We start from the raw sequence: 72,089 nt of genomic DNA, 5'->3' as shown, positions 1-72,089 counted from the left end.
AAAACAACTCCAATCAAATTGATACCGTACCAAATACAATATCAAATATATCTCTAACTATACCTTGTCAACTCTATATTTTATATTATTTATTTAACCTTACATTTTTATTTTTATTTAATTTCGTCCCTCTATATAAACACGACATTCATCTTTAATCCCATTCATCTTTCAACAAAACATATTTTTCTTTTTTACATTGTTCTTTGATTTCCTTTACAATCTCTCTTTAATGGCGACAGGCAAAAATGGTGAAACAGCAATCAACATGCCAGAGACAAAAGCCAGTGTTAAAGGAACAGCCCCATTGTTAAACTCCTCGAAAGCTGTCTCCACGGTCGAACACCCGAACCGAGGAGTGAAAAAAGGGTTTGCCATCGGTGACTTCGTTTTGAGACTATGCGCCCTTGGAGCCGCCCTCGGCGCCACCGTAGCAATGGGGAATGCTGATCAAGTTCTTCCTTTTTTCACTCAGTTCCTCCAATTCGAAGCTCAGTACGATGATTTCGATACTTTCCGGTATGTTTTTCAAGGCATAACTGATAAATTAAGTCTTTTAACGTTTATATTTTTTTATCAATTTGTCCGTTATTTTTTTTAAAGATAAATTTGACCTTAACCTTTTGAAAAATAATCAATTTATGTTTTTAATGAAAATACCGACTAAATTGTGAAAATTTTAAACATAGTAATTTACATAGCAATTTAAGTGTACTTTATGCTAATATTTTTGAATTTTTATAATTATTTTTAAATTTGATTTAATTTTATAAATTTTAAATTATTTATTAATGTAACATATTAAATAAATAATATTATGTTAGCATGAAGTGCACGTGGAATGCTATCTGAGTTACCACGCCAATTTCATTAAAAAAATTAATACTTTAGTTAGTATTTCCATTAAAGAAAGTTTGACACTTTTTAAAAATTAATAACTAAATTTAACTAAAAATAAAATAAAGGTCAAATTGACCAAATATTATTAACGTTAAAGATTAAATTTAACATTATACCTTTATTTATTAATCTAATTTTATATTTAACCTTAATCTGATATATATATATGTGTGTATATATATTGATTTTAATTATACAGGTTTTTCGTGATGGCAATGGGCATGGTTTCTGGTTATCTTTTCATTTCATTGCCTTTCTCCATAATTTGCATCATTCGTCCATTTGCAACAAAGCCAAGGCTCTTCCTTGTCATCTTTGATTCTGTAAATTCAACTCACACTATATATATTTATGAACTTTAATTTCGATCAGTTTAGCCGCTAGTTTGGATATCATATGAATATATTTAAAATACATGTATCAAATTATAAACACATATACTTACTGCATGGATTTAATGTGAATCCATTTCTATAACATGTCGAATCTAATCATGTGTTTGTAGTTTGATTCATGCAGAGACGAGTATAAAGGATAGGTAGGGGTTTGGCCTTTAATGGAAACTGGTCTTTTAGTCCGTTATAAATGATAAAATTAAAATTTTTTTGGTAAAATTTCATACTAGCTCCCTCAAAAAATGAAAAGATTTCTATTTTATCCCTTCAAAAATGATGAAACCATAGGTTGATATAGTTAAAATTACACTTTAATCTCTCAAAATTTTCCTAAGTACTCAATTCCTATCCTTAAAAATTTCTGAATTCACCTCTAGATCCCATTCTTTTAACTATGTTACTGATTAGATTTGTATTTAATGCTTAAACTAATAGCTTGACTGATAAAATAACTTGAAAACATTTTAAAATTAATCCCATTTCGAAACATGAATAAGTAGATTTAACCCCGCACAGGAATCAAAATAATATTAAATTAGTGGGTATAATGTATTTGGTTGTTATGAAGGTTATTTTATGGGTTTGAAGGATAATTATTAGTTGTTGGATTGTTGCAGATGATGGCAGCTTTAACCATAGCCGCAGGTTCAGCATCTGCATCGATGGTGTATTTGGCTCATAACGGGAACGATGACGTGAATTGGCTTCCTTTTTGTCAACAATTTGGTGATTTTTGCCAAAGTGCAAGTGGAGCAGTGATAGGTTCTCTATTAGCTGCTGCACTACTCTTGGTTATAATTATCCTTTCAGCTTTTGCTCTTAAAAGAAACTAAGAAAATCTCACCCCAAAAATTAAAAAAAAAAAGAAAAAGAAAAAGAAAAAGCTTTTGTTGTTGTTGTTTTCATTATTGGAGGTTAGTTTGATTTATGAAGATTGTGTGCTGTGGAACAAAGCATTTGAATGATTTCATTTGCTTTTTGGTGTGGAATTTTAATGTCAAATGTTATACATGCACTTTAACAATATGAAAAATCATTTTATACATGTAAATGTTTGATTCATCAGTGTTACAACTTCCAATGGTTAAATATATATATATATATATATATATTATTTTCGATTCAATCTTAGCTTGATTGACATGAGTATTATTGTCGGTACAGGAGGACGTGGGTTTGAGTGAGCTGAAACGCATTATCCTCCTATTTAAGAATTGAGAGAAGCTATGAGTATATCAAAAAGAGCATATATGATTAGAACCTATAATGAAAATTAATATATATATTATTACAAAGCCTAAAACTACCATAACTTTTCTTCAATTCTTAAATAGAAAAGATAAATGCACGTCCTCTTGCACAGGGAACAATGCCAATGTCAATCGAAGTAAGGGATATAATATATTTGTATAAAGGGATAATATCATAAATGGTACTTGAACTTTGATTGAATATTCAATATGATACTTCTTTTTTTAAAATGTCTATTGTGGTACATAAAGTAGAGTTCTTTCATGGTTGACCTTATATTGGGATGCTTAGGAAGTAGTTGATAACCGCATTTCGCGCTCTAAAATTGATCAATTAAGGTTAGATTATTTAAGTGAAAGAACGACGGTTTTCATCATAGTTAAAAGTAAAATTAAATATTTAGGTGCAAGTATTTCAAAGATAGAATCTTAATAAGAAATCGAGTTTTAATCAGTAAATCAAATCATAACTTTTGCATATAAACCTAGCACACACATGATCTTTTGACCTATTGATGCTTTAGTGAGTTGGTTAGGCTTAATAAATTAGAGTCCAATCTCCTCGTTGATGAGGATTGCCTAGTTGGCTAGTGAATGAAAGCCCTTTGCCGCTCACTTTTCCTTCGCCGGATTCAGTCGTTTTCCAGTTTAAAGGAGTTTTTTAGAATAATAAACCCCCATGAATTGGCAACAACTCAAGTTTTATCAAGTCCATGGTTACTCCTTTTTTTCAAGCCCAATGGTGCTCGATTAGCTTAGGTTCACAAGGACTCATGTTTGTATACACCTGACTCGAGATTAGTATCATTTTATGTGGATTCACAAGTTTCACCAGGAGAGAGAGATGACCATTATTTTCAAATCCAACGCACTAGCTCGTGAAGGTCCGGTGGCTAACACTCAATGATAAGACTTGTGTCCAAGACATTCATTTTTCTTTCTAGCTTTTCCTTCGGAGAAACAGGCTGAAATTAAACTTTTTTTTCTCGGTATGGTCTAATCTTCAGTCAAACATTCATACAACTTTTTTGATACGCATTCCTTTCATTTTTATTTCCATATTATTCTTCTTATTTATTCATTCGTATGATCTAAACCTAAGAGAACAAAAAAAGAGAGGGTAAACTATATTAGTTGTGACCTAATTATATATATATTTTTGACCACTCAACTACGAAAAGTTACAAAATGACTACTCAATTATTTAAATTTATCTTTTTTGATCCTTATTTAGCTAACATGAACACAAAAATACTAAAAAATCCAAGAGAGTTGAGTGATTAAAAAAATAAAATCAAATAATTGAGTTACCATTTTATAACTTGAATAATAAAAATAAAAATAAAAACTACTCCATCTTCCACAAAACTAATAAGAACTTTCATTTGCTTAAATTTTTTTGCATGAATTTGTTGAAAATGGTGCAAAAGTTAACATCAACGTGGCAAGTAGCAACAACTCCAAAAATGATAGCACCAAATAAACATGCCAGAGACAAAAGCCAGTGTCAAAGGAACAGTCCCATTGTGACGGGGTATAGTAAATTTTTTAAAAATTTTAGAAATTTAATGAGATTTTTTAAAAAAAAAAGATCTAATTAAATTTTTATGAGATTAATGAGAAATTTTAAAAAACTTAAAAGGTATAATGATAATTTTTAAAAATTTGAGGGAGCCTAATTGAAATTGTCTAAAAAATTCAAGGAAAAAATGAAAATTTCCAAAAATTTTAGCGGGGTTTAATTAATTTTTTTTTTTAAATTCCAAGGGAAAAATCAGATTTTCCCAAATTTTTTTTGCCCCTGGGGGGCGCACCCCCTAGTCCCCCATCAGGATCCGTCATTGTTGTTAAACTCCTCTAAAGCTGTCACCGTTGCCGTCGAACACCCGAACCGAGGAGAGAAAAAAGGGTTTGCCGCCGGCAACTTCATTTTGAGACTATGCACCTGTAGAAGCCCAAATTGCCCGGGCCCGATTATATCAAAACCCAACCAAACCTCTAAACCCACTAAAACCCTTAACCCATGACCCATTTACATCTACCCAAACCCATTACAAAACCCAAATATTAAACCCAATTCAAAAGCCCATTAAGCCCCCCAAAAAAACCTAACCCAAAAAAAAAAAAAAAAAAAAAAAAAAAAAAAAAAACCTAACAAAAAAAAACTAAAAAAACCTAGCCACCTAACCACTTTCCCACTTGCCCCATTTTTCCTCCCATTTTTCCTCCCATTTTCCTCCCATTGTCTACCACCACCACCTACAAAATAGAAAAAAAATAATAGAAAATCATGTAAAAGATGGCTATAAAAGCCATTCAAAAATCATGTAAAAGGAGGAGAGAATTTTGATCAATACAAAGAATTTATCTTCAAAAATACCTAAAGGTGATTTTATCTTCGTTATTATTTTATTTTTATTTTTTTCCTTTTTCGAATCTATTAATCTATATATATACATCATAATAAAAAATATAATAAATATATATATACAAAACAAATATAAAAAATTACATTTTTCGCCACCGCGCGTGGGCATGGCCGGTGATAATGATGACGGCGGCCGATGGTCGACCATTGACTGCCCTTGGCAATTCCCTTCCCTCTCCTTCTCTCTTCCTCTCTCTTCTTTTTCATTTATTTTTCAGATTTACCTTAGATTTCATATTATTTTGCTATTTAATTTAGCTTTAAATATTAATCATGTTATATATGTAATATTGTTATCACTATTATTTTTATATATTGTTATTATTATATTATATTTAGCTATATATATATATTTTCTTTATGTTCCGTTTCTTACTATTGTATGCATATATATCTATTATTATATTTATTATTAATATTGTTAGCATTAGTACTTTTACTTAATGTGTATGTAGATATACATGTACATATTAATAGTTTTTATCATATGTGTATATTGTATATATTATATTTATATTATATATATATTCTTAATGTTATTAGTTGTATATTTCTTGTATATTTCCATGTATATATTTTATATTGTCTCATGTACATACTCAAATACTATTATATATATATTATTTTTAATACCATATCATGTATATAGTATTATATTTATTTTATCCTATTATATTTATTATTAATATTAGTACACATATTTTATTATAGGAGTATATATATTCTTTTCTTTATATAGTATTATTTTCATATATCGTTATATTTATTATTATATTTATCATTTTCTCTATTGTTACTTACTATTTTGTTTTAAATTATTATGTATTATTTGGTATATATCGTATTTTATTATTACTCTTATTATCATTATTAGTACATGTCCATTATATATGTAGATATTTTAATACATATAAGTACATATTCATGTAGTGTTGTTAGCATATATATATATAAAATATATTTTTCTGTTATTAATATTTCTAATATATGTTGTATATTTTCATTTTGGTATGTCATGTATATATATATATATATATATATGTATATGTATGTTTTATGTATATATTGTTATTTTCTATTGTCATTATGAATATATTATTTTTCTTATTATATTGGTAGTACATCATTTCTATTTTTTGTAAATATTAATATTGTTGTTTTAATATTCTCGCTTTTAACATTTCATTATTAATTGCATCATTGTTTTGTATTATTTACTTAATTCTTATTTTAAACAATGTTTTACTCATAATTTTAATTTCAATAAATAAGGCAGCATGCCGATTTAATATTAAGTCATTGATTTCATCGCTATGTTGGGTGAATATCAATCGACTCGTGTTGTACGTCCTTCTAAAAAAAAAACGAAACTTGAAATTTCTCGTGTTTTAATCGGATCACGATTCAATGTTACTTTGAACTTGCAATTTTGAAAATTAAGACAATACTTGTTTAATAAGATACCAATTTTGGGCGTCGCGAGGTGCTAATACCTTCCTCATGGCAGAATCGACTCGAACCCAACTTTACTTTGGCTTTTGACGTAGACCTAAATTCGGCCTTCATTTTTGCGCAAGAATAAGTTTTCTTTTCTAAAAAAGGATGATTTATTAGGTGTCCGGTCACACCTGGAAAAAAGATCGGTGGCGACTCCCTGTTTATTTTAAAAATCAAAATTTAAGTTTTCAAGTTTTCAATAGATCGCCACAATTAGCGACCAAGCGAAACAAAATTTTTTTTTACGTCGCTACAGCTGGCGACTCCACTGGGGACGCTTTTTGAGAGTCGAGTCGAATTAAACTCGCGTTGTCAAAATTTTCAAAGTTCCTTGTTCAAATTAACATTTAGTCGTGATCCTCAAATTTTTTGTTTTCAAGAAAATCATGCATTTGCATCGTGTTGTATATATTTTAACTTGTTTTATCCGGTTGTTTTTCAGCTTTAAATTTTTGTGATTTTAGTTTTGGTTTAGTTTTTTTAAATAAAACGTAAAGGTTTGCAAGTTTCTCCCCACACACCGTGCACGTGCATTTTTGTTGCATAACATGAGCTCTATACCCGAGCTTCGTCCCTGTTTAAGTGAAAGTAAACGCTACGCCTTCGTGAGTTAACTCGTCCCTCCGCACAGGCTAGTGAATACTTTCGGGTTACATATGACTTATGCTTTCGTGAGTTAACTTGTCCCTCCGCATAGGCATAAGTAAATGTAATCCCTCGAATTGAACTCGTGAGCCTGTGATGGGCTATGACCGAGACTTCGTGCTGATCTTAGCAGATGATAGTACGAGCAATTCGAGTATTTGTCTAGAACCGAGACTGCATATAATGAACCATACGAGCTATCCAATTAGAGCCATGCCGAACCTCTGTCCGCTTATAGTCACCAAAATAAGTACACGGGGAAAATGCCTTTTGCCTTTTATTTACACTGTTTATGCAAAAGAATTGGATTGGGTAGTTTAATTTGTTTTTCAAATTATATTTGTTGTGTTTACTAACCAAGTTTGTTTGTTTTTATTTTTATTTTCATCATGCATCATAGGCATCATATTAGGAAGGTGTTGATTAAAGGTTGGTTGCCAAAAAACGGGTTTCTGATGGGGGAGTCAATTACACAAATAACCGAGAAGAATGCCGTGGTTCGGGACTGGTCTCTAAAAACTCAGAGAGAAAAGGGGGATAGTCTAGTGGAAGGGTGTGTTGCCAATTTGCCCGAACATATAACTGTAAATGTTCGCCAAAATAACCTTGAGGATTTGGTTCGAATTTGGAATCAGTGGGATTCAGACACTAAGGACATTTTCATTGAGAGGTATGGAGATATAGCTCACCTGATCACCATCCGTGTAGACGAACAGTTGATTCAAGCCATGGTTCGATTCTGGGACCCAGCTTATCAATGTTTCACCTTCAATCAAGAAGACATGACTCCAACCATAGAAGAGTATGCTGCTTTACTCCGCATCGACAATGTACAATTCGGCAAAATATATGTGAAGGAGCCTAAGCCGATGACCTTCAAGAAAAAGTTAGTGAGACTGACGGACATGACTGATGCATGGGCTGAAAAATGATAAAGAAGAAGAATGAAACCATTTGCATTCCATGGTCCTCCTTACGAGATTTGGTTCTGAACCATCCCGACATGCTGAAAAGGGTAAATCTATTCGCTTTGGCCATTTATGGTTTGGTTATTTTCCCAAAAGTTCTCGGACATCTCGAAGTTGCAGTAGTTGATTTCTTCGAAAGGTTAAAACAAGGAGTCAACCCTGTCCCGACTATCCTAGCCGAGACCTTCAGATCCCTGAGTACTTGTCGAAGGGTTGGAAAGGGACGATTTAGTGGATGTGCTCAGTTGCTCAATGTTTGGATTTTGAGTCATTTTTGGAAAGTAGAGCGCACTCCGTTCTATATGTTTTCAAAAACATTTGCCCCGCTAGAAGCTTATCTCAAGAAAGAATGACCGAAAGAAGTCACCGAGCAACATTGGGTATCAGTCTTTCAGAATCTTCGCACCAAGGATATAACATGGAGAGCACCCTGGATCCGTCCTTCAGTTCTGCTATACAAATGTGGAAGCCAAGATTGGGTACCTTTACTCGGGTTATGGGGAGGAGTTGGATATGCTCCGCTATTAGTCCAAAGACAATTTTCTTCGCGACAATTCCTACCCGCGACTGGAGGATTAGCACAGTTCGAGTTCGCTTTTACGGGTAAAGGATATATGAAGAGAGTCCGAGACATTGCAAAGTCTTGGAAGGAAATTCATTTCATGGAATTAGCCTTGTATGCTGATACCCTTACCCAAGATTACGACATATGGAGGAAGCAACGGGTAAATAGTCAGCAAATCTCGTCAACAAACTACACTATCCAGAATCCTTTCTCGGAGGAAACGCTGTCTGAGCTAGAAATGGCAAGACAAGAATTCGAACGAGAAAAGGCTAAGATGTCTCGGGACCTTAGTGCCCTTCAAGAAGAAAACTATCAGCTGAAGATTGAAGCTCAGGTTGAAAGGTCCAGAACTGAAAAAGTACAAAGAGAAGCCGAGATCGTGAGAAACGACTTAAGGGACCTTCATTTGGAAAACAAGAAATTAAGAAACACTATAAAGAATTACGGGTTGGGCAAGTCGACAGCAGAATGGAAGGAAGAAATTAGCAATATCAAGGGAGGAATGAAGTTTTGGAAGGGAAAAGCAAAGAAAGAGGAGGAAAAGGCTGCGCGCGCTGTGATAGAGTTAAGAAGGAAGAACGCCGAGTATGAAATAGTGACTGCAGAATTGGCAAATAGTCAGTCTGAACATCAAGAATTAAAAAGGAAAACACGAGATCTAGAAAATGTGCTGCAATCTCGTCAACAACAATTAGATAACCTCCTGAAGGCTCTAGAAGAAAAGAGTGAGCAGTACGATAGGGACATTCACGCGTATGAAGGAACTCTCAAAGAAAAAGAAATGCAACTCGCTTCTTGATCAATGAAATTGCAAGCGGCTATGCAAGTTGTTCAATTATCAGATGAAGCCGAAGTTCTCAGTTGCCAATTCCCTCCGAGCCAAAGATCGAGCATATCAGAGTTTTTAGAACAAGTGAAGAAACAAGGCAATGTGGCTAGGAAATTTGTGTAACCGTTGGAAAAATAGAAACTTTGTGTAATAGACTATGTTGATAAATGAAATGCCTAAATATGGGGCTATCTTGAAATCAACACCAATTTCTTTTGCATTCTTTGCATAACTAACATTTTGACATTCGTACATTCATTCATGCATTCATCCATACATTGCATATTCCATAATCGGTCACTGAAGACAAAATATATAATTCGCAGTTGTAATACCACAAGACTGGAACCACGTCATCGAGATAAAACGCACGACAAGCTAGAGTGATGGAGGTGAATTCAATGAGAAAATTGAAAGGTTGGAAAGGGCTCAAAAGGAATTGCAAGAGCAACTGGCCAAATCGCAACAAGAAACGAGAGACCTAATGGTGAGATCTCGAGAGGAATCACTCGAACAAAGAGATCAAATGGCCAAGATGATGGAGATGATGTCAGCTTTAGTTAAAGGAAAGGGACCCATGCGAAGTCCTGACATTGAAGAATCTCGATCAAGAATTCACCACGATCAGGATCCACTCTATCCCCCAGGATTCACTCCACCGCTCGCATATACAACACAAAGAGGGTATACTCAAGGGGAACCCACTGGCTTGGAGCATCGACCTATGCCACCTGTTCCACCCACTAATTTGGGGCAAGGAATATTCGCGTCAAACCCAGGGGCTAGTCCTGCTGATCCACTAGTTCCAGATCTGGATGACCCAGCAGAGGTAGCCAAGTTGAAATCGGATAACCATGACGCGAAATATAGGAGTCTAGAGGAAAGACTCAAAGCGATAGAAGGCACTGAAGTCTTCTCCGCACTAGGTGCTAAAGAACTCAGTTTGGTACCTGATCTGATTTTGCCCCCGAAGTTCAAAGTGCCTGATTTTGAGAAGTATGATGGGACAAGATGCCCAAAGGCGATCTGGTCATGTTTTTTTAAAAATGACTGGTTATGTGAACGAGGATAGACTACTTATACATTGCTTTCAAGATAGTCTAACAGGGTCAGCTCTTCGGTGGTACAATCAACTTAGTAGAGAAAAGATTCGATCCTGGAAGGACTTGGCATCAGCATTTTGCGAACAGTACAAGCATGTATCGGAGATGGTGCGGCATCGTATGACCTTGCAAATGATGGAGAAGAAACCAGCGAATCCTTTAGACAAGATGCACAAAGATGGAGAGATATCTCGCCCAAGTGGAGCCTCCACTAACTAAGACCGAGATAACAGATCCTTTTCATCAATACTCTGAAAGCACCATTCTATGACAAGTGGTGGGAAGTGCTACGAAGGATTTTTCAGATATTGTAATATCCGGTGAACTCATAGAGAATGCCGTCAAGAGCGGTAGAATGGAAGGATCGAAGGCTCAAGAAAAGCAAGACCGTAAGGAAGAAAGAGCGAAACTCACATGGTGGGAACTGAGTCGTTACATTCCCAATTCAGATCCTAACCAACCCCGACCTCAAATTATCCACCCCAATTTCTATTATCCTCCTCAAACCCCTTACTACCAAGCATCACCGCCTACCTACCCTGTATACGCCATGAATAACCAAAGGCCCGTTACCACATTCCCACAAAACACTCTACCCACTCAAAACCAACCCAGAAATGAACCAAGACCAACAAGGCCCAATCCAGAGAGACAGCAATTCACCCCTATTCCTGTATCATATGGGGAATTGTACCCAAAACTTCTGGAGAAGCAATTAATATCTCCCCATTACATGGCCCCCCTTAAACCTCCATACCCGAAATGGTACGATCCAAATGCTAGTTGCGCATACCATGCAGGAACCGAGGGCATTCTATCGAGAACCTGCTTGCTTTCAAAAGGAGAGTTCAAGGGCTCATCGATCACGGGCATTTTGCGATTTAATGGTACTGGCAAGATGCGACCGGAATCCATTCCCAAACCACACCAAGGGAATGTGGCCTTGATGGGAGAGGAGGATAAACAACAAAATAGAAGATGGGTTTCAAATACGAACACCTCTGCAGAGAATGGAGATACTAAGTGAGAAAGGGTTGCTCTGTCGTTTTAACAGAGTATCCAAAGGAAAAGATGCAAAAGGTCACAGTTTTTGCAAGCTCCATGGTATTGGGGAGTATGACATTCAGTCCTGCGAAGAATTCAGAAGTTTACTGCAAAGTATGATGGACAATAAGGAGATTGGGATTTTTTGTAAAGCCAAAGAGGCCGATAGTAGAGAAATATGTGCCTTTGACAATCAATCATCAGGTTTCCCATATAGCGCCGACCGACCGTTAATAATCTATTATGACGCGAAGAAGGAGCCGGTGAAACCAAAAATGATAATTGAAGTACCATCTCCTTTCCCTTATAAGGACAATAAAACAGTACCGTGGAAGTACGACGTCAACATCGTTACACCTGAAGGTGAAAAGCTTGAAACTGAAGACATTAGGGAGGTAGGTCATTTTACCCGCAGTGGACGGTGCTATTCTAAAGAAGTGGAACCGGTGAAGAAAAGTAGTGACTTGAAGCAAAAAGGGAAAGCAGTGATGCATGAAGTTGAAGTCGAGCAAGAAATTCCACCCGTGCAAGAAACTAAAAAGCCTGTGAATGAGGAAGAAGCTCAAGAATTCTTGAAATTTATTAAGCACAATGAGTATAGTGTGGTGGAACAATTGAGTAAGCGACCAGTAGAATCTCGATTCTATCTCTGCTTTAAATTGAGCCACACCGAATGCTTTATTGAAAGTGTTAAATCAAGCTTATGTGGCCAACAACATATCTCGTCGAAAAGCTTGATAGGTGGGTAAACAATCTGAATGCGGACAATTTCATCTCTTTTAGTGACGATGAGATACCGCCAAATGGTAGAGGCTCGGTGAAAGCGCCGCATATCACGACCACCGCAAGGGCTACATAATACGAACGTACTCATCGATAATGGGTCGCGCTAAATGTTATGCCATTGGCTACGCTTTCCGAATCCGATGGATTTGTCATACTTAAAGCCCTGTCATTCCATGGTAAGGGCATTCGACGACGAGGGTAGCGAAGTCATGGGAAAGATCGAAATCCTTTGGAAGTAGGCCCTTACATCTATGAGGTCGAATTCAAGTCATGGACATTACACCCTCTTATAAGCGCCTTTTGGGAAGACCTTGGATCCATTCTGCTGGGCGGTCCCATCATCCCTCCATCAAAAGTTGAAATTTATCATGGATGGTCGTTTGGTCACAGTTGAGGCGAAGAAGACATTGTCGCATCTATCTCTGCTGATCGCCATACCGGAAGTAAGCAAGGACGCATGGAATGTTCCTTTCGATCCCTTGAATTCGTCAATGCCACTTTCATCATTGAAGGAAACAAATTCGATGCCAAACTGCCGAGAAATACCGAATGGGTGTCAAGTTGACCGTAGAAAGGGAGCTCGTGCGAGAAGAGGTTTAGGGAGACATCTACAAGGTATAGTTAGGGCTTTAAAGCGATTGCATCACAAGGCCCGATACGGTTTGGGGTTCCAACGACATGCGCCAAAGAAGAAGACAAGGAAGAAGGATCAAGAGAGAAGAATTGCAAGAACTTTGGGCGAGTACCGAATGGGAACCAATAGAGTACCCTCCTTTGTCAAAAACATTTACATCTGCATGGAATGATGTACCTGGACAAGATGATCCACGAAACATGCCGGGGTTAATTGAAAGGGGTTTCGAATATCGATATAAATGTCATTGACAAAGAAGTCGGTGCAAGTAAAGATGTCTCGAGGATACGCCCTTGCCCTCCTGGTTTCATGTTGAACAATTGGACTGCTGAGGAGCTTCTTGTAGTTTATAAGTCTTCAGAGTAATGCTAAACATTAACCTTCTATTGTGTCCTTAGATATAATAGAATTCTTTTGTAAGAGCTTGCATTCACTCTTTATCATCTAAATGAATATCAATGAAGGTGCATTTTGTCACGATTTTTCGCATTATCACTAATTTCATAATCATCTTCTCATTTCATAGCCTATCCTTACATTTGCCTCATTGCCACGACATAATATTTTGTTTGTTGTTTCCAATACTTGGATGTCCCTCTATAGCTTCCTTTTCCATTCAACTTTCAGGTGCTCAGATATTGACGACATGAATAAGCCCGTTACGAATCTTGAAATTGATTTTGAGAAGGCTGTTTGCTTAGGAGAATTTGAAGCTGAAGAAAATGCTGAAGATTATGTCTCATCTCCTGAATTGTTAAGAATGGTGGAACAAGAGGATAAACAGATTTTGCCTCACGAAGAATCTGTGGAAACAATAAATTTGGGCACTGAAGAAAGGAAACAAGAAGTGAAGATCGGGACTTCTATTTCAGAGAGTACCAGGCATAATTTGATCACTTTACTCCACGAATACAAAGATGTTTTCGCATGGTCATACCAGGACATGCCAGGGCTAGATGAAGATTTAGTGGTCCATAAGCTCCCATTAAAGCCAGAATGCAAGCCCATCCAGCAAAAATTAAGACGAATGAGACCCGAAATGCTGTTGAAAATAAAAGAGGAAGTCAAGAAGCAATTTGATGCTGGCTTCCTACAAGCCTCCAAATATCCAGAATGGGTGGCTAACATAGTCCCAGTACCAAAGAAAGATGGAAAAGTACGAATGTGCGTGGATTACCGCGACTTGAATCGAGCAAGCCCAAAAGATAATTTTCCCTTGCCACATATTGACACATTGGTGGACAACACAGCAAAACATTCATTGTTTTCTTTCATGGATGGATTCTCGGGGTATAATCAGATCAAGATGGCCCAGGAGGATATGGAGAAAACTACCTTCATAACAATGTGGGGAACGTTCTGCTACAAGGTGATGCCATTCGGGTTAAAGAATGCTGGGGCAACATATCAGAGGGCTATGGTGACGTTATTCCATGACATGATGCATAAAGAAATAGAGGTCTACGTCGATGATATGATTGCTAAATCTCGAGGAGAAGAAGAGCATGTAGTGAACCTCAAGAAGTTGTTCGAAAGGTTAAGAAAGTTTCAGCTAAAGCTTAATCCAGGCAAATGTACATTCGGGCTACCTCGGGAAAGTTGCTAGGCTTCATTGTCGATAAAAGAGGTATCGAAGTTGATCCGGATAAAATAAAAGCCATCCAAGAATTACCACCTCACAAGCACGCAAAAGGAAGTTAGAGGATTTTAGGAGATTAAACTACATCGCCCGATTTATCGCTCAACTTACCAACCAATGCGACCCAATCTTTCGGCTTCTTCGAAAACATAACCCGGGAGAATGGAATGAGGAATGCCAGGTGGCATTTGATAAGATAAAACAATATTTGTCCGATCCTCCAAAGGCTAGTACCGCCAACTCCCGAAAGACCATTGATTTTGTATTTGACTGTGTTTGAAAGTTCAATAGGTTGCATACTAGGGCAACACGACGAGTCAGGAAAGAAAGAAAAAGCGATCTACTACCTCAGCAAAAAGTTCACTGAATATGAGGCAAAATATTCGTCCATTGAGAAATATTGTTGCGCTCTGGTTTGGGTAGCTCAGAGACTCAGACAATATATGTTGTATCACACGACATGGCTAATTTCAAAGCTGGACCCAATAAAATACATGATGGAATCGCCGGCACTATCAGGAAGAATGGCGCGATGGCAGATCCTCCTTTCGGAATATGACATTGCCTATGTAAATCAGAAGTCGATAAAAGGGAGCGCAATAGCTGACTTCTTAGCAACTCGAACGACAGAGGAATATGAGTCTTTAAGATTCGATTTCCCAGATGAAGACTTAATGTGTATCACAGAAATAGAATCCGAGTCATCAAAAGAGAAGTCATGGAAGATGTGCTTTGATGGTGCATCAAATGCTCTAGGGCATGGAATTGGAGTAATCCTGGTATCACCAGACGGGAATCATTATCCGTTCACCGCAAGACTGAACTTCTTCTGTACCAATAATATCGCAGAGTATGAGGCCTGTATCATGGGGCTTCGTGCAGCTATCGAGCGAAACATTGAGATCTTGGAGGTGTACGGGGACTCAACCTAGTGATTTACCAAATCCGTGGAGAGTGGGAAGTGAGGACTCAAAATTGATTAAGTACAATGATTTAGTGGTGGATTGATCAAGGAGTTCAAAGAAATAACTTTTCATTACTTCCATGAGAAGAGAACCAATCGGTGACGCCTACGCCACTTTGGCTTCAATGTTCAAAGCAAGTAAAGAAGCGAAATAATGCCCTCAAAATGAGCATATACGAGGTCCCCGCACCTTTGTTGTAGCATTGAGAAAGAGGCGACGGACGGCCATGGTTCCATGATATCTTAGAATATATCAAGAATCAAAGCTATCCCGAACAAGCAAATGAGAACGACAAAAGAACAATCGGAAGAATGGCGTGGATTTGTTCTTGATGGGGATATCATGTATAAAGAGGAAAGGATCAAGTACTTTTGAGATGTGTGGATGATGTCGAAGCGGAAAGATACTTGAAGATGTCCATGAAGGAATCATGGGACACATGCCAATGGTTTCAATATGGCGGAAAGATTACGAGACTCGGTTACTCTTGGTTGACGATGGAAAGCGATCATGTCGGTTTGCGAAAATGCCACAAATGTCAAATCTATGGCGATAAAATTCATGTAGCCCTTCGCCCTTCACGTCATGACTTCTCCGTGGCCTTTTTCTATGTGGGGCATGGATGTTATAGGGCCAATTTCTCCAAAAGCATCAAATGGACATCGATTCATTTTGTGGTTATCGATTACTTCACAAAATGGATAGAAGCCGCTTGTTTGCCAATGTGACGAGGATTGCAGTTTGTAAGTTTTGAAAAAGGAAATCATTTGCGGTATGGTTTGCTGAAAGAATCATTTCGAGATAATGCCACGAATCTGAACAATAAAATGATGAAAGAAGTGTGCGGCGGCCCAAATAAAGCATCATAATTCCTCGCCCTATCGCCCAAAGATGAGCGGGTCATTGAAGCGACTAACAAGAACATTAAGAGGATCATTGGGAAAATGACCGAGACATATAAAGATTGGCACGAGAAACTTCCATTTGCTTTGTTTGCATATCGCACATCTCATGCGAACATCTACGGAGCAACTCCTTTCTCTAGTCTATGGAATGGAAGCATGCTACCTATCGAGGTTGAGATCCCTCTCTGCGAGTATTGATGGAATCAAAGTTAGAAGAAGCGAAATGGGTTCGAGCTCGATATGATCAGTTGAACCTCATTGAAGAAAAACGTCTAAGGGCAATTTGTCACGGGCAAATGTACCAAAAGAGGATGATCACAGCCCATGACAAGAAGGTACGACCAAGAGAATTCCATGAAGGAGAACTCGTGCTGAGAAAAATTCTCCCAATACAAAAAGACCTACGAGGAAAATGGGCACCAAATTGGGAAGGACCATACGTTGTAAAAAAGGCATTCTCAGGCGGAGCTTTGATCCTTACCGAGATGGATGGGAATGAGTTACCAAATCCAGTGAATTCAGATACTGTGAAGAAATATTATGCTTAAAAAAAAGGAAAATCAAGATGAAAACCGGAAAAAAGACATCTTAAAAAAAAGAAAAGAAAAAGAAAAAAGAAAAAGAGAGAGGATCAAGGTGAAAACCCAAAAGGCATCTTGATTAACACAAAAGATTAGGATGAAAACCCGAAGGGCATCCTAATGAGGTAAACACGCTTAAAGAGCGTGGCGTTTAACAATGGGTCAAACAGTGAGACTACATGATTTGAAGCATTTAAAGCTTGAAATCTTCTACGCAAGAAGCAGCTCGAAAAGATTTTGATTGAGGAACGAGAAAGAGTTCATGTGTTGAATATCTAGAGCATTTGTATCCGTTGAATACGATCATTTCTTTCTTTTGACATTTTTACTCTCATTGGTTAACTTGCTTTGTTTGCCACATTTGAAATAGATGAATATGAGATATCATTTTGTCCCTATCGACCTTTTCATGTATCTCATTATGTGTTTATTTACATGATAAATGGTGAAATGACATACTCTAAACAAAAGAAATGTTAAGCATTACGGATGAAAATTTGGTAAGCACAAGAGTCTCAAAGTAAGAACAAAGTTCAATCGAAAGCGTAAGAGTAATATCGAGAAACGTCGATTACTCGTGAAGCTTGAAGACAGTATAAGGCACAAGAGAAAGTCGAGAATCAAAGCAATGAACACAGATCCTCAACAATCGTGGCTAAATGGACATCCGACAAACATGCTTAAGGAGCACCGCATAATCATGTAGGCATAAAAGCATTTAAGACAAACATGTGCATATCATGATAACATCATACATGGCATATACAGTACTCCAACAGAGCAAGAAATCTTGAATGAGAGTCGACCGAATCAAAGGAAAAGACACCGAATTCTACCAAAGGACGTGTTTTGGTATTTTGATGTTTTTAATTCATGCTTTTCAAGGAAAATCAACTCATATTATGCGAGAGGTGAGTTGAGCCTCGAGGCACTGCTGAGGTATTTTTTAGTTTTAAATTGACTCATATTGCGAGAGGTGAGTTAAGCCCTTTAATTTTTGTTTTTTCAAAATCAACTCATATTGCTAGAGGTGAGTTGAGCCTCGGGACACGCTGAGGTATTTTCAATTTTTGTGTTTTAATTTCAACTCATATTGCGACAGATGAGTTGAGCCTCAAGACACGTTGAGGTATTTTTAATTGTTGTTTTCAAAATCAACTCATATTGCGAGAAGTGAGTTGAGCCTCGGGGCACGCTGAGGTATTTTTTAGTTTTAAATTGACTCATATTGCGAGAGGTGAGTTAAGCCTTTTAATTTTTGTTTTTCAAAATCAACTCATATTGCTAGAGGTGAGTTGAGCCTCGGGGCACGCTGAGGTATTTTCAATTTTTGTGTTTTAATTTCAACTCATATTGCGAGAGGTGAGTTGAGCCTCAGGACACGATGAGGTAATCTCAATTTCTGTTTGTCAAGAATCAACTCATATTGCGAGAGGTGGGTTGAACCTTTTAATTTCTACTTTTTCAAAATCAGCTCATATTGCGAGAGGTGAGTTGAGCCTCGGGTCACATGTCGAGGTATTTTCAAAATCTGTTTTTCAAATTCTGTTTTCAAAAATCAACTCATATTGCGAGAAGTGAGTTGAGCCTTGGCTCACGTGCTGAGCTATTTTCAATTTCTGTTTTCAAAAAATTTCAACTCATATTGCGAGAGATGAGTTGAGCTTTTTAATTTCTGCGAGAGTTGAGTTGAGTCTTTTAATTTCTGTTCTTCAAAAATCAACTCATATTGCGAGAGGTGAGTTGAACCTCCGGTCACATATCGAGGTATTTTCAAAATCTGCTTTTCAAGTTAAGTTTCAAAAAAATCAACTCATATTGCGAGAGGTGAGTTGAGCCTTGGCTCACGCGCTGAGCTATTTTCAATTCTGTTTTAATGTCTGCTTTAGATAGTCAATTCATATTGCGAAAAATGAGTTGAGCTCAGGATCACATACCGAGTAGAGAATAAAGATTGAAGTCGATTAAAGACGCCGATTCGTCTCCTTAAAGTTGAAGTGGAGTTGATCGAGGGCATCAGACTTGCCTTTCTTGAGTCGCAGAAGAGAAGACCAAAACCTTATCTCACTGAAGCGATAGAAGAGCATATTGAAGTTGTAGATCTTATCTTTCTGAAGTTACAGTGAAGCGGATCGAAGCCACAAATCTCATATCCTTGAAGTTACATTGGAACAGATTGAAGCTACAAGTCATATCTCCGAATTTGCGATGGATTGAACCAAAGCTACAAGATGCGGTGGATGAAAAGGACTAACTAAACAAGAAGAGTTCCAAAGCAAGTCAAGACCTAGCAAGACCGGCAAGTTTGGTCTTCCTTGAAAGTCTTTGCTCTATTATCGTTGCACGACAATGAGCAAAGAGGGCAATATAGAAGCCCAAATTGCCCGGGCCCGATTATATCAAAACCCAACCAAACCTCTAAACCCACTAAAACCCTTAACCCATGACCCATTTACATCTACCCAAACCCATTACAAAACCCAAATATTAAACCCAATTCAAAAGCCCATTAAGCCCCCCAAAAAAACCTAACCCAAAAAAAAAAAAAAAAAAAAAAAAAAAAAAGAAAAAACCTAACAAAAAAAAACTAAAAAAACCTAGCCACCTAACCACTTTCCCACTTGCCCCATTTTTCCTCCCATTTTTCCTCCCATTTTTCCTCCCATTGTCTACCACCACCACCTACAAAATAGAAAAAAAAATAATAGAAAATCATGTAAAAGATGGCTATAAAAAGCCATTCAAAAATCATGTAAAAGGAGGAGAGAATTTTGATCAATACAAAGAATTTATCTTCAAAAAATACCTAAAGGTGATTTTATCTTCGTTATTATTTTATTTTTATTTTTTTTCCTTTTTTCGAATCTATTAATCTATATATATACATCATAATAAAAAATATAATAAATATATATATACAAAACAAATATAAAAAATTACATTTTTTCGCCACCGCGTCTGGTTAAGGCGCCGGTGATGACAGACGGCGGCCGATGGTCGACCATTGACTGCCCTTGGCCAATTCCCTTCCCTCTCCTTCTCTCTTCCTCTCTCTTCTTTTTCATTTATTTTTCAGATTTACCTTAGATTTCATATTATTTTGCTATTTAATTTAGCTTTAAATATTAATCATGTTATATATGTAATATTGTTATCACTATTATTTTTATATATTGTTATTATTATATTATATTTAGCTATATATATATATTTTCTTTATGTTCCGTTTCTTACTATTGTATGCATATATATCTATTATTATATTTATTATTAATATTGTTAGCATTAGTACTTTTACTTAATGTGTATGTAGATATACATGTACATATTAATAGTTTTTATCATATGTGTATATTGTATATATTATATTTATATTATATATATATTCTTAATGTTATTAGTTGTATATTTCTTGTATATTTCCATGTATATATTTTATATTGTCTCATGTACATACTCAAATACTATTATATATATACGTATTTTAATACCATATCATGTATATAGTATTATATTTATTTTATCCTATTATATTTATTATTAATATTAGTACACATATTTTATTATAGGAGTATATATATTCTTTTCTTTATATAGTATTATTTTCATATATCGTTATATTTATTATTATATTTATCATTTTTCTCTATTGTTACTTACTATTTTGTTTTAAATTATTATGTATTATTTGGTATATATCGTATTTTATTATTACTCTTATTATCATTATTAGTACATGTCCATTATATATGTAGATATTTTAATACATATAAGTACATATTCATGTAGTGTTGTTAGCATATATATATATAAAATATATTTTTCTGTTATTAATATTTCTAATATATGTTGTATATTTTCATTTTGGTATGTCATGTATATATATATATATATATATATGTATATGTATGTTTTATGTATATATTGTTATTTTCTATTGTCATTATGAATATATTATTTTTCTTATTATATTGGTAGTACATCATTTCTATTTTTTTGTAAATATTAATATTGTTGTTTTAATATTCTCAGTTTTAACATTTCATTATTAATTGCATCATTGTTTTGTATTATTTACGAATTCTTATTTTAAACAATGTTTTACTCATAATTTTTAATTTCAATAAATAAGGCAGCATGCCGATTTAATATTAAGTCATTGATTTCATCGCTATGTTGGGTGAATATCAATCGACTCGTGTTGTACGTCCTTCTAAAAAAAAAACGAAACTTGAAATTTCTCGTGTTTTAATCGGATCACGATTCAATGTTACTTTGAACTTGCAATTTTGAAAATTAAGACAATACTTGTTTAATAAGATACCAATTTTGGGCGTCGCGAGGGTGCTAATACCTTCCTCGCGCGTAACCGACTCCCGAACCCAACTTTACTTTGGCTTTTGACGTAGACCTAAATTCGGCCTTCATTTTTGCGCAAGAATAAGTTTTCTTTTCTAAAAAAGGATGATTTATTAGGTGTCCGGTCACACCTGGAAAAAAGATCGGTGGCGACTCCCTGTTTATTTTAAAAATCAAAATTTAAGTTTTCAAGTTTTCAATAGATCGCCACAATTAGCGACCAAGCGAAACAAAATTTTTTTTTACGTCGCTACAGCACCCTTGGAGCCGCCCTCGGCGCCACCGTAGCAATGGGGAATGCCGATCAACTTCTTCCTTTTTTCCACTCAGTTCCTCCAATTCGAAGTTCAGTATGATGATTTCAATATTTTTCTGTATGTTTTTATATTTAAGCATAATCCAAATTAAATAAACATTTGATTATCTTTTATATATATATATATAGATTATATTTATACAGGTTTTTCGTGACGGCACTGGGCATAGTTTCTTATTATCTTTTCCTTTCATTGCCATTCTCTATAATATGCATCATTCGTTCACTTGCAACAAAGCCAAGGCTCTTCTTTGTCATCTTTGATTCCGTAAATTCAACTCACACTATATATATTTATGATTTTTTTTATAGTTAATTTCATTACCAATTACATCAGTTTTGTCAACTTAATTTCAAGTTGGACATCAGATGAGTATACTTAAAACAAATGGACGTAAAAGTATCGTGAAAGTTTTTGTACGATAAGTTAAGTAACATTTTGTCCTTTGTATTTAAAAGAGAAGTAAATTAGTCATTATACATTAGCCAAATAAAAATTTTATCAATTTATACCGTTAAAAGTTAGTCTTTGTATGTCAAAATGAGATACATGTGGTGCGTCATGTGTAACTATTTGGTTATTCTATCAGTCACGCCCATTTTTAACAGTAGAAATTGATGAATTTTTTAATAGAAATGACAAGTTTACTTTTTAATCCAATGTACAGGGATTGACTTACTCATTTTTTTTTGAGTAAAGGAGATAAAATACATTCTGACTCGTAGTACAAAAACATCCATGATTCTTCTATCAACACACGAATCAAATTGTAAAAATATATATATATATACTGCAACGAGTAGACATGGATATTTGCTGGATGGACTTAAATACATTGATGGTTTAATTATACACTTTCTTTAACCCAATTAGATATATTCTTGGGTTGAGCTACTCACCCAAACTTAGAGGCTTGTTAAAAATTTGAATGAGTTTGGTAAAAATATTAAGCCCAAAAATTGAGCTTAGGCAAAAAAATTAGGCTCATTTAAAATATGAATCGGGTTTAAGATTAAACATTCAAGGCTCAACTCGTTTTTTATGTAATTTGTAAGACAAAAACTAAATCTATAGTAATATATAATATTATATATAATGTTAACATGAAAAGAAAAATAGATAACCTCTTTATAAAATTTTAACAAATGAAAAATATATGAAATTAAAATAAGATGGGTGAGCTTAAAATGTGTTTAGGTTAGTAATTTATAAATATGGGTAAGCTTAAATAAAATTTTAAGTTCATATTATGTGTCAGGTTTCAAGAAGTATAAATTGGGTTAATATTATGCTTAAACTCAATCCAACTTAAATCCAATCCAAAAACACCTCTAAACCCAATTATCTGGTAATAATACATTCGATTCTAAAATAATCATACAACTTGGACTATATTGTCAAAATAAATTGATAGAACCAACATACCATTCATGTCCGTTACGGATTATGGAGACTAATCTTTTAAGGTTCGTGATTGTTTATCTTATCAATATCGTCTCCAAAATTCAAATTCAAATTCTTGAATTAAGAGTGGAGTGTTAACAAAAAGAGTTATAACCATATATTTTGCCTTGTTGTGATGTTTGTTAATTCATTTGTATGATCTCAGCTCACATGAAAAAAAAAAAAAACTACTCCATCTTCCATAAACTGAGATATCTGAGTATAAAACCAACATTTTCCTTAAAATTTTGGAAATGGTGCAAGCTAACATCAGCATGCCAACAACTCCAATATCTACATACTAAAGTACTGAGAGTACCATATATATCTATATGTTAAAATATGTTGTTAGTCCTTATATTTTAATAAAATTGAGATTTAATCCTTATATTAAAAAATTAAAAATTAAATTTTCTATTTTTGGATTTAAAATTTGAGTTTGATCATTAAAATTGTAAGTATTTTCTATCAAATTTTATCAATTTGAGATTTTGATTAAACTATCTTCTTGTAATATGGCATATGACTGATAGAAAACAGATTTTTAAATCGAAAAAGGAAAGGATTAAAGGACTGAATCTCAAAACCTATAAAAGTATAAGGACTAAAACAAATTTTAACCATATATTTCATCCCTATATAAAGACAACATTCTACTAGTGATTTCCACATCAAAATCCTATACTCCTTTCATCTTTCAATAGCCATCTTTTTCATTGTTCTTTTTATTTCCTTAAAACCAAATCTCTAATGGAGACCAATAAAACTATGAGGGAGACAACAATCAACCTGCCGGAGACGAAGGCCGAGGCTAAAGAAAAAGCCCCATTATTAAACTCTTCGAAAGCTATCGCCATCCTCGAACCACCGAATCAAGGAACAAAAAAAGGAATCGCCATCGGCGACTTCGTTTTGAGACTGTGCACCATCGGAGCCACCCTCGGTGCCACCGTAACAATGGGGAATGCTGGTGCTGTTGCTCCTTTTACCACTCGGTTCTTACGGTTTGAAGCTCAGTTCAATGATATTCCAACTTTCGTGTATGTCTTGTTCTTCTTCTTTCATATGATAAATCTTCGGAATTCAAATAATTAAACATTGATTATATATATATATATATATGTATATGTATTGGCTTAATTTTACAGGTTTTTCATGGTGGCAAATGGCATAGTTACTGGCTATCTTTTCCTTTCATTGCCATTCTCTACAATTTGCATCGTTCGTCCACTTGCAAAAGCTCCGAGGATCCTCCTTATCATCTTTGATACTGTAAATTCAACTCACTATCTCTGAATAGAGTTCTTCATCGGCAGGGTGGTCTGTCCGACCCTGGTCTGTTTTGGGTTAGGGTTGGACAAAATTTTTTTTTGCCCATTCTTATTTAATTATAAGAATATATAAATATTAGTAAAAAATATATATATTTTATTATTTTTAAATAGTAATATGATTTTTTAGGCGAGCTGAACTTGAACTCGAGTTTAATTTTTTTAAAAAATTAAAGTTTTTGCCGGCCCAACATCCATGAACATCTAATATCTTAATTCATTTTATTTGACACAATGACAAATTTAGCCTTTAATATTTGTATCTTTTGTCAACTTGGCTTTTATTTATTTTAGCTAAATTCGATTCTCAACTTTTTAAAAAGGGTCAAATTGTTATTTTTAATGAAAATATTGACTAAAATATTAATTTTTTTAGCGTTGTAGCCTACAATCCACATGTACTTCATGCTAGTTTTTTTTTAAATTTTATGAACTTTTATTTTTATTTTTATATTTTTAAATTATTTGTTGACTCGGCATGTCAATATGAAATACACATGAATTATCACACAGGTTGTCACATCAATATTGTTAAAAAATTATGTTTTAGTTAGTATTTCTGTTGAAGAAATGATTTGACTACTGTTTTTAAAAAGTTAATGGTTAAATTTAGCTAAAAAAAAACAAGAACCAAATTGACAAAAGATGTAAACGTTGAGGGCTAAATTTATCATTATGCCTTATTTAAATATTTGTTATTAATATTCTTATTCAATCATTAATCCCTTTCCACCCTTAAATAGGACGAAAATACATGTTTTAACGTTCTTGAACTCAAGTCTTCCTTGTTGTTGTAATAGCAATTATGCCAATTGAGCTAAAGCTCAATAAGCTAAACTATTAAAAGAAGTCCTCCGACTACTTTACTTTTATTAATTAAGCTCCTATATAGTTTGATTTGTATTTAAATTAGCCCTTATTTCAAAATAAAATATTGATTTGTCTTAGGAGTGCTATTTAGGTATAAACTAAAAGTTAGGGGCTCATTCTCATACAAATTAAAAATTAAAGGCTTATCTTAGTAACAATTAAAGTTTATGGGTTCTTTAAGTGTGTAAACCGTAAATCGACTGAAAATTAATATTTCAGTGATTTAATTTTTCACACATGTTTGATAATCTAAAATAAGAAGAATCTAAAAGAATTTTTCTATAAAAAATTATAGAAAATTATAAGTAGACAAGAGTTACTTATCACTTAACGGAGAATATTTTCAATTAATTTAATTTATTTTAGAAACAGTGAAATGTTTAAAATAGAATTTTTTATAATTTAAATTTTATATTTATCAAATAATTTAATTATATTTCATAATTAATTTTAAGTAATATATCAAATATATTTTTAACTTAAATTCAATACTTATTTTTCCTACACTTAATTTTTCAGTATATCAAATTGACACTTGTAATGCTAAATTAAGTAGAACGACTAATTCTAATTTAAATATAATAAAGAGATCAAAATTACAATTTAACTGAATTTTGATTAACCTAAGATTGTCAAGTAGTTTTGATTTTTCAACTTATGTCAACATATGAACATGAGGGTTTAATCTTCACACCAATTTTAATAACATTTAATTATTCGGTATAATATGGTCAATATTAAAGAGTAAAATTACACTTTAATTTCTCCATAATTTATTTTTAATTCCCTAAAATAATTTCTTAACTTCATCGTTACGATATAATATACATATTATGATCGTTATTTTATGATTTCGAACTTCATTATTGCAGGCAATGACAGGCTTAACTCTAGCTTCAGCTTCAGCTGTTGCATCAATTGTGTATCTGGCTCATAATGGGAACCCAAACACCAATTGGCTTCCTTTTTGTCAACAATTTGGTGATTTTTGTTCAAGTACAAGTGGAGCAATGGTGGGTTCTCTCCTAGCTGGCACACTCTTCATGACTATAATTATACTTTCAGCTTTTGCTCTTAAAAGAAATTGAGAAATAAAAAATAAAAAAAATTCCTTGTTTTATTTTTGAAGTGTGAAAAAAAGAAAAGAAAAAGGAAAGCATTTGAATGATTTCATTTGCTTTTGGTATGTGATTTTATGTTCTAAATTTTTAATTTAAAATGTTGTGTTACTTTCATATTGTATGTAAATCTTTGTATACATATAAATGTGTTATTCAATGTTCCAACTTCCCATGGTTGATTGTATATTAATGTTTCAATGGATTGATTGAATTTGAGTTAATTGTAATACAAATCCTTAAATTACGACTCTTTATTAAGGATGAAGTCAGAAAATCTTTTTAGGGGTTGAAATGAAATTTTAATTTTTAATAGTCTATATCTTTATAATTTTTAAAGGATTAAATTAAATTATTATAATTTTAGGGGGGCCAAAGTGCACTTTTACCTTTATTACTTTAAAATTTTAAAATTTTCTAAAGGGTTAAAACAACAATTTTTCATTTTGGGGGATCGGGCCCTACACCCCTCCAGATTTGCCTCGGACGTTATAATTATATCGTTAAACTATCGGTGTTATATAAATCAGGTTATTTTATTATTTAAACTATTAATTCAATTGTTAATTTACACATTAATTCTTGTGTAAATAATTTTAAAATAAAAAAAAACTTAAAGAAAAATAGAATGTTGTTACATTACTTTTAAAAAGAAAAATTAAGAATAAAGTTAAACTGAAAAGGAAAGAATGAATAATAAAAATTTTGTAATAGCTTGAAAACGTTAAAATTAATGTTTTTAAACATCCTTCATTTTTTCTTAAAATTTTCATTTTAAATTATATCACATAAAATCAAACGCGTTATTTATCAATTATATTAATGATTTTAGTAACGAAAGGACCTAATTGATATAATCTCGATAGTTTAATGATGTAATTAGAATAATTTAAATTTTAGAAATCAATTTAGAATGAAGGTTATAGTTTAGAGATGTTTAGTGGAATTAAACCATTGAATTTTTATTATTGACATACATTTTATTTTAGAGTCTCTAAGGATTTATTTTAGACAATTTGGACCATATTATATATCTAATAAATATTCTATAGTTAAATAGCTAGGGTTTGAACAAATAAGGAAATCTAGTTTGTTGGCATGGTTCAAAAGCAGACATGTGGAAGAACAGTTGGTAGCCACGTGTGCATATAATGTATAAAAAGGAATAATTTGATTTCATTCCATTAATTTGATTTTAAAATCCTTTTAAACTTACCAATTTAGTCCAATCCAAGCATTGATTCATTCATCTTGCAATGTTAAAATTTCCAGAGTTATGACAGAAAAATATATATAAAAAAGTTAAAAATCGTAATAAAATTAAAATACTATTTATATCTGACCTTAAGGAATCAAATAATGCTATTTTAATTACAAATAATGCTATTTAAAAATCTTAATAAAATTATGAAATCAAATAAAACATTATTTTAGGGAAAAATTATTTTATGGACCCTTCCAATACATCATCTATGGTCTATTTCCAATTGTTTAATGACATTTCAGTAATTTTTTCATGTTATTGACATATAATTTTGGTAATTTTTTTATCCTGAACTCGAACCCTGAACCCCAAACCTAAACCTTGAACCATGATTCGAGGTTTAGAATTTAGGGTTCAATATTCAAGGTTTGAGATTTAGGATTTGGGATAAAAAACTACTAAAATTATGCGTCAATGATATGGAAAAAATTATTGAAATGTCATTAAATAAATTAGAAAATGACCATGAATGATGTGACGGGAAGAGTCCATAAAATAAGTTCTCGATTTTAAGGAATGGATTGCTTTAAAGAAAAGGCGGCTAGACTAAAATTCAATATAAAAATTAAATCCACAACTTTCATAAAATTTAGGGATTAATAGAAAAACAACATTTTCTATTCCCATATTGCAACTTTTCTATGTATGTAGGAGTTGTTGCCATGGTGATGTTAACTTGCACTATTTTCTAGCTTACACATGCGAATATATATATATAGCTCAAAGATCTCAGTTTATGGAAGATGGAGCAGGTGTGTTCTTGGTCCTATGTAGGCTGAGATAATACAAATGAATAAATCATTAGCATGACATGGCAAAATATATGTGTATAACTCTCTTTCTACACTTGATTCGTCTCTATCACTTATATGAATATATTGTTGTATATTTGAGGACTGATAGAGACTAATCAAGTGTAGAAAGAGAGTTATAAACATATATTTTGTCATGTTATGCTTGTATTATCTCAGCCCGGATAGGACCAAGAACACAACTGCTCCATCTTCAATAAACTGAGATCTTTGAGCAATATATATATATATATATATATATATCTTTGCATGTGTATGCTAGAAAAGTAGTGCAAGTTAAGGCGACAACTCCTAAATACATAGAAAAGTTGAAGTATGGGAATAGAAAATGTTAAGTTATGTTATTAGTCCTTGAAATTTACAAAAGTTGTGGATTTAGTCTTTGTATTTTTGATTTGGTTAATTTTAGTCTCTATACTTTATATATATATATATATATATATATATATATAAGTTTTAGTCTTGTACTATACATACAATTGTAGATTTGGTCTACATTCTTAAATTGGAATATTCTCAGTCCTTGTATTTTTTGGATTTTGAAATTTCAGTCTTGACGTAATTGATAACTTGATTTTAATGAGTAATATGTGCAAATAACAAGTTAACATGATATTGAACATATGATTCGACTAAAATTTGAAAAAAATGGGGGATTTCTAATGTTTTTTTAAATTTAACTGATGGTCAAGTTGGTTAGGACATCATTCTCATTGATTCGATTAAAATTTATCTCAATCGCTTCAACAAGTTTGTATCGGTTCACTGTCTAATCAGTTCAAAGCCATTTCTTAGATCGATACCTCGATCAATTCTCCATCCAACCAGTTCAAACATCCTTGGAGATTTCTATAAAAAATTACATTAAAATTTAAAATCAGATTGAATTGGATAACTAAATTGCTTGGACTGAGAATTTATGGTCTAATCGGTCCAACACATTATATGAAATCATCCCTTCACATAGTTTGTAAATGCCTGGGTAAATGAGTACCTAAGTTCGAGATCTATTGTGTGTAATTATATATATGGATCTCCAAATCCTACAATGTTTTGTTGTCATATGTGACTTTTATTTCAATTAGACAGTTTTAGTTTGTTCTGGATTCTTAGTTTATTTGTGTTGTATTAGTTTGATTTTACGCTTTGTGATTACTTGGACATATACTCATATTTGTACTTTGATTTTACCCACGACATTAAAAATTTAATAGTTATTGTTTCGCGAGGACTAAAATTTGAAAGTTTGGAAACTAAAAAGACTAAAAATAAGTAATTAAAGTATAAGGATTAAATTCATAAATTTTGTAAAATACAGGGACTAATAGAAGAATTTAACCAATAGAAAAAAAAAGAATGGGATGGAAATCCCCTCCCCCAGTTAATGCCCCAATCCTTACCTCTTTAAAGTAGTAGCCCCACGTCCCTTTTTTTATTATTTTTCTTTTAAATATTAAATGACACTTTGGTTGAATGTTATAAAATATAAATGTTAAAAATTACAAAAGTTTGAGTTCGAATTTAGGTATAAATTTTAAAATTATACATGAATTTTAGTTTAATGTATAATTGTATATATGAACTTTGATTTTATGTAATTTTATACATAAAATTTTGATTTGAACAAATTTTTCAGTAAATTATTAATACAATTATTGATATAATATCATTTTATGTTTATATATTGTATATGTTGTAATTATATTTATCTGATATAAAAATAGATTGATGAATTTATTTCTTCAAAAGCGTATAATTAAAACAAAATTAAAGTTTCAACTATATGTTAAAACCATAATTAGAGTTTCACGTGTATAATTGCACCAAATTAAAATTTATGTACATAATTACGTATTAAATTAAAGCTCATTTATAATTTTGAGATTTATCCCGAGGTGTGTATATTTTACTATTTTTATATAAAATACATATAATGACAAAATACCCTCAAAACAATACCGTTTACATTTTAAAGTAAAATATTTTTATCATTAACTAAATAAATTGATGTTCGATTGAGTGGTGACACAAAACTCAATAATAAATTTAATATTAGTATAATAATGGGAAACAGATTACAAAAACAAATTTAATATAATTTTTATTATTACATTAAAACAATATCACTAAATAAAAAGATCTCACATAAGTTCGATTCCATAAGAATATTTTAGTTTTCTTTGGTAAGCAATATCATAAAATAAGACAGCCTAACTGCAAGCCCAATTTTTTAATCTTACTAAAGATTTAATAAGGGTAAATTCTATAAAAGGACACTGAACTATTAGTAAATTTATTTTTTGATCACTCAATTTCAAAAAATATAAAATAGTTATTAAACTATTCGAATGTTTTCATTTAAGTCATCGAGTCATTAAAATTGCCGTTATATGGCCTTCTCCATTCCCACCACTAGCACCAATCAAAAGTTATTCTTCCCTTTCTTTTTTAACATTTTAGTTTTTCTTTCATAAAATAGCTTTAAACGCTATGAATCTGCGAACAAAAATTCGAATAGTTTTCTTTTTTGATCTCTGATATTGGCCATCAGACAACTCAAGGTTGTTTAAATTGGATTAGGTTAGCCGATTGGATCGAGAATCGGTCGGGGTACCAGTTCGGAGAAGGACATTAAAATAGTTGACTCGGGAACCAATACGAATTGTTTGAATTAGGCAAAAAACTAGTTGACCCAAGAATCGGTATCAACCAAGCAAAAAACTGGCTGACTCAAGAACTGATACGAACCGGTTGAACCGAGCAATAAACTATTAAACTGAGCGGTTGAACTGGTTGGACTGAATTTTTTAATAATTTTTTATTTTTATGAATTTTTTAATGAATTATTTAATCAAGTTGAATGGAACGGTTGAATCGATGGCCTGACATTTTCGACCATTGGTTTGGTTTTGAAAACAATGAATCAATTTGAATTTAAGATATGTTTTTCTACTTGTAAATGAGTATTGTTTTATTGTATCAATGATTGAATCATCACTAGGAGCTCGTCGACCAGGCTCTAAAAAAAAATTTGATAATCTAGTGATTTAAATGAAAACTTTCAAATAATCGGTGACTATTTTATAACTTTTTGAAATTAAATAACTAAAATATAATCTTATTGATAGTTCAATAACCTTCAATATAATTTACCCATTTAATAGTCATCTTCATCCCTATATAAAGGCAAACACTCCACCAGTGATATCTACATAAAAAATCTTACACACTCCATTGAGTCATCTTTTTCTCATTGTTCTTTCTATTTCCTTAAAACAAAATCTCTAATGGAGACGGAAAAAAGTGTAAAAGAGACAGCCATCAACATGCCGGAGATAAAGTCCGATGATAAAGCAAAAGCCCCATTATTAAACTCTTCGAAAGCTATCGCCGTCACCGTCGAACAACCGAACCGAGGATCGAAAAAAGGAATCGCCAGCGGCGACTTCGTTTTGAGACTGTTCGCCATGGGAGCCGCCCTCGGTGCCGCTGTAACAATGGGGAATAATCAACAAATCCTCCCTTTCTTCACTCAGTTCTTTGAGTTCTTAGCTCAGTACAATGATATTACAACTTTCGTGTATGTCTTTTCTTTTTGGGTAAATTCCATTAGTAGTCACCTAATTATGTTTTTTTTCTTTTATCACCCAACTATGAAAAGTTATAAAATAACCATCAATTATTTAATTTTATCTTTTTTAGTCACCCAACTATCTTAGATTTTTAGGTGTTTTCATTTTTACATTAGTTAACTGGTAGCAGAAAAAGATAAATTGAATAGTTGAGTGATCATTTTGTAACTTTTCATAGTTGGGTGACCAAACACAAAATCTATAGTTAGGTGACCTCTACTATAGTGTACTCTTTCTTTTAATTTTCTTTTGGGTAAACTATACTAATATTCACCCAACTATTAGTATTTTTTTTTGTTATCTAACTATAAAAAGTTACAAAATGATCACTCAACTATTCAATTCTGTCTTTTTTGGTCACCTGACTATATAGAATTTTTTTGTGTTTCCATTTTCATGTTAGTCGGTTGGTGACAAAAAAGGAAAAATTGAATAGTTAGGTAATCATTTTGTAATTTTTTATAATTTGGTAACCAAAAAAGAAATTTACTAATAGTTGAATGACCTCTATTATAATTTACCCTTTCTTTTATTTATTTATTTATTTTCATATAATAAGTCTTTGGTATTCAAATAATTTAGCATCGATTATCTAATGTATAATATTTACTGACATAAATTTACAGGTATTTCGTGACTGCAAATGCCGCAGTTGCTGGTTATCTTTTCCTTTCGTTGCCATTCTCTGTGATCTGCATTAATCGTCCACTTGCAACGACGCCGAGGCTCGTCCTTGTTATCTTTGATACTGTAAAATCAACTCACTATTTATCTCCATATCCCTTGCTTTATTATTATTATTATTATTATTATTATTATTATTATTATTATTATTTATAACTATGGTTGTTTGAATCGGGTTGGAATCATATTGGCTAGTCGGGTCGATTGAATCGAGAATTGATCAGTGTACTAATCTGAAGAAAGGCATCGGACTAGTTGACTCGCGAACTAATTGAACATGGCTTAAAATACTAGTTGAACCATTTTTAATTTTTTTTAATTTTATGAATTATAATGATTTATTTATCAAACTGTACAAATAGGTCAGATCATCAAGCCATTGACCTGACTGATTTGGTTCTATAACCTTGCCTGAAACCCTTAACTACTGGTGTAATTGAATCGAGCCTGAATATTGGTAACCTCGAGCTTGATCGAACACCTTTTTTTAGGCTTGAGCTCAACTCGAGTTATAATTAAGCTACTCAAGCTTGAGCTCGATTTAAGCTCATGTATATTCGAACTCGAGCTTGGCTTGATAATTAAACTTGAGGTTAATAATATATTAAGGGAAATAACATAATTTAATAATATGAACTATTTAAAATGTGTATTAAAAATGAAAAACTTGATAAAGTTCGTGAGTTATTTGAGCCGAGTATTTACGAAGCTCGAATTTGGTTTGATCGATAGCTTGAGCTCAGCTCAATAAGTACTGAATCGAGTTGAATTTTTCTTTCGAGTCAAACTTGAGTAGCGTCTCATTTACAGTCTGTCAACTTTTAAATAAGAGAATAATATATGTTTAAGTGTACTCGAACCTATGTCCTCTTAATTATTGCAATAGCAACTATACCAATTGAATTAAGTTTGAATCTATGTTTTTTTTTTCTTTAATATTTGAGATTAACATCCTCTTCAATGCATATAATGACAAAAAGTTTAAATTATTAAAAGAACCCTTCAACTAGTTTACTTGTATTCATTAAGCTCTTATTATTTTATTTGTATTTAAATTAGCCCTTATTTCAAATAAAATATTGATTTATATTAAGAGTGTTATTTAGGTATAAACTAAAAGTTAGGGGCTCATTCACATAAAAATTAAAAATCAGAGGCTTATTTGAGTATCAATTAAAGTTTATGGGTTATTCGAGTATACAAGAGGATAAAGGCTTATTTAAATAAAGTAACAAAGTTTAAGGGCTTATTTAGTATATTAGCCATGAAAAACATAGAAATGAACGTAATTGAAATTTGAAGGTCAAATTTCAATTTTGGCCCCTTTACTATGATCATATTTGGGATTTAGTTCCTATACATTAATTTGGCTTATTTTGATTCCTCATTTTTATAATTTCATTAGTTAGTCCAAATAATTAGTATGATTAACTATTCTAGTTAAAATAATAGAGTGGATTTTTAGAAAAAGAAAAAAAAAGGAAAGCACCTCTTCTAACTCAGTATGCTGACATGATTTTTTTTTATGTGCATTTGAAGGGAAGTTTTTAAGGAAAATTCCAAGTCAAACTATTAATAATGTTAATTATTTGGACTAAATAATGACAATATAAAAGTACATGAATTAAATTATATCAAATTAAGTACAAAGATTAAATTTAAATTTGAGTAAAGGGACCAAAATCAGAATTTAACCGAAATTTGATTACTGTTGAGTAGCTTTGGGACTTTTCAAATAGGAACAAAACAACGTTTAGTTCTTGAACTTGGCAATTTTTCCCAACTTACTTGGTCCTAGAACTTCTTTTTTTCCAACTTAGTCTAAGTTCACAGATTAATCTAGACAAAAAAAAAAGGTTAAAGGACCAACTTTAAGGACTAAATGTTGCTTTATCCCTTAAACACTAGCTATAAGGTAAGTATTACAATGTTATTTTATGGTTTGGAACATTAATTAGCTCTTAGATTGTTGTAGGAAATGGTGCAATTAAATTTTTTAATACAATGCCTCCTACCCATAGTCCCATTATCTTGAAATAGAGAAAATGTGCTTAAGCACGTGTAAACTTACACCCTCCTTCTTGTTGCTATAACAATAATATTAATTAAATTAAGACTTAATCAACAACTTTTCTTTTAAATATACATGATTGATATCGAAATATGAATACGGAGATTTAATATTTACACTCGAGTTTTAATAACATTTAGTTTACCTAATATAATGTCCTTGTTATGATTGTTATTTTATAATTTCAAAGGGACTATTGCAGGTGATGATGGGTATAACTATAACCGCAGCTTCAGCTTCAGCATCGATGGTGTATTTGGCTCACAACGGGAACCAAAACACGATGTGGCTTCCTTTTTGTCAACAATTTGGTAATTTCTGTCAGACTGCAAGTGGAGCAGTGGTGGGTTCTCTCATAGCCGGCACATTCCTCATATTTATAATTATCCTTTCAGCTTTTGCTCTGAAATGAAATTGTCAAGACTTGGTTGGAGCAATAGTTAGAGCTTTTGTCTGATTCTCAAGTGGCACGAGTTCAAACTTTGTCATCTCCCTCTTTTGATATTATATAATAAAAAGAAAGAAATAAAAAATTAAAATTAAAAAAATATCTCTTGTTTTATTATTATTATTATTGAAGTTGAAAAACAAAGGGAGATGAATTTGCAATTTCAATTGATTTCTTAGAGGGGTGTTGGGGGAAAGCATTTTAATGATTTCATTTGCTTTCTATGTTCAAAACAAAATGTTGTATTACGTAAATATTTGTATACATATAAATGTGTAATTCAATGTTACAACATTCCATGGTTGATTGTACATAAATGTTTCAATAAATTTTATTATTTAGAGGAGCAATAGATATGGAGGATAAAAACATACAATGTGCAATTTGATATATGAACTTTGATTTGATGTAATTACATATACAAAATTTTGATTATGATTGAAATGTGTATATAAAACTTTAATTTTATTTCAATTATACACATTTAAATAACTGAACACATCAATTTATTTTTATATTAGATAAATATAATTATTTGTACATACAATATATAAATATAAAATGATACTATTTAATAATTTGTAAAAAATAGGAGTAATTCAAAATTTCATGTATAAAATTACACAAAATCAAAATTCATATATAATTTTGAATTATATCCCTTGCTTTTATTTCTTAATGTAATGTTTAATACATCATATTAAAGTAATTGTACAATATTAAAATATTGTATTTTTGTAATAAAGTTAATCAGTCAAGATCTAATTTTAAAATTTTTCAAGCTCGAGATTATCTCACCAAGCCAGCCTATTTCATTGCGTTTAAAATAATAATAAAATATTTTTTGTTTAAATTAAAATATATAAATGTTAATGTAAATTTATTTTTATATCTTTTATTATTACGTTTGTTTGATTTAAGGTTAAAAATATAGGCCTAAATTATGAGTCATAATTAGGAGCTTTTATCTTCCTTAGTGATATGTGACCATGGTGTTCCAACTTTAGGAGTGCAACTTCCATTGACTTTAGTAACAAGTGGTACCTAATCCATTACTACTGTTATCGATGCCTTCTTGTCGATGTATTTTATAAAGACTATTAAAACAACGTTTAGTCTTTAAATTTTGATAATTTTTTTAGTTTAGTTTTTAAACTTTTTTTTTTACATTTGTCTTGGAATTTGACAATTTTTTTTTAGTTTTGGTCATGCGATTGTGTGTCATTCTGAAATTATGTCACGTTACCATCTAAAAAATCATAATTATTCTATTAAAAAATTTAAGTTATGACATGGTACAATTTTAGAGTGTTACGACATCATATAGACAAAAACCAAAACTACAAAAGTTGTCAAATTTCAAAATAAATATAAATAAAAAAATTTTAAATATCAAATTAAGAAAAATTGACAAGTCCAAAGATTAAATGTTGCTTTATCCCGAAATTCTAATGGCATTAGGCTGTTTATACTTAAACAATTTGGGTGTTGAAGAAGATATGGGCCAAATGGAGATAAGAGGTGGTGAAAGACATGTTGGACCAGATGAAGATGATTTGGGTGCTCACACTTTTATTAGAGATAATATTGTTTTTTAACATTAATTTTATTATAAATTTTTATTATATATTTTTTTATATAGCGTCTAAAATTATTTATAGTCCCTTTTCAACTCTTAAATAGGAGGATAATGCGTTTCAACACACTCGAACCTGCGTCTTCTTGCACTGACTACAATATCGATACCAATCGAACTAAAACTCAATTGACTATTAAAGATAATATTATTGAATCGACAAAATTAGTAAATGACATCTAAATAATTCAAATCCAACATACATCATACAACAAATGTCCTCATATAGAGACCAATGAGCGATTCTATGTGCTACCTATTGGTCAACCTATGAACATGCTTAAAAACAACCAAATCAAAATAAGAACCAAAGATTTGACTCTACAACGAAAAGAGCCACAGTACAACTATTTAACTTAGCCAGTAAAGCATAATTGTCAGATTCAACGGTGATGTGTATAAAACCATGCTCCTTAGCTAGAGTAAGTGCGCCGGTGACGGCGAAGGCCCACATCCAAGAGCTCAACAAAGGCTCCCTCCATGCTCTACGCACAGCCTAAGTGGACCAGAACATTGTTGAAAATGGAACATTGCTAGTATTAAAGTTTTTAGAATTGGATCGATGATTGAACCATTAAATCATCGATTTTTAGTTTGATTGGTTCAACCAATCTAATCAGTTTGTTCAATTCAATCGAATAAATTACTAAAAAAAATTAAAGAAATAGAGAAATAAAAAAGTATATTAACTCAAAAGAAAAAGGAAAAAAAAGGGTTAATTATATAATTAGTTACCCAACTATTAGCATATTTCTGTTTTTGTTACCAAACCATAAAAGTTTTTATTTTCGTCACTAATATTATCATTTATTTCGATTTTGGACACCATCCATTAAATCAAAATGGAAATAATGACATGGCTTTTTAATTAATATAATTATACATTTAATTCTCAATACTTATATATTCTATCAATTTAATCCTTATTCTAGATAATCCAACAAATATAACCCAAAGACAATAACCAAGCGTTCCTATTAATAGTTGAAAATCATAAAATTATATGTTGAAATGAAATGTGAAAATTTTATATGTACTAGAATTGGAAATCTAGCTGCAATTCTACCTGATCAATTTCTCCCGAGAAACAACCGGTATTAGGATTTTTAACTAGAATTGCAGCGATCTTTGTTTGGGTTTTAGAATTCTGGTACCAAATTGAATATTAAAATCGAAAAAAAGTATTAAATAGTATATTAACCCGAAAGAAAAAGGAAAAAAAAAATTGAAACATATCAACTTAATTAGTGAAGCTGTTACTAACAACTACTGACTACATCTTCCATGAATTGATATCCTTCAGCAAAATCTTCACATTTTCGCATGAAATTGTTGAAAATGGAGCAAGTTAAGATCACCAAGCAACAACTCCAATCTATATGCACTAAAATGGTCGTACCAAATATATATATTATCAAAGATACCTCTAACTATATATATACATATACACCACTAGATATCTTCATTCCATTCATCTTTACAACATATATCTCTCTCTTTGTTCCTTATTTCCTTGCAATATCATCTCTCTAATGGCGACGGATAAAAGTGGTGAGATAGCAATCAACATGGCGGAGACAAAAGCCAGTGCTAAAGGAACAGCCCCATTGTTAAACTCTTCGAAAGCTGTCGCCGCCGTAGAACCACCGAACCGAGGAGCGAAAAAAGGGCTCGCTGTTGGCGACTTTGTATTAAGACTGTGCGCACTTGGAGCCGCCCTCGGAGCAACTGTAGCAATGGGGACTGCCGATCAACTTCTCCCTTTTTTCACTCAATTCCTCCAGTTCGAAGCTCAGTACGATGATTTCGATACTTTCCGGTATGTATTTTATTTATTTGTATATTGAAGTGTTAAAAGTATTGAGATTTTTATACTAAAAGTCAGATTATATTGTAAATAAATTATTATATGTTAGATTAAAGAGTAAATGTGTTCTTTTTATTTAAAATTTCATCTATTTCTATTCTTAGAAATCGGTGTGGCTGAAGAAGTAACCAAATAATGACACATTGCATGCCACGTGTACCTTATGTGATATATAGAGACCGGTTTTTAAAAGTAAAAATAAATAAATTTTTTAAAAAAATAGTAATTTTACTCTTTAATCTAACGTGCATAAATTATTTTGTTTTTTTATCAGAAAAATAAAATATAAAGCAAGTTTTAGTACAAGATTCTGAATGGTAATTTTATTATATCTAAAACATTGGATTATTTGATTGATATATATATATTGACTATAATTATACAGGTTTTTCGTGATGGCACTTGGCATAGTTTCTTGTTATCTTCTCCTTTCATTGCCACTCTCCATAATTTGCATCATTCGTCCACTTGCAACAACGCCAAGGCTCTCCCTTGTCATCTTTGATTCCGTAAGACCAACTCACTATATATATATATATATAAATGATTTTTTCAGGGCTAAATTGTTATAAACTTCTAATGTTATAATACTATGTCAAATAGATTATTCCATCAACTTAGCCGTCAATTAAGGTTTAATTTTTAATTTAAATATTTAAAACACGTGGATAAATTTGTAAAACACGTGTTTATTTATTGCATGAATTTGACGTGAAATGATTTTTTTTTATCGCACTTGATCTTGTTGTTTTAAATATATTTTAGGTAAGATTCGCTAAACATGAATTTTCTTCACACACGAATCAAAAATAGTATTAAATTAGTGGGTATAATGTCTTTGGTTGTTATGATGGTTATTTTATGGTTTTGAAGGATAATTATTTGTTGGATTGCTGCAGATGATGGCGGCTTTAACCATAGCTGCAGGTTCGGCTTCTGCATCGATGGTGTATTTGGCTCATAACGGGAACGATGACGTGAATTGGCTTCCTTTTTGTCAACAATTTGGTGATTTTTGCCAAAGTGCAAGTGGAGCAGTGATAGGTTCTCTATTAGCTGCTGCCCTGCTCGTGATTATAATTATCCTTTCAGCTTTTGCTCTAAAAAGAAACTGAGAAACTCACACATATAAAGAAAAGGTAAAAGTAAGATGGAGCTCATATAGGCATCGAATTATATTTTACTCCTTCTACTAAAATAAATAAGATTAGTCTTTATATATTAGATTAAAGAATAAATTTGTCGTTTTGTTAAAAATTCCATCTATTTTTATTGTTAAAAATTGATTCCTATGCATTAGATACACGTGGTACAAGACATGTACAAGACATGGTTATTTTGTTAGTCTTGCTAGTTTTTAACAACACAAATAGATGGAATTGTTAACTGAAATGACCAATTTATTTTTTAATCTAATGTACAATTATTAATTTACTCAATTTTTTAGTAAATGGTGCAAAAGGGTATCTTCGTAATGCTTTTATAAAAAAAAAAATTTCTATTGTTACAACATTAAAATTTGATATTAAAGAAAGAGAAGGTTAATGATCAAATTGCATTGGTTTCTAAATAGTGTGTTGTGGAAAGTATTAGAATGATTTCATTTGCTTTTTGGTGTGTAATTTTATGTTGCAACATTTTAAGGTGAAATATTTACATTTGACATATCTTCCTCGCATGGGACAACTTTCATCTTCAATTCATTAAATTGAATTGAGTCGAATTGATTTAACTTAAATAAAATCGTCTAGTAGATTTTTTGAATTATTTAGTTAAGGTAATTAATTTCAAGTTTATTTGTTTGGTTTTCGATTTTGAATTTCCAAATTGAATAAACTAATTTATCTTCTAATTAATAAAACATGCTCAATTTTAAAAGTATGTAAAAATCATGAACTTGAAAAAGTTTTAGCCTGTAATAATTCAAGCATGAGAAAGCGCAAGCTAGAAAAAGATTTGAACTTGAGAAAGTTTAGACCCGTAATGATTCGAGCTCGAGATCAATATGATTTGGTTTCAAGATAGATCCAATCTAAAACTCTAATTTATAACTAAATAAGCAATTTTTCATTGGCTTACGTGACATTTTTTATCTAATGAAAAACGGTGATGTACAAAAACCAAAGTAGCCAGTTATTGGTATTAGTTCGTATCCGTACTGAGATGTTTTAGTGTATCGTTTCAGAGTTATCGATGTTTTTAATTAATTTTATATATATACTTATATTTTATAAATTATATATACATTTAAATATTTTCATATATGTTTTAATCTAATTTCATTATAAATTATATACTATTCTAATAAAAATAAATTATATATCATCTTTACACACAAATAATCATAATTACATCTATATAAATATATTTATACTTAATTTTAAAATTATTAATTTGGTGCAATAATTTAATTTAATAGCTTTTGATTTTAAATATAATTATAGAAGAAAAAATAGTTAAGATAAAAAAAAATAGTTTAAAATATTAAACTTTTGTACCAAACGGTACGGGCCGGTATGCACCAATATTGAAGAAAATGGGCCGAAACACACCGAAATAACCAAAGCGCACCAAAATTTTGACTAGAATGATACGTATCAACTAGTACGACTAATTTTGGTACAATATTGACTATCATAACTAAAATGCTTGACAGATTTTCAAAACTACACATTAACTTTAGTTTAACATGTAATGTTATACATACAATTTTATTTTGTGCAATTTCGGACATGCAATTAAAATTTCTTAACGCAATTATTGATTTAGCATCATTTTACATTTTATATATTTCATACATAAATAATTATATTCATCTAATATAAATATAAATTGATGTGTTTGTTTAAATGTATATAGCTTAATCAAAATCAAAATTTCATCTATACATTTGAACCACAATCAAAGTTTAATACGATAATTGCACAAAATTAAAATGTATGTATCAAATTGAACATTAAATCAAACTTTATATATAATATTGAGATTTATCCCAAATAAAAAAAGGTTGCTGGTAGGAATAGCATTCAGTTTTTTCTATTTGCTTTTATTATTATTATTATTAAATCAATTTAACCGACCATAATTTACAAAAACCACCCGACTAAACTAGAGCTCAAGTATCGATGTGAGTGAATTGATTGATTAATTAACTTTAGTTACTGGAATTGGATAATATATATTTACGTTATATATTATAATTTACAAATATATTTTAAATAATTAAAAATTAAATTAAGTCAAAATTTTTGGTCGAGTTAGTTGAAAATTTAAAAACCAATAACCGACTGAAATAATCAACAAAATCATACGCATAACCAAAAAAACTACCTAAATTGAAATCGACTAAACAAATTAGATCCATTTAATCAAATTTCTTGATTTTTGCTCAAAACTGCTTTCCCCTAATTATAGGTAGAGGTGTTCATGTACCTAGTACCGACTTAGCTTATTGGCCTAGCCACTTTAGGCTAAGTTTAGGTTTATATTTTCCAACCCTAAATGACTCAACTTACCCTAGCCTATTTTATTGTTTATAAATAATAAATAATAAATAATAAATAATAAATAATAAATAATAAATATATTAATATTTAAATATTTTATAATTAAATTTAAAAATAAAAATTTTAAATAATAAAATGCGGATCTAAATGGGCCGAACACACCCAAAATAAATTTAAAGTGAGGCTCAACCCGACCCCACTCAACTCCATCCAACCGAACAAATAAACAAATAGCTTGCGTAAGAAGCTGAGTTTGGCTTTTACTATTCACATTTTTGCCTTCCATTGTCCCTTTTATCGTCGTTTATTCCCTCGTTCATTCTCTCTCTCTCTCAATTAAAAATAAGAATTTTAATACTAATTTTCGTTCCACATTTCAATTTCTCCCAATAAGGGCGAAAACGGCGTTCAAATCTAGCTAGGGTTTCTCAATTTAATTTCTTAAAAATCATTTTGGAAAAAGATCCAAAATGTCGCAGCCGCAATTCGGGAAATTAATGCCTAATCTTGATCAACAAAGCACGAAACTCCTCAATTTAACGGTTCTCCGTCGCATCGACCCTTTCGTCGAAGAAATTCTTATCACCGCTGCTCATGTAGCCTTCTATGAGTTCAACATCGACCTTAGCCAATGGGTAATAGGCTAATTTCCATTTTTTTTATAGCCCTTTTTGTTAATTTAAAAACTAAATTTTGCTTCTCTTTTGTTGTTTCTGCAGAGTCGAAAAGATGTCGAAGGATCTCTTTTTGTTGTCAAGAGGTAACTTTGAAAGCGAATTTTTTTTAATATTTTAAATTTCTACTTTTTCATTTTTTTTTTAATTTAAGATATTTATTTCGGTTTGCAATTCAGGAATACGCAGCCTAGGTTTCAGTTTATTGTGATGAATAGACGCAATACTGGTTAGTTCAATGCGATTCTTGATCTTCTTGTATCGGTGCACTTAAATCGTGAAAATTGCTTGATTTGATTTTTACAAATTGCAATTACTGCCTTTTTTGGTTTCTTGATTTATTATATAATATGTTCTATAATCGATCTTCTTTTTTTTTTTCAATTTTTGGTTAGAATGATGATTAAACTAAGAAAAATAGTCTCTTAAGAAGAAAGTTTTTATTAATAGATAATTTGGTGGAAAACCTCTTGGGAGATTTCGAGTATGAAGTTCAGGATAAATATCTACTATACCGCAATGCTTCTCAGGAAATAAATGGTATTTGGTTCTATGATGCACATGAACTCGAGGAGGTTGCGAATCTTTTTAGCAGGTACTGATAGTTTTTGTCATTTCTTTTGCTCTTTATGTTTTTGGTTGCCAAATTCGGGTCATTGGTTTTTTTCTGTATGTGTGTGTTTGATGAAAAATTTATGATGTTTTTTATCGCTTATTTGTGCCATTTTATGTGCTTTGGCATCTTCAGGATTCTTACTGCATACTCAAAGGTTCCCCAGAAGTCAAAGGCAACATCAACAAAAGGGTAAGCATTATAGTAATATATTCCCCGCTTTTCTATTAGCATTTTGCTTAGTTATCAGTATATACATCATCGAGTTGAAATGTCTCTCGACTTTTAGTACCTTATAATTGTGATGTTTGAGTTCTTCAATCATCATTGCAGTTTTCAAGCACAAGAAATTACTTCATTAGTTATATTCTGCCACTACTTAACTTATTTGATTGTCTTCTTTGACCATATCCATCACCATCCTTAAGAGATGTTAATGTTTTTGATGTTTTTGATTGTCTTCTTGAATCTATTCTCGTAGTGGACTCTCAACCCTTCGATTTTTTCTTCTACCAAATAGGTGCTGGATTATTGTATTTTTTGTTATTCTCAGTGTTTGTTTTGGTTTTGTTTAGTATTTGAGTTTCTGCCTAATTTTCAAGCTTTCTTTTTCAACCGGTAAAATTTAAACTGTGATGAGTGGTAATTATTCCAATTGTTATGTTATCATATTTGCTTGTAAGCTTCCAATCTGATCCAGGTTTCCTTCCTTTTTTGCCAATTTTCAAGTAACAATATTAATCACAAATGCAGTGAGTTTGAAGAACTGGAAGCTGTCTCAACAATGGCCATCATGGATGGTCCCTTGGAGCCATCATCATCAACTGCACCCAGTGTCGCAGATGTCCCTGATGACCCTGCCTTCGTGAATTTCTTCAGTGTATGCATTTTTCTGTTCAACTTCTGCCCACTGATTACATGCAATACATTCCAGTACATGTAGAAAATTTCATGTGACCCTATCACTATAATTTTATCTTCTCGTGGGTTGCTTTGTCGTAAACTGGGCTTTATCATGACTGATCGTTTGTACTTAGTTAATGAATGTCTTCTCCTTTGCTTTCACTGCTAAGATAGGCTGTAGTTAAGTGTCGTAGGATAGCACATCAAATCTAATTGCTTAGTGAATCATGTTTATTATAAGGAGGTGATGGGTAAAAATATCATGAAGGTCCCTGTACTAGATGAGAGATTGTTTTTTGCCCCTTTACTTAAAAAAGGGGAAAATTATTCCCTATACTTTAGATCGAAGAGCAATTTGGTTCTTTCTGTTAAACATTTCATCCGTTTCTTATTTAAAACTGGCATGGCTAACAGAATAACCAAGTAATAACACGTTGTTGACGTACAAAAACCAGTTTTTAATAGTAAAATGGATGGAATTTTCAACAGAAGGACCAATTTACTCTTTGATCTAATGTATAGGGACTAATTTGCCCATTTTTTGAATAGAGAAGGCAAAATGCAATCTGACTCCTAGTATAAGAGCCTCTATAGTACTTTTACTGGAGATGATGGCATCCTATCTCATGAATTATGTTTAATATATTGTCAAGTATTTTCCGTAGTCCATTCTCTGTTTCTGCATGTCTGAAGCTTATCCGCTAAGATAAATGAACAAGCATTGGTTTTTTTCTTTATTTTTATGGCCCTCTTATTTTATTAGATATCACAATTAAAAGAAAGAACAAGTCAACATGCATTAAGGGCTAAGCGGTATCATTATTAAATGGTTGATTTGATTAAATTGTTTTTGGTAGAGGCTCTGAAGTGTACACATATTGGGTATTGGTACAACATTTATTTATCAGTGCTTATATCTTGGTCCTTTTGTTACATGTTGCAGACAGCTATGACCATTGGAAATGCTTCAAAGACATCGAATTTTGGACAACCATACCAATGTTCTGCTGCAATGCCTGCACCTTCGAACCCACCCATTGTTGCGTCCCCTACAGTGCCAGCTTTGCATTTGCCATATCCTCTATCGTCTTCTACCCCATTGATGCCACTACTTGATACCCCTGAATCTGGAAGCAATCATACTAATCTCGTAAAGCCCTCGACGTTCTTTTTGCATCCTTCCTCTTCTTCACAGATATTGCCACCTGTCTCTACATCTTCACCGACTGCTTCTCTACTTAACCCTCCTCTGAGTCTACAACGCCCACATGGTGCTCCACTGCTTCAACCTTTTCCACCGCCTGCTCCCTCACCATCACTCACGCCTGCTCCCGTTCCCACGCACAACTATGGTTTAAATATCAGTAGAGGAAAAGTTCGAGATGCACTTTTGGCTCTCATTCAGGTAAGTTTACCATCCATCAGCAATGTACCATCATTTACTCGTTTTTCCTGTGCATCTAACCAACTTTGCATGTTTTTCAGGACAATCAATTCATCGACATGGTCCACCGAGCACTTCTAAATGCTCATAATTCTTGACCACCAAATAAAAAATGCTGGTATTAAACTTTTTTTTTTTTTGGCTATAGTTTTGTTTTTGGGGTCTATTGTTTTAGGTGGTTTTGGTTGGTCCTCCTTTAGTCACCCTTTACTAGAAGTTAAAAACGCAGAACTCTATCAAATTGTCTTCCTCAATGGATTTGGTTGGTGCTGGTGTTATTATTCATTATAGTATATACATATAATATGATTCTGATTTTTACCTGGTTAGTGTAAATCAACTGTATCTATCTATATCTTATTTAAGCTACTAATTTAACTGGTCTCATGAGTCAATCGGGATTAATTCAGTTGAGAAATTATTAAAATACTTTTATATATAAAATAAGTTATATGATTATGAGGGTTTTTATCTTTTATATAAAATCAATAAAATTTACACATGGTGATACAATGAATTTTAAATTTTAAATTTACCATTTCAATTAAAGTTTCATTTAATTTTTCTTTACTTGCTTCATGTTTCAATATATTCCTTTTTGTTTTTTAAAATAAATTTTAATTATAACTTTTAAAGTTATTTTCATTAATTTAGATCTAAATTATTTATATTTTAGATCATGAAAATTATAAATTAAATAAAAAAATAAATTTAAGTAATGATTGAGTTAAAATCGAGCTGAATTCGAATGGTGTTCAATTTTCTTGGTTATTTTCCTCGGCCATAGTGAGGACATACTAGTGTATCCCAAATCTTTGATTGGGTTAATTAAAACAAGTCTAAATTGTAGATTTTGAATTTGGTGTGGATACCATTTAAAAAGAAAAATGCTAGCAAAATTATTATCATAATTACCAAGTAACTATAATCAGGGAAATTTAATGAGTAATTTTACATTCTAACAATCAAATATATGTCCCTTCAATTGCTTCAACGGCTAAAGCCATTTTCACCTTTTAAGGAGGGTGGCATTGAAATAAACTGATATTTTTAAAATCCGTGTCAGTCTAATTATAATATTAGCTCTTTAGTAATTGAAATTTAATCTATGTGACATAATTTAATTCCTTAACTTCTATAATATTATTAACTAAGTTTCAAATCGGATTAAATGAAAATTTTATTATTATTTCGCTACACAATTAAGGTCATGAAAATCTAATCAAATCATGTTTAACAAATATTAAATTTGCATTTTAACCCGATGCCTAGAGTTATTTAAAAAAATCACGTCACTCTAAAATTATCTTAAATTAAAGTAAAACGATTAAATTTAAATATTATTATAATAGAGGGACTAAAAATCAAAATTAAACCAATACTTTTTATCTAAGGAGCCCGACCCTACTCGACCGAACCAGTTCCTTTGGCCCATTCAGAATCTGCTTCGATGCCCTAAAAGAAAAACCAGTACACTGTTATTGCCGCCAAAAGAACTAGGGTTGCATCCGCCATGGCTCGCTTGACCAAAGAACATGTCTTGAAAGACGAGAAGACACATGATCCCGCCACCATCACTTCCCTCTCTCTTTCCCACAAAGCTCTCTCCGATGTACACCTCCGCCGCCGTTCCTCTTTCTCTCATCGCCTTCCGGTTCCTCTTCGTCTAATCTCTACTCTATTTTTTTTTTCTATTTTCTTTTTAACAGGTTTCTTGCTTGGCTGAATTCGAAAACTTGGAAAGACTCGACCTTGCTTTTAACAATCTCACTTCGCTCCAGGTTTTTTTTTTTTCATTTCCTGCTTCCGTACACTTATTTAAGTAATTTTTTAAAAAAATGAAATGTGATTTCAATTTTAAATTTCAATTTTATAGGGATTGAAGTCTTGTGTTAACTTGAAATGGTTATCAGTTGTTCAAAACAAATTACAAACATTAGAAGGAATCGAAGGACTCACTAAGCTCACTGTAAGTTTTTAAAGCTCACTTGTGTTTTTTTTTTTAAATTCCTAATTAAATTGAATCAAATTTAAGATTCGATTTTGGTTTTTAAATTAGGTGTTGAATGCTGGCAAAAATAAGCTTAGATCAACGGAAGAGGTTAAGCCTCTTGTTAATTTACGCGCATTAATTCTGAATGGTAAGATTTTGTTATAAAAAAAATTGTATCACTTTGCATTTATTCTTTATTTTTTTGGTATTTGTTAATCTCATTGTTTCTTGCGCCGTGTAGATAATGAGATTGTTTCCATTTGTGGACTCGATGATATGAAAGATTTGAACACTCTTGGTATGAATTCGTAATCTTAAATGATCGTGTTTCAAAAGTTAACTTAGTTTGCATTTTGTGTTTGAAATTGAAGTTTGAGATCAAAGTTGTTAAGAATATGGTCTGTATATTTGGGAGCCGAGTGTTGGGATGGTAAGTACTTCCCGATTAGTATGAATTCGTAATCTTAAACCATCACGATTCGAAAGTTAACTTAGTTTGCATTGTGTTTCGAAATCGAATTTTGATATCAAAGTTGTTAAGAATACAGTTCTGTTTATTTGGGAGTGGAGTGTTGGGATGGGAAGTACTTCCTGATTGGTATGAATTTGTAATCATAAATGATCGTGTTTCGAATGTTAACTAGGTTTGCATTTTGTGTTCGAAATCGAAGTTTGAGTTTGAAGTTGTTAAGAATATTGGGAGTGGAGTGTTGGAATGGGAAGTACTTCCCGATTGGTATGAATTCGTAATCATAAATGATCGTGTTTCAGATGTTAACTTGGTTTGCATTTTGTGTTTGAAATCGAAGATAGAATCTGGTTCTGTTTATTCTGGAGCGGAGTGTTGGGATGGGAGGTACTTCCCAATTAACATCTCTAAGCATGCTTATAGTCATTCCATTATCTGACCTCGTTTCTCTATTCTTTGCACTACTCGATCTCACAACCTCTAAGCTGGTGCTTTAGAAATCACTTACATGATTTTAACTCGGATTATATCTCTGTCTGAAATTTTCCTTCAGTACTTTCTAGGAATCCAATCACAGAAATTGGCAATTCTCTTGTCAAGCTGAAATCTATCACAAAGGTATTGAATCGTTCTGTTATTCATATATATCTTATACAATTTAACTTGATTATTACTCCTAAAACTTTTTTGATGTCTCTTGGTTCTAGTTCTCTGCCTCTAATTGCCAAATTCAAGCTATCGAGTCGTCACTCAAGTGCTGCGTTGAATTAAAAGAGCTTCGACTCGCTCACAATGATATCAAGGTAAGTTCTTTTACACAATGACTATCCGAGTAAAGCATGTTCTATTACTGATTTCAGCTTCTCTGATGTATCGATTAGATGCTTTTGTTATTATTTCCTATATACGTACCTACTGTTCACATGTGTGAATTGTCCAGAGTCTCCCGTCGGAGCTGTCTTGTAATAAAAAGCTTCAAAATTTGGACTTGGGAAATAATTTAATCTCTCAATGGTCGGAATTTAAGGTTTGTAGCAACCTAAAATAATTTATTTTTCCCCGATTCTATGATTTTTTTTTCATGGAAATGCATGTTTTAGGTAAAAGTATCATGGAGGCTCTTCTGCTAGGAGTTGGATTGTATTTTGCCCTCTCTACTCAAAAAATGAGTAAATTAGTCCCTGTATGTTAGATAAAAAAGTAAACTGGTCATTCTGTTAAAAATTTCATCTATTTCTATTGTTAAAATTTGGTCATTATATATTAGCATAAGGTACGTGTGCCACACCATGTGTCTTTGTCTAGTTATCCCATTAGTCACACCAGTTTTTAACAGTACAAATGGATGAATTTAACAAAATAACCAGTTTGCTCTCTAATTTAACATACAGGGACTAATTTGCCTATTTTTTTGAGTGGAGGGCTCAAAATGCAATCTGACTTCTAGTACAGGGATCTCTATGGTACTTTTACTGCGTTTTCTGCTTTGTTTGTTGACTACCAACTGAAAAACAGGCACTGGATTCATTAGTCCATCTGAAGAATCTCAACCTACAAGGAAATCCCATAGCTGAAAAAGATAAATTGGCTAAGAAGGTAAGCATGTTTTGGCTCGTAGAAATTTTCTTCTTGTATTATTTGAATATGTGTTTGTTTAGGTTCTTCTCGTCTTAGTCTCTTGATATGATTTCCGGAACAACAATGCTGCAGGTTAAAAGGTTACTGCCTAACTTACACATATTCAATGCAAGACCAATTGATAAAAGCATAAAAAACAAAGAGGGTGAGATCGTCAACATTGCTTCGCATAGTACAGATATTCACATGGAGGAGAAAACAGGTCGGAAAAGAAAAAAGAATCCCGAATTTCTAGTGTCGGTTGAGAAACAAGACGTTAATCATGATAGTAATGCTACTGCTTTTGATACCGAGAAAGAATCGAAGAGGAAAAAGAAGAAAGGAAACGACAAACTGACAGAAGTTTCCGTTGCTAAGGACGATGTCGTCGTTGAAAAGGAAGAAAAGAAGAAAAAACCGAAGGTCGAACAAAAAGGAAGGAAAACAAATGATAAGTTCTCAACTTCAATGCACGGGGATGGTACCACGGGTGAAGAGAAACCGAAGAAGAAGAAGAAACTAGAGAAACGGGCTGAACTAGACATTATCGACGATGCAGGTGCCTCGTTCACAGAGCTGTTTGCAACTGATGTTGCTGATCCGATACATGATGGTAAAAGGAAGATAGTCGATAGAGCAAATCAAGATACAAAATCGTCTGATAGCTTAGTTACCTACCCTGTAAAAAAGAAAAAAAGTAAACATGCAGTGCTTGCGGAACTTGAGCTGACCCCAGCAATTGAAGTCGGAATGGGTGGCGTGTCAACTTGGGGTGACGAGTGAAGCCGGAATCAAGTTATTTGAGGTAAATTTTTTGCTAAACTTTCCAACGCCTTGGGTGAATTTTGGTTTCACTTTTATCTTTGCCATTTATGTACTAGTTTTTCTTTTACGAAAATAAAAAAAGTATTTTCAGTCAGTTTCTTCAAATATCTATTATTTATTAGAGATGAGGTATGCTTATTAGCAGAGGTGGTGATAGCTGAGTCGAATTGGGTTCAGGCTAAGTTTATGGATGATGTAAATATACTTTATTTGATATAAATTTCATAATATATATCATCCAAGCTCATCTATATTTTTAAATGATTAACTTGAGCATGTTTTAGACTCTTCCATATTTTTTAAAAATGTTATTTTTAATATAACTTTTCATATTTCATATGGTTTTTATTAATATTTTAAATTCAGACATCTGTATTGTATTATTAGACATTTAGTTTTATGTGATATAAATTATATAATATATATAAAAATATAAAACAGGTACTGCTCAAGCATAGCACGAATTTCAAACAATCTTATTTTTTCTTCAAATTCATTTTTCAAATATAACTGAATCCTCCCATTCAATTCATTGATCATAATTTGTAGGTTAAATTTTACTATTCATCCTTGGTACTTCATAGAAGTTATGAAATTAGTCTCTATACTCTAATTTGATCAATTTTAATCTTTGTACTCTTTAAATTTTAAAATTTGAGTTCTCATCAAATGTTAATTATTACATATTAAGTTATGCAATTTTTAAAATTTAATGTGTCAAACATATTATTATATTTGTAATGTCATATCAATTTATTATTTTCATATATTACTTATTACAAATCAAGTTAATAGATTAATGATTGTTATTTGCATTAATATTGAAATTTTAAATTTTGAAAATATAGGGACTTAATCCAATAGAAGTGTATGAACCAATTTTACAATTTTTCATGTAGTACATGACTAGTAATTAAATTTAACCAAACAAATTTAATCGTTTTTGTTTGGGTTAGAACTTAAATTTTAAATTCAAAAGTGCATAGAATAAAATTAATGAAATTAAGTATAAGGACTAAATCTAAAACTTTTATAAAATATAAAGACTAATAGTAAAATTTAACCTAATTTAAACCATAGTCAAATAGATCCAATCGAAGTATCCAACTTACACTAAACATTGTTATGATGTATGATAAAAGACTCGATTTGTAAATTGAATTAACAAAACCTAATAGCAAAAACACCCATCCAGGGACCCATTACAATAGCCATTTCTGTACCTAATCATAAAATTATAAAATTTAGAGAAACATTTTTAGAAAAATATTTTTGTCAGAGTTGTGAGATCTCAAAAGGCAAGATTTTGCATCTTTTGGTCACAAAACACATTTCAACTACACAAATTAATTACTAAGACAAAAATTTAACTTGTAACACTTCCGATCTGGTTTAGGAGTTTCGACTAAGTTGAATGCGTTACATTGATTATCGAAGTGATCCAGTAAAACCATTCTTTTGCTTGAGTTGATTTGTATGAAAATCGCTCTTTTGTTTTTAATAAAGCATTCATTAGTTAAACTGTTTTTACTTATTAAATGAATTACAAAATTTATTAATGTGAAGTTTTGGGAAAAACGGTTAAGGCTAAAAATGCTTATCAAAACTTAAGGTATTGGTAAAGCAACGGAAAACATTATTAAGAATAATAGTTTTCTAAACCAAATAGCACATAATTATCTGAGTATTAACTAAGTAACATGCTTAAAATTAATAAGCTAAATAATCCCAAACCTAAGATATAAAAGAAAGAAAGAATTAATAATTATAAACCCAAAACGATTAAGGGAAATTTTAATGGAAACTTTAAAATAATAATAAAAGAAAAACGAGTTGCTAGTTCGAGGTTCTGTGTTACTTGAAAGGTAAGAAAAAGGGGGAGTGAGTTTATGACAACTCAGTGTGAGTCTAATTTTTAAATTACTACTTATAATTGTACAAACAATGAAACATTCACTTTATAGAAACATAGTAATTAAGCATAATGTAGGGAACAATCAGTAAATCAATGCATGAACAGATTATACTTACGATGCAATGTAATTATGATTTCAAGTCGGCACCAATCCATCCTATCCGCACTCGAGCATCGCTTGACACACCAAAACACATGTCAAAAACTTACCATCCCGGATTTCCTGGTGACAATGGGCATTCACTTATCATCTGTGATGATGACTTTTACTACAATAACTTAGCATCCCGGATTATCCAATTTTGACAGCTTTTTAAACTATCATCCCGATTTATCCAATTTTGACGACATTGCCGCCTACTTCATACAATATTAGCTTTTGGTGTGGACTTGATTTGTCACTTTCTCCTATGGAACTCTTTTGTCCTTCAAACCCAATTTCATTTAATTATACACATAAACTCAACATATCATGCTATTTATCATTAATTGATCCTATGCTTGTCCAACACATTCAGTATTTCATACTGTCGTTTAATGACATGTTTTCATGTAATCATTCATATCAATTTCATATATATACAATTTCTTCATTCAAACTAAAAACTTGTAACAGTATATTGAAATTAGATTGTTTGTCATGCTTGTTTGACTAACACATACATAACAGGTTCTCATATAGGGTTCGCATGTATAGGGGGTTTGCATGCATCAAGGTTCGCACATAAAGAGTTTGCACTTAAAGGTTTGCACAAGTAAGCATGCGAGGTTCACATGGTAAACTAGGTAGGGTTTACATGTTTAGACATGTAAGGTTCGCATATTAAATAGGTAGGGTTCACATGGTAAATAGGGTTCGCATGTTAAACATGTAAGGTTTTGCGAAAATATATACCAAGAGATCGCATGTTAAATCCTATATGGTTTTGCATATAGGTTCTCATACATGTGTTTCCACATATCAACTACAGTTCGCCTAATAGGGGTTCGCCTATTGGAGTTCACATAAAGAGGGTTCGCCTATTAATTTAATTATTACATATTAAGTTATGCTATTTTCAAAATTTGATGTGTCAAACATATTATTATATGTGTAATGCCATTTCAATTTATTATTTTCATATATTACTTATTACAAATCAAGTTAATAGATTAACGATTGTTATTTATGTTAATATTGAAATTTTAAATTTTGAAAAATATAGGACTTAATCCAATTGAAGAGCATGAACCACTTTACAATTTTTCATATAATACATGACTAGTAATTGAATTTAACCAAACAAATTTAATCATTTTTGTTTAGGTTAGAACTAAAATTTTAAATTTCAAAAAGTTCATGGAATAAAATTAATCAAATTAAGTATAAGGACTAAATCCAAAACTTTTATAAAATATAAAGACTAATAGTAAAATTTAACCTAATTTAAACCATAGTCAAATAGATTTTTAAGCTAGAAATGAAAAAGGATTGAATTGTAGAATAAATTATAAATTTTGAGTATTAGGGAGTAAAATGTAAAAATTAAAAATTTAGGGATTTAAGTGAAATTAGAGAGTTAAATCTAGTTTAAAGTGGAAATTGAATGAAAATATAGAATTAATTATGAAGAAATAAAGTTAGTCTCGGTTTAAGGACTAAATTAGAATTTAGACAAATGTTGGATAAAATTGAAATATTCAATGTGAAATTGAATTGTAGTATATTGATGAATTTTAATTGTTTTAATCCGTAGCTAAGTTGTACTAGAACCCTCAACTAAGAAGGGAAAAGATAAAGTCAATGAGAAATAGCTCGGAAATTCTGGTTTGTATTTCTATAATCCGAATTTAATTATTAATTGTTGTATTTTGATTAAATGTTTATGGTAAGTGATTGAGGTGAGTATTTAGCAATTTTGATATTTAATTAAAATTATATGAATATGTGAATAATGTGAAATTTGAATATTGGATATTGTTGCATTTGAATTGTGAATTGAAACCCTATTAACTGTATCGGGTTGAGTCGGATATAGATGGCATGCCATAAGATTGGAAGAGTTCAGGGATTACTTTGACTTTGAGTTAATGAGACACTGGGTATCAATTTATTACTTCGGATTAATTTGATGAGGCACTGGGTGCCAATTTACTTCGATTTAGCTGATGAGACACTAGGTGTCAACTTATTGCTTCGAATTATCCAATGAGGTTCTAGGTACCAAACTGGTGTGTTTTAGTTGAATCCGTGTATCTGTCTAAGTCCGAGTCGTGTTAATAGGGGTGATTAAATGAAGTAATATTATGAATGGTATTGGATAATACCGAATGTGAAATGGAAATGAGACATATAAATTGTGTATCATATCGTAAAAAGCTATTTGAGATAGCAAATGATGAAAATTGAGTATGTTATGATTAATTTGTTTATGAAATGATTGATTGAATGGTTATTGTTATTGTATGATTAAATGTACATATTTTATTATCTTACTTTTAAATATTCAGATTATAGAAATACCACTGAGTTTATACTCAGCGTACGGTTTTGTTTTTCGTGTGCAGGTTAGGTATTTAAGGTTTGACTGCTGATTCAGCATCCAACAACGGTCTTGAACTCAAACGTGGTGATGTTATTCCTTTTTGTGTCGGCATATACCTAGGGCGTCTAATTGTTAACTATTTTGTGGATTGATTGTAAATAAGATTAAAAGTTAATATTGGTTGGTTATATATATATGAGAATGTGTTATATTAAGGCTATAATATGGCATGCTTTAAATTATTGCATAAATGAACATGTTATAGGCAAAATTAGGTTGAATTTGGTATCTTTACAAATTTGATTTGAATGATGTTGAAATTAATATGTTTTGATAATATGATTGTGGTACCTATGAGGGTACATTGGTTGGACATCTATGTTGATTATTTTGACATGTTTTGAAGATATTTGATTTTGTTTCGAATTGGTTGAATAATTGATTTTGAGTTGTTTAGTATTCAAGATTGCAAGGAATGGTAGACTTGATGTTTAAGGTTCATTTTGAGTCCACACGGCCAAACACATGGGCGTGTGACTGGACCATGTGAGATACACGGCTAACACATGGGCGTGTGGTTTGGTCGTGTGTTCCCTGCAACTTTAAAATTTCAAAATAGAATGCTTAGGTATTTTCACACGGGCAGAGACACGAGTGTGTGTCTCAGTCGTGTGTGACACACGGCCTAGCACACGAGTGTGGACTTGGCCGTGTGACCCCTGCACCTTAATATTGCAAGTCAGTATGCTTACTCGGCCTAGCACATGGGCATGTGACTTGGCCGTGTGACTCAAGTCAGTAAGCACCTAAATTTGGACACGGGCTGGGACACGGCCGTTTGCTCCTATTTCGAATGTTCACATAGCCTGAGACATGGGCATGTCTTTTGACCGTGTGAGCCATACGGCTTGGTCACATGGGCGTGTGTCCCCTATTTCTTTGAAAAATTTTGATGTTTTCGAAAAAATTTTCTGAGTACCCGGTTTAGTCCCGATTTATTTCTAACATATATTTTGGGCCTCGAGGGATCATATAATGGACAATAGTATTAATTTATGACATGTATGTTAAATAATATGTAATGTCTGTTTTTTATTTGAAAAGTCTAGTAATTCTCTATAACCCTTGTAGAAGGCCCAAATTGCCCAGCCCAATACCAAACCAAATCAGACCCGATTACAAACAAGCCCAAACCACCAGCAGAAAAAAGGAAGCAGCAAACCTTAGATGCCTCCACTTGCACTGCCTCCATCCCATCACCTGCAAAACAAAAACAGAGAGCGTAGAAGCGATGAAGCGAACGCAGCAAACAGTAACAAAACAGCAATAGGACTTTGCATAATCGGCTATAAAGAGCCATTTAAAGAGCCATTCATTTTCGTTGTTGAAAAAAAAAGGAGGAAGGAACAAAAAAAAACAATGTAAAAGGGGGGAAAACCGAACAAAAAAGCAATGTAAACGGGGATAATTTTTGATTGTTTTTTCTCTCATTTCTTCTTTTGATTGTGGTTCCGTTCTCAAAGAAAGAAAAAATATTGTTAGATTCAATATTGAAAATCAAAAAGCAAAACAACAGAAGATAAAAAGTATAAAAGAAAAAACTCACCTGGATCCTTGTGGTCTTGATCCTCGTCGATGGTGGAGGCCCCGGTGGTTTCAAGAAACCACGATGACGACGGCGTGGGAAGGTTTTGAAACCCTAGTAGAGAAAGAAATGGGGAGAAGGGGGCTGCTCTTTCTGTTTTTTGCAGAAGAAAAGAAAAGATAAAAGAAATAACAGTGCAAAACGGTGCCGTTTTGCACCAAAGGCACCAGCACTGAAACGGTGCCGTATAGGGCCCCTGATCCGCACGACCCGACCCGTACATGGGGGATCTGCGCGTTTCTGAGAAACGGGGAAATTGTCCTTTCGGTCCTCCCACGTTTTCTACTCCTACGTATGTGTCTCGTTTTGCTTTTTAATTCGCCCCATTACTTTTATTTCTATTTCGATTTGGTCCATGGCTTGGCCACTGAAACGCAGTGTGTAAGAACTTGGGATATTCTCCCATTTAGCCCCTCCGCTTATTTACGCGCGTTAAGATTGATCCTTTTCCCTTTCTTTATTTTCAAATTTGGCCCAGATTTTCTGTTTCACGTTTAAATTAGTCCCTTCTCTATTATTTTGGGATGTTTATTACTTATATTATCATTATTATCATTTTATTATTACATCACTATTTATTATTGTATTGTTATATTCATTTTCTTTATCTACTATCTTATTTTTAATATTATTAGTATATCCTATTTACTCCTTTTTACTTTATTATTATTAATATTATTATACATGGTATTATTTCCATATTATTATTTTAATATTATATTAACTGTTATATTTTGCTATTTTGCTATTACTCTTTTGATAGTTTTATTAGTACGTCATTGTTATTTTCTTTCATCATTATTAATATATATATACAAATATATATTTCTCTTTAAGTACACATTAGTTTCTATTATTATTATATCGTTGGTATTTTCTGTTATTATTATTATTGCTATTGTCTTTGTATGTATTATTTTATTTAAGTTTCATTTTTATCACGTTTTCTTGTCATTGTATATATATTATCATTATTATTATCATATCATATTTGTTATTTTCTTTTTATCGTTATTAATATTTTTATGTATATATGTGATTACTTTCTACTATTATTACAAAATATATATATATTATTATACTATTAGTACATTATTTTCATTATTTTCTTTATTGTATGCTGAAATTATATTTTAGTTTTTTTATCATTGTTTGTGTTATTTATTTATTTACGTATATATCATTTACTTACGTTTTTACTTTACTTTTGTTATCTTTGATCTGTGATTATTTCGTGTGTTTGCTAATTTTTGTTATTCTCGTCTTTTATTTTATTTTATATTAATGCATTTATTATGCTCGTGTATATTATTTTTGCATCTTATTGCAAATTCATGTTATTTTAACCGTTTTCTGATCCAAAATAAATTCTTTTATAAAAATAATATTCTGTGTTTGGGAACCAGAGAACATCGTGCCCTAACTTATTGGGCTTCTATTTTTCTCATCTAACCCAAATAACGGAATGTCATCTTAAAATTGCAATACAAGTTTTGAAATCAACGTTTGCTCTCGAAGATACGAGGTGTTGTGCCCTAACTCACCGGGTATGACATTTTGTTACCTCGAAATAAGATTTTTTGCAAGTAAAGGCAATATTCGGTGTTTGGAAATTCGAGGAGACGTGCCCTAACTTACTGGGTTTCGATTTTCTTTGTTCACCCTAACTAACCGAATATCCTTCCGAAATACACGAATTTTTAGGTAAAAGACAAGCTCATTCTCAAAAGTTCGAGATGTTGTGTCCTAACTCACTGTATATAACATTTTGTTGCTTCGAAACGAGAAGGTCTTTAACGTTCGAATGTTTTTTTACAAAAAGAAGGATTGTATTTCAAAGTCTTTCAAGTTTTTTATTTTTCGACACTAAGACACTAATTAATCAACTAGGTATCAATTTTTGGGCGTATCGAGGGTGCTAATCCTTCCTCGTGCGTAATCGACTCCTGAACTCATTTTCTGATTTTCGTAGACCAGAGATTATCGTTTTAGTAAATCTTAACTTTTATTAAAATGATTAATTTGAGGTGACCCGATCACACCTCATCAAAAAGGATTGGTGGCGACCCCCGTTTTTCGTTTTCATTTTCAAATCCAAGTCGATTCCCGTTTTTCCAAAAAATGGTTACGACAACCTTATTCCGGTGACGAATAAAGGTTAGGGGTGTTACATAAGCAAGTGCTAAAACTTAACCATTAAACCAACAAATTCATTATTATTAATTTTTTATCAAAAATAAAATTTAAAGCATTCTAAATTCTCTTACCCTACGCTTAAAAAAAATAAAAATATGAAATTTATCCCTATTTCTTCTAGCCCTATTTTTGAGGTGTGACAACCACTAAAAATCATAAAATGAAACATAAAAACGCTTAATTACAAGCTCTTTAATGTAAAAAAATAACTTATTTTGCCATATCAAATTTCCCGACACTTAAGTCTTTACTTTTCTTCAAGTAAACACACAAATAAACAAGAAACATACACAAAGACGACCGTTGAGCAAGAATAATAAAAGTAATCAGCCAAGAGGTATATACAAAGTAAACGAGTCTTCTAACATGCAACGTAAGTATGATATGTAGAGAATTTACAACTTCTAAAATAGATCACCAGAGTTCATAAAATTACAAAATGAACAAGTATAAAGATAATCATACACCATCAAAGGTGTCTAAATAGATATAATGTTTATACTAAAACTTGTGTACAATATATGTATAGTTTGGTGGATGAATTATTTAATGCATTGATAATAACTAGTAATAGTAATAATAATTAATAGGACCCTATAAATCAATTTCATATACCTACACTATTCAAAAGTAGTTGTACTATCTACTAATAAATACAAAATATGGGAAGTCTTTTCTTTTTTTTATCCTATATACTATATATAATATTTATAATATAAAAGGGTAAACTACACAAATAATTATTCAACTACTAAATATTTTTATTTTAGGTACTTAAAACGATAAATTTACAATTTAGCCAACAGACTTTCATCATCATACAGACTCAGACGAGCAAACATTGCTCTCAGATCAGATACAACTGTACGACTTAGAGCATCGGCTACCACATTAGCCTTGCTTGGGTGATACTTGATCGAACAGTCATAATCCTTAAGCAATTCAATCCATCTCCTTTGCCTAAGGTTCAGCTCCTTCTGAGTCAACAAATACTTAAGACTCTTATGGTCAGTGTATATAATACACCTTTCTCCGTACAAGTAATGTCTCCAAATCTTAAGTGCAAATATCACCGCTGCCAACTCTAAATCATGAGTCAAATAGTTTGCCTCATGAGGCTTAAGCTATCGTGATGCATATGCAACCACCTTACCCTCTAATAAATACAAAAGTAGGACCCTATAAATCAATTTCATATATACCTACACTATTCAAAAGTAGTTGTACTATCTACTAATAAATACAAAATATGGGAAAAGTCTTTTCTTTTTTTTTATCCTATATACTATATATAATATTTATAATATAAAAAGGGTAAACTACACAAATAATTATTCAACTACTAAATATTTTTATTTTAGGTACTTAAAACGATAAATTTACAATTTAGGCACTCACGTTATATAGTTCAGTCATTTTGATCACTGTTGTTAAAATCACAAACGGCAAGCTAACGTAGCAGTTAAATAAATTGGTATAATAATAAATTTAGCCCTCCAATTTTACATATTATATCAATTTAGTAATAATTTTAAAAATGAACCCTCAAAATATACAAATGGGCTCAATTTGATCCTAATTCTAAAAAATTAAAATATATATAAAATACATAATTATTTTCAAAAAATATAATAATAAATTTAAATTAATATTAATATTAATATGAAATTGTATGGATATCTAAAATAAAAATATTTTATAGTTGAATGATTATCTGTAGTTTATCCTATAAAAATAATGAAAAGAGTGAAATAACTTAATATAAATGTGTGAAAATGTAGGTAAAAAGGAGACTGGAAAAATATTATTAATATAACATTAATAATATATATTATTTATTTATAATTTGATTTTATGTACTTCCATTGTTGAATTAGTATCAGACTCAATAAAAACTTAAAAAATAGTTAGATATAAATAGATTTATATATTATATCTAATATTCTAAAGATATTATATATAAATAATGAAATATTTATATAAAATGTTTTAAGATAATTTTATTTAAATGAATAATAATTATTAATATAAGCTTAATTGAACTAAAATCCACCAAATTGGACCATATTTAAATTGATTAATTGAGTTGATGTCACGAGTTAACTTGACACTAGTTTAGTTGAGAAATTACTAAAATGCCTTTACTTTAAAAGAGGTAATTAATATATTTATAAATATATTTTTTATCTTTTCATATTTTTATTTAATATTCAAATAAAACAACTAAAAAACATTATTTGGGGCTGATTAAGTTTTAACTCGATTGGCATGAGCATTATGGCCAATATAGGAGGACATGAGTTCAAGTGTATTGAAGCTCACTCTACTAATAGTCATTTGTTGAAATAATTTTATAAATAATTTTTTTAATGTAAAATATTTTCATTAACTCACGTCGTGATTGTGATAAAATCTAATAATTTATTATAAATATAAATATATTGGTAAACCCAAATTATACTTCGAAATACACCAATACTAATGTCTATTGATATAGAGGAAAAACGTAAGGAGACAAGGGAGTAGGCAGTGTGGCCTTGCCCCTCAATATGGTAAATTTATGTTTTTAGGTCCTTTAAAATTATAAAACTATAAATAAGTATAATGTAATATTATACCTTGACCTTTCAAAATTTTATTATTTAATTTTAACCTCTAAATCACTCCTGCGATCACCAATATGGTACTCATAAATTTTATTAAATTGCAATAAATTATGAGATTTTTCAACATTTGTGGAAAATTTTTGCAATGTGTTGGGGTTAGAATTATTGGATTTTACTTCTATGAATTTCAATTCAAACCATATTCTGATTTTGTAATTTAAAAAAATCATGATTTTTTGAATTGAAGGAGTTTCCTTCTTAATTTTTTTTATTAATTTTGTTCTTTTCCCTCGCCTTTTTCTTTCTCTCATCAATTCTCTTTTTCTTTGTTCTTCTCATTTACTTATGTGTCTTCTCTCTTTTTTTAGGTAGATTTGCTGTCTTCACAAGTTGGGTAGATTTCGGTAGATTTGTTATCTTCACAAATTCTCTTGAAAAGTAGATGGCTCTTCATCGACGTCTTAATTTATTTTTGTTTTGAGAGTATTTCAGAATAATGAATGATATCACGAGTTGATTTAGACCCGTGCTGTCTTAAGTTTTTTTTTTTGTTTGTTTTTCATTTTTTAATAAGTCTTCACTTTTAGAAGCTTTTATCTGCTCTTATAGCATATTTTTTAGTCTTACTTATGCATATAGTCTTGATTTTGCAAGTGATTTTTAGGGGCAATTTTATCATCGTCCTCTCTAATTTGGTGGATACTCATTTTTTTTGCCCTTTTTCCCACCACTTTGGTGGAGACTTAGTTCTTTCGCTGATTTTTACTCACTGCTTTGAACCATCCAGCAATGAGTTCCTTATCATATTAAGTGCTTGCAATCACTTAAAATATATAGTGTTTGAGTTGTGACAAAACCAATTGTCAACATACCATAATGTTCTATTAATGCTGAGACTGGAGCCTTTGTGTTGATGGAGTTTATCCTTCATCGCATACGACAAATATTTATTGTTTTTCATTCCAAATTGTATGGTCCATTCATGAAATGAATTAATCAATCATCTTTTAAAATGTATTAATTTTAGTTTTTCATAATATAATATGGAATTAATTATTTTATTATTAAATAAATGAAAATAATACTGAAAAATATTTTAAATTTTGAAATAATTGTTAAAGTGAACCAATCTTTAAAAACTAAATATTGCATATTAATATAATAATTAAAAAAGGGGTAAATTGTATTTTTAGTCACTAAATTATGGGTAATGTAGCACCCAAAACCCGGCCTATACGTTATGACCGGATCCGACATGCCACATCGAAGCGTTCAAAACATTTTATATTGTTGATCCAGAAAAACTGACTTAGTGTTTTAAAAGATAATTTCATTATAGGTTAAAGTGAATGGAAGTCATGCACCGGTAGGAAACCGGAAAAGAGGAGGTGAGTCCATCGGATTGCTAAGTACCAAACTCCTTCGGATCCAATCCTAGACATGCAAACCACCATTGCCATACCTTAACGTCATGTATATTTCTAGGAAACCGATTTGATTAAGTCCTTTTAAGAAAAGTGATTAATTTTGGAAAATATCTTCATTATGGAAGCTTTGCTTGTTTTCGTGTTATTTTGAAAACAATTCTTGTTTTTGAAAAGCGCCATAAAGCTATCCAATTTCAACGATTAAATATAAATATTACCTATCTTAATAAAACATATAAAACCATCAAAAATAAATAAGCGGCCTTATTACATTTAAAAGCCCAAAACCTCAAACATAATTAAAAGGATGTTCGTTCACGAAAGAAAATCAAACTTTCGAGCGGTGGCCACTCGAATTCCCTCACGACTCCAAGCCCACTATGGTTGGAGATTTCTGCGTGGATGAAAATAAAAGTGGTGAGTTTGGGAAACTCGGTGTGTAAGGAAAACCCATTCAAAGCCCAAGTCACTCAAGCCTATTGGGCTAAGCCCATTCAGTAATAGAGTGGTGGGGCGAGCCCTTTTCAGATTACAATAAATGGGCCTTATCCCTTATTCAGATAACAAGTATGGCCCATAGGCCCATTTCAAAATACATGCAACATTAGTAAACATATGCAAGCCCATTTGGGAGACTACTCAACCCACCAACCACTACACTCCACCCGTACCAGCCATACACTCCATGTGGGAATAGCTCAACCCACCCAAATTTAACACTCTATAGTTGCGGCCTTGCGCTCGATTAACGATAAATTGAGGCAAAGCCTCCAAGACGTGGACAAGCCACTTTCGATACTTCCTCCGTCAATATCCCGATCCGTGCATCGATAATAACAACATGGCATGCATAAATAACAACGATCAAACATGCATTTAGGTCAATTTAACCCTAGGGTATTTCGATAATTTATCTTCTAGGGTAAAAGCGTAAATTTTCCACTTTTAAAGGTATTTCAATAATTTATCTATTTTAGGGTTTTTCATGCATATTCCTACCTTTCACGTACTAACGAATCACGTCATCGAGGGTTCTTACGAATTGGGCCCGTTGGCCCATCATTCCAATTTTGGCCCATTAAGCCCAAAATATCGAGGGCACAAAAATCATGCACTTTGCAGTCCAAATTTTGCAGCTTACCAAAACATTAATCAATTTACCTCACGAGCATTCGCACACTCGCAAATCTACAAAATACCGGTTTTCGGCATTTTGGCTTTTCGACTTTTGCCGATCCAGACTAAGAAAGAGGGTGTTAGTTACACACCTGTTTGCGACGATATGCTGACAAGATCCACACACGAACCGCCTACAATTGGATTACTAACACGTTAATCTAACTATTCAAATACAAACTACGTATTAACCCCTTACAATATTCGGCCGACCACACCTACAGATCATAGTAAGCTTATAAGAAATCAATAAGCAACTCATTAACAAATTTTTGTCAATGTTTACCACATAATCATAATTTCACTGCAAGCTGTCTTCTTGAGCAACAGTCACTAAATTATTTATAACTGGAGCTACGAAACTCCAAATCAAGTTCCGTTAATTTTCCCTAAAAATAGACTCATATATCTTATATCCATAAAATTTTCAGATTTTTTGGTTTGGCCAATCAATACCAGATTTTTCTCAAAGTTTCGCATGTTTCACTGTTTGACTAATCTGATCACTCTTCATTACGAATCAAATTTCTCATTGTACAGAATTCAAAATATGTTCTCGTTTATTCCATTTGAAACTAGACTCATTAAGCTTTAATTACATAATTTATTCAACTTCTAAATCATCTCCCACAATTTATGGTGATTTTCCAAAGTCACGTTACTGCTGCTGTCCCAAGCAGATTTATTACCAAATCACTCTTTCACACATAACTTGCATGCATTTTTTTTTTAAAACATGTATATCACCAATCAATCATCACATATCTATGATTTTATTTAAGTATAATCTCCATTTCATCATTTTAAAGCACAACATATTAGCCGATTTTTCCCCTTAGCATTTAAGGCACATGCATGCTCATTTGTTTGGCTCAACTTCACCTATTTTCCATTTTTCATCAAAAGAACATGAAACAACAACCATTTCCTTCATTTTAATTCAAGACCAAATGCTCACAACACAACTAAAAATCAAAATATACTTCAAGAGTTAAGGTAGAATCAAGAAGAACTCATGAACCTCAAAATAGAAGCAAGGTACCAAGAACTTACCTTCAATTTTCCTCCTCCTAATGACCGAATACTCAAGAGCTTTCTCCTCTCCTTTCTCTTCTCTAACTTTCAGCTATTATGAACAAAGATGGACAAAACTTTGTTCTTTTCACCCCTTTCTTTTAATAAAACTTCATATTTCATCCATTTAATTCTTTAATACAAAAGACATGAAATTCTTATCATGAAACATTTACCTAACCCATTATCATGAAACATTTACCTAACCCATTATCATGGAACATTTACCTAACCTATTATCAATTTGTATCAATTTGTACCATAAATTATGGATATCAAGTGCACATTTTGTCTACAACAACATGATGGCTGGCCACTTCATGTAAAATGGGAGGTTTGTCATGCAAATCCTCCTATTTTGCACTCCTATTTATTTGGCCACTTCAATTTAGCCTATAGCATTTTCAAACATTTTCACATAGGTTTTATTTCATAATTTCACCCCCTTTTTCTTATGGAACAAAAATTAACTAAAATTGCCGGGTTCTATCTTAAGCTTGGGCCTTCTAGAGGCCCACTAACATAATTAAACCTATGCCAACATTCACAGAATTCCCGAAAATTTGGGCATTACAGGTAAGCTTTCATTTTGGTCACTTAATTAAAAAAAGTTACACTTTGGTCGATAAACTATTCAAAAGTTTTCATTTAAGTCACTGAGCTATTAAAATCAATGATATATGGGTTTCTTTGTTCACACTACCTGCATCAACTGAAAGCTCTCTTTCCCTTCTCTTCTATAGTTCAACTTTTTTTTTTTATGAAACAGTTTTGGACGTCATGTATTTGTGAACCAAAATTCAAACAATTATTTCTCCGATCACCGACACTAATCGTTAGATCAACTTGGATCTAAGATATGTTCTACTAGTCAATAGGTAATAATCCACCATACCGATCGCCGAATCGTCGTTTGGAGCTCACTTGGGGAACCTTTTTTAAAATAAAACTTAACAGCCCAATGACTAAAATAAAAACTTTTGTATAGTTAAGTGATTTAAATAAAAACTTTTGAATAATTCAGTGGCGAAATTGTAACTTTTTTAATTAAGTGTCTAAAACAAAAACTTACCCATAATATAGTGGCTAATAGTGCAATTTACCCTTAGATATGAGGGGTCATAAACAGTATATTACATGGATCATTATTAGTTATAACTCAAGTTGTTAGAAAATGCTTCATAGCAATTTTAGTCTACAAAATTCTTAACTAACAAAAAATAAATATCAAAATTATACAAAACTTTAATTTAATGTGTAATGTCATATATAAAATTTAATTTTAAATAATTTTATACATGAAAGTTTGATTGATTTAATTTTCACAAGTCACTAACAATATTGTCAAATTAGTATCATTTTACGTTGATATATTACATACACAAACAATTATATTGATCCAATATGAAAATAATTGTATGTATTTATTTATTTAAATATGTATAATTGAATCAAAATCAAAATTTTATGCATACAGATGAATCACAATTCAAGTTTCAAGTGTATAATTACACCAAATTAAAGTTCATATATCAGATTACACATTGGACCAAAATTCATGTATAAATTTGATATTTATCCTTTAAAATAAATAAATCTACTTATTTTCATGTTGGGTTTAATCAAGGAAAAGAGAAAGTAGCGGATTAGTAATTTTTTGTGCATGAACATTGTCGAGGTAAGTTTGTGTAACTAAATTGTGTATTTAAATGTTTAAAGTTAATATTGTTGTGTGTGAAATGTATCATTGCTATGTATAAGTGTAACGCCCCAATTTTCGGGAATCCTATGAATGTTGGCATAGGTTTAATTATGTTAGTGGGCCTCTAGAAGGCCCAAGCTTAAGATAGAACCTGGTAATTTTAGTTAATTTTTGTTCCATAAGAAAAAGGGGGTGAAATTATGAAATAGAACCTATGTGAAAATGTTTGAAAATACTATAGGCTAAATTGAAGTGGCCAAATAAATAAGAGTGCAAAATAGGAGGATTTGCATGACAAACCTCCCATTTTACATGAAGTGGCCAGTCATTATGTTGTTGTAGACAAAATGTACACTTGATATCCATAATTTATGGTACAAATTGATACAAATTGATAATAGGTTAGGTAAATGTTCCATGATAATGGGTTAGGTAAATGTTTCATGATAATAGGTTAGGTAAATGTTCCATGATAATGGGTTAGGTAAATGTTCCATGATAATGAGTTAGGTAAATGTTTCATGATAAGAATTTCATGTCTTTTGTATTAAAGAATTAAATGGATGAAATATGAAGTTTTATTAAAAGAAAAAGGGGTGAAAAGAACAAAGTTTTGTCCATCTTTGTTCATCATAGCTGAAAGTTAGAGAAGAGAAAGGAGAGGAGAAAGCTCTTGAGTATTCGGTCATTAGGAGGAGGAAAATTAAAGGTAAGTTCTTGGTACCTTGCTTCTATTTTGAGGTTCATGAGTTCTTCTTGATTCTACCTTAACTCTTGAAGTATATTTTGATTTTTAGTTGTGTTGTGAGCATTTAGTCATGAATTAAAATGAAGGAAATGGTTGTTGTTTCATGTTCTTTTGATGAAAAATGGAAGATAGGTGAAGTTGAGCCAAACAAATGAGCATGCATGTGCCTTAGATGTTAAAGGGAAAAATCAGCTAACATGTTGTGCTTTAAAATGATGAAATGGAGATTATACTTAAGTAAAATCATAGATATGTGATGATTGATTGGTGATATACATGTTTAAATAACAAGCATGCAAGTTAGGTGCGAAAGAGTGATTTGGTAATAAATCTGCTTGGGACAGCAGCAGTAACGTGACTTTGGAAAATCACCATAAATTGTGGGAGAAGAATTAGAAGCTGAATAAATTATGTAATTAAATATTATTGAGTCTAGTTTCTAATGAAATAAACAATAACATATTTTGAATTCTGTACAATGAGAAATTTGATTCGTAATGAAGGGTGGTCAGATTAGTCAAACAGTGAAACATGGGAAATTTTGAGAAAAATCTGGTATTGATTGGCTAAACCAAAAATTCTGAAAATTTTATGGATAGAAGATATATGAGTCTATTTTCAGGGAAAATTAACGGCACTTGATTTGGAGTTTCGTAGCTCCAGTTATAAATGATTTAGTGACTGTTGCTCAGGAAGACAGCTTGCAGTGAAATTATGATTATGTGGTAAACATTGACAAAAATTTGTTAATGAGTTGCTTATTGATTTCTTATAAGCTTACTATGATCTGTAGGTGTGGTTGGCGAATATTGTAAGGGGTTAATCGTAGTTTGTATTTGAATAGTTAAATTAACGTGTTAGTAATCCAATTGTAGGCGGTTCGTGTGGATCTTGTCGAGATATCGTCGCAAAGTGTGTAACTAACACCCTCTTTCTTAGTCTAGATCGACAAAAGTCGAAAAGCGAAATGCCGAAAACCGGTATTTTGTAGATTTGCGAAAAGTCGAATGCTCGTGAGGTAAATCGATTAATGTTTTTGGTAAGTTACAATGTTTGGACGCAAAGTGCATGATTTCTGTACCTCAATATTTTTGGGCTTAATGGGCCAAAATTGGAATGATGGGCCAATCGGGCCCAATTCGTAAGAACCCTCGATGCGTGATTCTGTTAGTACGTAAAAAGTAGGAATATGCATGAAAAACCCTAAAATAGATAAATTATGAAATACCTTTAAAAGTGGAAAATTTACGCTTTACCCCTAGTAGATAAATTACCAAATACCCCTAGGGTTAAATTGACCTAAATGCATGTTTGATCGTTGTTATTTACTTGCATGCCATGTTGTTATTATCGATGCATGGGACTGGGATATGGACGGAGGAAGTCTTGAAAGTGGCTTGTCCACATCTTGAGGCTTTACCTCAATTTATCGTTAATCGAGCGGCGACAATGTTTGAATCGTGGAGTGTTGGGCTAGGTGGGTTGAGCTATCCCCACATGGAGTGTATGGCTGTTACGGGTGGAGTGTAGTGGTTGGTGGGTTGAGTAGTCTCCCAAATGGGCTTGCATATGTTATTGATGTTGCATGTATTTTGAAATGGGCCTATGGGCCATCTGTTATCTGAATAAGGGCTAAGGCCCGCTTATTGTAATCTGAAAGGGCTCGCCCAGACCACTGTTACTGAATGGGCTTAGGCCCAATAGGCTTGAGCTGACTTGGGCTTTAAATGGGTTTTCCTTACACACCGAGTTTCCCCAAACTCACCCTTTTATTTTTATCCACGCAGTAATCCCCAACCATAGTGGGCTTGGAGTCGTGAGGGAATTGGAGTGGCCACCGCTCGAAAGTTTGATTTTCTTCCGTGAACTGGACATCCTTTTAATTATGTTTGAGGTTTTGGGCTTTTAAATGTAATAAGGCCGCTTATTTATTTTTGATGGTTTTAATATGTATTACTAAGATAGGTAATACTTATTTTAACTGTTGAAATTGGATAGCTTTAGGGCGCTTTTAAAAACAACATTGATTTCAAAATAACACGACAACAAGCAAAGCTTCCGCAATGAAAGTATTTTCCAAAATTAATCACTTTTCCTAAAAATGACTTAATCAAATCGGTTTCCTAGAAATATCCATGATGTTAAGGTGTGGCAATGGCGGTATGCATGTCTAGGATTGGATCCGAAGGAGCTTGGTATTTAAGCGATCCGATGGACTCACCACCTCTTTTCCGGTTTCCTACCGTGCATGACTTCCATTCACTTTAACCCTTAATGAATTAATCTTTTGAACATCAAGTACGATTTTCTGGACTTAGAATGGAAATTTTTTTTTTACTTTTTTGATGTGGCATGCCGGATCTGACCATAACTTCTGGGCCGGGTTTGGGGTGCTACAATAAGTATTGAACACATATCTAAATATATACAACAAGTATTAAGTCTCGTTTGAATAAATGAAATTCGATGGATACAGGGTTCTCGTATTGATTATGATCCTGCATGTGTTGCTAACACACCACAGCAAGAAAGAGCGTCCCATTATTAGCTCTCATGAGCTTCTCGTTAATAGCTCTTCAAAGCATCCCGTATGGTTGTGATCCTGCATGTGTTGTGGACACACCGTAGCTCTTATGAGAGTCCCGATATATGGCTCTTCGGAGCTTCCCGATTAAATGCTCTTTCATAAACTTCCAAATTATTTAGCTCTCTGGAGCTTCCCGATAGTGGCTCACTTGAACCTTCCCGATATTAGCTCGCTTGAACCTTCCCGATATTAGCTCGTATGAGCTTCCCGTTAATGGCTTTATGGAGCTTCCCGTTACATGGCTCACATAAGCTTCCAGTTATATGGCTCAAAAGAGAGCTTCCTGCTTATGTGCTCGTAAGAGCATTCCTGAATATGAATTGACAGATTACAATTTGTACACTTCGTGTGTACCACCCGTGTATCCATCGATATTATAAATGATTCAACGGGCAAAGTTATGACATGAGAAATTATGAAATTGAGGCGTATTGTTAAAAGTATATACTTGAAATACAAAGATATGATATGTATATGTTTCATGGACACTTGATATGATAAATATATGTATGTGAAAATTGAATATTGATGAGCTCATACATGTTTTCTTGTTATACATGTAAATTACATGACATTATGATTGATTATGATTAGTTTCTAATATGAATTAGAAATGGTATGAAATGTTTGTATTTGATTTGTAAATTATGCTAATACTCCGTAACCCTGTTTCGGCAACGGATATTGGTTAGGGGTGTTACATACAATTTCTTCATTCAAACTAAAAACTTGTAACGATATATTAATATTAGATTGTTTATCATGCTTGTTCGACTAACACATACATAACAAGTTCTCATATAGGGTTCACATGTATAGGGTTTGCACATCCAGGGTTTGCATGTTTAAGGGGGTCTGTACATCTAGGGTTCACATGTATAGGGTTTGCATGTCTAGGGTTCACACATAAAGAGATTGCACTTAAGGGTTTGCACAAGTAAGCATAAGGGGTTCGCATAGTAAACCAAGTAGGTTTATGAATTCATGTAGAATTAGGATTGATTTAAATTAAGGACTGAAAAAAACAATTTTTGGGCCGAGCTAGTTGGAAAATTTGGTACTTTATGGAGTAAAAATAAGAATATAAAATATTTGAGCTAAAAGACGCATAAGGGGTTTTGAACTTGGGACCTAAACAAATGTTAAAACTTAACCATTAAACCAACAAGCTCTCATTATTATTAATTTCTTATCGAAAATAATTTTTAAAGCATTCTAAATTCTCTTACCCTACACTTAAAAAAATACAAATATGAAATTTATCCCTATTTCTTCTAGCCCTATTTTTGGGGTGTGACAACCACTAGAAATCATAAAATAAAACATAAAAATGCTTAATTACAAGCTCTTTAATGTAAAAAAGAACTTATTTTGCAATATCTAATTTCCCGACACCTAAGTCTTTGCTTTCCCTCAAGTAAACACACAAATCAACAAGAAACATGCACAAAGACTACG

At 32.0% G+C, this 72,089-nt stretch overlaps 6 protein-coding genes across 6 annotated transcripts; all 6 read left to right on the top strand.

The window, feature by feature from the left end:
* The first annotated feature begins 142 nt into the window (after positions 1–142).
* Positions 143–2,338, top strand: LOC108465182 (casparian strip membrane protein 2-like). Its single transcript, XM_017765505.2, has 3 exons — positions 143–519; positions 1,100–1,223; positions 1,913–2,338. Exons 1-3 carry the CDS (start codon positions 233–235, stop codon positions 2,126–2,128), a joined length of 627 nt encoding a protein of 208 aa, XP_017620994.1. The 5' UTR covers positions 143–232; the 3' UTR covers positions 2,129–2,338.
* A 21,588-nt stretch (positions 2,339–23,926) lies between these two features.
* Positions 23,927–26,663, top strand: LOC108469439 (casparian strip membrane protein 2-like). The gene is made up of 3 exons (XM_017770322.2): positions 23,927–24,293; positions 24,402–24,525; positions 26,327–26,663. Exons 1-3 carry the CDS (start codon positions 24,004–24,006, stop codon positions 26,540–26,542), a joined length of 630 nt encoding a protein of 209 aa, XP_017625811.1. The 5' UTR covers positions 23,927–24,003; the 3' UTR covers positions 26,543–26,663.
* Positions 26,664–31,863: 5,200 nt separating this feature from the next.
* On the top strand, positions 31,864–35,583 carry LOC108469379 (casparian strip membrane protein 2-like). Its single transcript, XM_017770270.2, has 3 exons — positions 31,864–32,228; positions 32,907–33,030; positions 35,238–35,583. The coding sequence occupies exons 1-3, from the start codon at positions 31,936–31,938 to the stop codon at positions 35,445–35,447; spliced, it is 627 nt and encodes a 208-aa protein (XP_017625759.1). The 5' UTR covers positions 31,864–31,935; the 3' UTR covers positions 35,448–35,583.
* Positions 35,584–38,589: 3,006 nt separating this feature from the next.
* LOC108469414 (casparian strip membrane protein 2-like) lies at positions 38,590–40,131 on the top strand. The gene is made up of 3 exons (XM_017770301.2): positions 38,590–38,938; positions 39,372–39,495; positions 39,886–40,131. The coding sequence occupies exons 1-3, from the start codon at positions 38,652–38,654 to the stop codon at positions 40,099–40,101; spliced, it is 627 nt and encodes a 208-aa protein (XP_017625790.1). The 5' UTR covers positions 38,590–38,651; the 3' UTR covers positions 40,102–40,131.
* A 2,591-nt stretch (positions 40,132–42,722) lies between these two features.
* Positions 42,723–46,462, top strand: LOC108467726 (mRNA-decapping enzyme-like protein). The gene is made up of 8 exons (XM_017768477.2): positions 42,723–43,127; positions 43,212–43,252; positions 43,346–43,395; positions 43,617–43,761; positions 43,915–43,971; positions 44,533–44,659; positions 45,626–46,087; positions 46,168–46,462. Exons 1-8 carry the CDS (start codon positions 42,963–42,965, stop codon positions 46,222–46,224), a joined length of 1,104 nt encoding a protein of 367 aa, XP_017623966.1. The 5' UTR covers positions 42,723–42,962; the 3' UTR covers positions 46,225–46,462.
* Positions 46,463–47,513: 1,051 nt separating this feature from the next.
* LOC108467475 (uncharacterized) lies at positions 47,514–51,291 on the top strand. Its single transcript, XM_017768094.2, has 10 exons — positions 47,514–47,738; positions 47,836–47,907; positions 48,003–48,095; positions 48,186–48,267; positions 48,361–48,417; positions 49,142–49,206; positions 49,296–49,391; positions 49,529–49,615; positions 50,104–50,184; positions 50,299–51,291. Exons 1-10 carry the CDS (start codon positions 47,640–47,642, stop codon positions 50,986–50,988), a joined length of 1,422 nt encoding a protein of 473 aa, XP_017623583.1. The 5' UTR covers positions 47,514–47,639; the 3' UTR covers positions 50,989–51,291.
* The last annotated feature ends 20,798 nt before the right edge of the window (positions 51,292–72,089 follow it).

The sequence above is a fragment of the Gossypium arboreum genome, chromosome 8 (assembly GCF_025698485.1).
Source record: "Gossypium arboreum isolate Shixiya-1 chromosome 8, ASM2569848v2, whole genome shotgun sequence".
In the NCBI taxonomy this organism is placed as follows: Eukaryota; Viridiplantae; Streptophyta; class Magnoliopsida; order Malvales; family Malvaceae; genus Gossypium; species Gossypium arboreum.
The sequence above is the reverse complement of the archived record's forward strand: the minus strand, read 5'-3'. Positions and strand labels throughout refer to the sequence as shown.

What these genes read in the sequence shown, in the direction of transcription:
- LOC108469439 (XM_017770322.2), top strand. Translation starts at nt 24,004, where the DNA reads ATGGAGACCAATAAAACTATGAGGGAGACAACAATCAACCTGCCGGAG. An exon ending in AATGATATTCCAACTTTCGT is followed by an intron (nt 24,294 to 24,401) that starts GTATGTCTTGTT and finishes TTAATTTTACAG; the next exon opens with GTTTTTCATGGTGGCAAATG. An exon ending in TCCTTATCATCTTTGATACT is followed by an intron (nt 24,526 to 26,326) that starts GTAAATTCAACT and finishes TCATTATTGCAG; the next exon opens with GCAATGACAGGCTTAACTCT.
- LOC108465182 (XM_017765505.2), top strand. Translation starts at nt 233, where the DNA reads ATGGCGACAGGCAAAAATGGTGAAACAGCAATCAACATGCCAGAGACA. An exon ending in GATGATTTCGATACTTTCCG is followed by an intron (nt 520 to 1,099) that starts GTATGTTTTTCA and finishes TTAATTATACAG; the next exon opens with GTTTTTCGTGATGGCAATGG. An exon ending in TCCTTGTCATCTTTGATTCT is followed by an intron (nt 1,224 to 1,912) that starts GTAAATTCAACT and finishes GGATTGTTGCAG; the next exon opens with ATGATGGCAGCTTTAACCAT.
- LOC108467726 (XM_017768477.2), top strand. Translation starts at nt 42,963, where the DNA reads ATGTCGCAGCCGCAATTCGGGAAATTAATGCCTAATCTTGATCAACAA. An exon ending in AAGGCAACATCAACAAAAGG is followed by an intron (nt 43,972 to 44,532) that starts GTAAGCATTATA and finishes TCACAAATGCAG; the next exon opens with TGAGTTTGAAGAACTGGAAG. An exon ending in CACTTTTGGCTCTCATTCAG is followed by an intron (nt 46,088 to 46,167) that starts GTAAGTTTACCA and finishes CATGTTTTTCAG; the next exon opens with GACAATCAATTCATCGACAT.
- LOC108469414 (XM_017770301.2), top strand. Translation starts at nt 38,652, where the DNA reads ATGGCGACGGATAAAAGTGGTGAGATAGCAATCAACATGGCGGAGACA. An exon ending in GATGATTTCGATACTTTCCG is followed by an intron (nt 38,939 to 39,371) that starts GTATGTATTTTA and finishes ATAATTATACAG; the next exon opens with GTTTTTCGTGATGGCACTTG. An exon ending in CCCTTGTCATCTTTGATTCC is followed by an intron (nt 39,496 to 39,885) that starts GTAAGACCAACT and finishes GGATTGCTGCAG; the next exon opens with ATGATGGCGGCTTTAACCAT.
- LOC108467475 (XM_017768094.2), top strand. Translation starts at nt 47,640, where the DNA reads ATGGCTCGCTTGACCAAAGAACATGTCTTGAAAGACGAGAAGACACAT. An exon ending in ACGCGCATTAATTCTGAATG is followed by an intron (nt 48,268 to 48,360) that starts GTAAGATTTTGT and finishes TGCGCCGTGTAG; the next exon opens with ATAATGAGATTGTTTCCATT. An exon ending in AAGATAAATTGGCTAAGAAG is followed by an intron (nt 50,185 to 50,298) that starts GTAAGCATGTTT and finishes ACAATGCTGCAG; the next exon opens with GTTAAAAGGTTACTGCCTAA.
- LOC108469379 (XM_017770270.2), top strand. Translation starts at nt 31,936, where the DNA reads ATGGAGACGGAAAAAAGTGTAAAAGAGACAGCCATCAACATGCCGGAG. An exon ending in AATGATATTACAACTTTCGT is followed by an intron (nt 32,229 to 32,906) that starts GTATGTCTTTTC and finishes ATAAATTTACAG; the next exon opens with GTATTTCGTGACTGCAAATG. An exon ending in TCCTTGTTATCTTTGATACT is followed by an intron (nt 33,031 to 35,237) that starts GTAAAATCAACT and finishes GGACTATTGCAG; the next exon opens with GTGATGATGGGTATAACTAT.